The sequence below is a fragment of the Blennius ocellaris genome (assembly GCF_963422515.1).
Source record: "Blennius ocellaris genome assembly, chromosome: 8".
NCBI classification, from domain to species: domain Eukaryota; kingdom Metazoa; phylum Chordata; class Actinopteri; order Blenniiformes; family Blenniidae; genus Blennius; species Blennius ocellaris.
The window spans coordinates 11,228,011-11,297,766 of NC_137657.1; the positions used below are offsets into that span (position 1 = coordinate 11,228,011).

The 69,756-nt window shown below is 42.5% G+C and overlaps 7 protein-coding genes across 7 annotated transcripts; 6 read left to right on the forward strand and 1 right to left on the reverse strand.

Moving 5' to 3' along the window:
* Positions 1-16,121: 16,121 nt before the first annotated feature.
* Positions 16,122-27,074, forward strand: efna1b (ephrin-A1b). The gene is made up of 4 exons (XM_080500966.1): positions 16,122-16,342; positions 25,161-25,456; positions 25,550-25,738; positions 25,877-27,074. The coding sequence occupies exons 1-4, from the start codon at positions 16,245-16,247 to the stop codon at positions 25,996-25,998; spliced, it is 705 nt and encodes a 234-aa protein (XP_080357092.1). The 5' UTR covers positions 16,122-16,244; the 3' UTR covers positions 25,999-27,074.
* A 2,516-nt stretch (positions 27,075-29,590) lies between these two features.
* On the forward strand, positions 29,591-32,772 carry slc50a1 (solute carrier family 50 member 1). Its single transcript, XM_080500968.1, has 6 exons — positions 29,591-29,718; positions 29,933-30,010; positions 30,087-30,210; positions 30,304-30,465; positions 31,708-31,827; positions 31,946-32,772. The coding sequence occupies exons 1-6, from the start codon at positions 29,651-29,653 to the stop codon at positions 32,051-32,053; spliced, it is 660 nt and encodes a 219-aa protein (XP_080357094.1). The 5' UTR covers positions 29,591-29,650; the 3' UTR covers positions 32,054-32,772.
* Positions 32,773-42,938: 10,166 nt separating this feature from the next.
* trim46a (tripartite motif containing 46a) lies at positions 42,939-51,159 on the reverse strand. Its single transcript, XM_080500961.1, has 12 exons — positions 51,059-51,159; positions 49,952-50,210; positions 49,013-49,163; positions 47,131-47,329; positions 46,898-47,044; positions 46,713-46,808; positions 46,290-46,543; positions 45,855-45,976; positions 45,410-45,739; positions 44,129-44,358; positions 43,941-44,008; positions 42,939-43,545 (listed from the first exon to the last, which is right to left on the reverse strand). Exons 1-12 carry the CDS (start codon positions 51,116-51,118, stop codon positions 43,098-43,100), a joined length of 2,364 nt encoding a protein of 787 aa, XP_080357087.1. The 5' UTR covers positions 51,119-51,159; the 3' UTR covers positions 42,939-43,097.
* A 953-nt stretch (positions 51,160-52,112) lies between these two features.
* tmem107l (transmembrane protein 107 like) lies at positions 52,113-54,514 on the forward strand. The gene is made up of 5 exons (XM_080500969.1): positions 52,113-52,402; positions 52,646-52,713; positions 52,792-52,892; positions 53,299-53,395; positions 53,692-54,514. Exons 1-5 carry the CDS (start codon positions 52,316-52,318, stop codon positions 53,759-53,761), a joined length of 423 nt encoding a protein of 140 aa, XP_080357095.1. The 5' UTR covers positions 52,113-52,315; the 3' UTR covers positions 53,762-54,514.
* A 528-nt stretch (positions 54,515-55,042) lies between these two features.
* Positions 55,043-56,934, forward strand: krtcap2 (keratinocyte associated protein 2). Its single transcript, XM_080500970.1, has 5 exons — positions 55,043-55,151; positions 55,695-55,849; positions 55,953-56,016; positions 56,249-56,315; positions 56,419-56,934. The coding sequence occupies exons 1-5, from the start codon at positions 55,148-55,150 to the stop codon at positions 56,537-56,539; spliced, it is 411 nt and encodes a 136-aa protein (XP_080357096.1). The 5' UTR covers positions 55,043-55,147; the 3' UTR covers positions 56,540-56,934.
* A 1,789-nt stretch (positions 56,935-58,723) lies between these two features.
* On the forward strand, positions 58,724-60,367 carry s100a10b (S100 calcium binding protein A10b). The gene is made up of 3 exons (XM_080500971.1): positions 58,724-58,833; positions 59,872-60,026; positions 60,118-60,367. Exons 2-3 carry the CDS (start codon positions 59,889-59,891, stop codon positions 60,274-60,276), a joined length of 297 nt encoding a protein of 98 aa, XP_080357097.1. The 5' UTR covers positions 58,724-58,833; positions 59,872-59,888; the 3' UTR covers positions 60,277-60,367.
* Positions 60,368-67,558: 7,191 nt separating this feature from the next.
* s100w (S100 calcium binding protein W) lies at positions 67,559-68,602 on the forward strand. Its single transcript, XM_080500972.1, has 3 exons — positions 67,559-67,703; positions 67,951-68,096; positions 68,216-68,602. The coding sequence occupies exons 2-3, from the start codon at positions 67,956-67,958 to the stop codon at positions 68,411-68,413; spliced, it is 339 nt and encodes a 112-aa protein (XP_080357098.1). The 5' UTR covers positions 67,559-67,703; positions 67,951-67,955; the 3' UTR covers positions 68,414-68,602.
* The last annotated feature ends 1,154 nt before the right edge of the window (positions 68,603-69,756 follow it).

Consider the following 69,756-nt stretch of genomic DNA (forward strand, 5'->3'; position numbering starts at 1 on the left):
ACATGCAGCAGGTTTACTTCACACACACGTCACCGTTTTAACATGTGGTAGCAGCCAAAATGATAATCCACTTGACTCTTTCTAAAGTTTCCATCTCTTCATTACTGGTGGCAGTATTTGGTGAGGGTATGCTAGTATAAACAAAGGAAGGTAATCGTGGTAGAGCTGAATTGTCGGTGGTTGGTTGACGGCTTCGAGGGGAGGAGGCCGAGTCTGGAAACCGGCTCTGCAGTGAAACGACATGCTTTTGTCAAAGTGCGACTTACACTGACCAGGTGCCACAGTGTTGAGGGGGTGGGCCGCGAAACCAAGAAACTCCCCAGACCTGGCGCCGATGGTAGCAGCCATTACGAAACCATGACATCATGTAAAAACACGAGGACAAATACTAGTTTAAAACAGTAACAGCTAATCAGACCAATGGAACTCTGGAGGAAATCAAAAACATACTTCCTCCTAAAGCGACTGAGAGTTCACACAACACTAATGGAGTACAGCAAAACAAGATGGGCACCTGATGGGATCATGGATCGAGGGTTTTTTGATTTGTTTAAAGGGACCTGCGATGGGCACATTTGCTCTTGTGCTGAAAATAAAGTAAAAACAGCCATTATCCAGGTTACTGTCAGAAACAGTGGACCTTTACTCATCTGTTCTTTTTCTTCATATAATGATTAACAAGAGGACATTTCAGTATCTTGGAAATCCTGTCACAAGCACTGCCACCAGTGAGGTTCTCGGAACGAAACTGAGCAACAGTTGAATCACACATTTACCGTATTTCGCTGTTTATTCTCCTCGGCCTGTCTCCTGAAACCAAATCAAACCTCCGGTAACAAAGTCTGAGCAAACAAGGAGAGAGAAGCGGCAATTAGTAGGTAGAGGGGGAAACACAAAACTATGTTGTGTCACGGACTTTAACGCTAAGCTGAAGGCTTCAGGTTTCACTGCCTGGAATAATGCTGACTGCAGCATCGCATGGGAGGGAACAGTGGAGCACTTTATTGGTGGAGTCAGATGGAGGAGCTCCGAGCAGGTGGTGAGGTAAACAGGAGTAGAGTTTCTGGTGATGCAGTAGTGTAGTATCACGTAGTATCGCCGCCCGTCTTTACCAGAAGGTATGATGTCACCTTTTTTTTTTTTTAAAGTGTGATAAGATAAAGAGTCACGAGGAGTCTTTTCTTTCCTTCTTTCTTTCTCCCTCATGAAATATGCCGACGTGCCAACGGGCAGGCATGCTTACGTACACTGATGGATACTTTACTGTCCATGGTGCACAATGCAAAAGAGCACACAAACACACACACGCACACGCACACGCACACACACACACACACACACACACACACACACACACACACACACACACACACACACACACACACACACACACACACACACACACAAACAAAGACAATGGCAGTCTGATGAAGAGACAACAGTGGCTTTGTAGTGGAAGAAGCCTTGTGAGTATTACTGTGCCTGTCTCTGTGGGGATTTAATATATTCCACACACACACACACACACACACACACACACACACACACACACACACACACACACACACACACACACACACACACACACACACACACACACACACACACACACGGAAAGAAAGCAGAGTTTACAATTCTTATTGTTCAGCCTCAACAACTCAACTTTCAAAGTCCATTCTTGAGAAACAGAGATGAACTTTGCACATGCACTCGCCAGATAGAAGTTTTAATGAGTTATGATAACAAGCACAGGCTCACAAGGTCTGTCTCACTTGTTTTATATCTCTTTCCCTATGACTTTCTTATCTCTTATGGCGTGAGGTGCACACACACCTTGGTAATATTCCCGCACAGTACGCTGCTGGCCGTGACCTACGGCACGTACACATGTACAGATGCAGCACAGCACTGGCTCATACATCATGTTACCGTCGGCGTGCTGCGAGCGATTCTTCATGTACATGCTCCTTTCATAATGACCTTGTTGACTATATTACAACGATTGTATTGCTTTCTTTGTATTCTCAAACTTGAGGTTCTCTGACATGAAGAAACTGTATGTTAGACGTTGTTTAGATGCTGCTACTACTACTACTCACTGCAGTCTATAATTGCTGTTCCTTAACTGGCCGACCAGTAGGGCCTAATTAATATCTGCCTTTGCTTGTTCCTCTGTTTCCATCCCAACCTCCGTCCTTCTGTTGATGCACAAATGTCTCTCATCCTTTCGTCTCTTCACAACTCTGCTTGACAGAAACATGAAAATGTGACAGTGTGAGACAGTGCTTACTATCTGCTCTGTCTGTCTCGCAGACATCTGTCAATTAAAGTTAGTCCGTTTGAATCTGTCTGATCCGCCTGGCCTGGAGAGACCAAGCAGCACAATCCAGGTTTGACTGTAATAACCAGTCCTTAATTTGCAGAGACTCAAGTGAAGTGGGCCTGGCATTAAGGGCACTGGATTCAGGGCTGGACGTCTGAAAAACTTGCTCTAAATACAATTTGCCCTCCGAGCATCTTTCTGCTTAATTCACAAAGCAAATGCGCAGCCTCGATTTTCTCCGACAGCTGTATTAACACTGTACTAATGGCGCGGGACCAGAATCCTTTAAGCTGTGGTAGGTGTCCGTAGTGTTGAGCATAAGCAGAGCTTAGCCTACTGTTCCACGTCTGAAACTATGCACAGTAAGATATAGGTCATGGCAATCCTGAGATGGGCACTGGCAAGTTGGACTTGTGTGTGCGGACACACAGGGCTTGTGATTTCTCTGCCAGGACCTTCTTTATTGGGTCAGCCAGACAATCTGAGAGATGCCGCTCTTGCTTATATATCTCTGTGTGCACACATTTAGTCTCTCTCCACTGAAGAGTCAACAGCAGTAGTAATAAAACATTGACAGTGCCAGAACACTGACGTGAGTCTCGAAACACCCCGTGGCTCGATTCCAAAGCACATGAACCCCACCCAAACACTTTAAAACACACTACCCAGGCCCAAGAATGATTCCTATGACAGAGTGTGCATAGGGTGTAGGTCTCAAAAAAACAACAAAAAAAAAAACCAGTGGTGTCACTGATTTGACATTTAGTATTGACTTGACCGGGTCTTTAATGCAACGGCGTTGAGAAGTCAGATCTGTGTTCTGATTGGCAGGGGTGTGATTTCTGTCGAATCTCATTTTCCTTGTCAGTTGCTCAGACACGTTTTCACTGGTAACGCTTTCAAACCCTCTGGCTCTGATCTACTGAAGGCTTGTGCGTAGAAAAACTTGGCATTGTGTCCACACACACACACACACACACACACACACACACACACACACACACACACACACACACACACACACACACACACACACACACACACACACACACACACACACACACACACACACACACACACACACACACACACACACGTGGAAGCTGACCTATTAATGGGCCCAACTGATGTGTGACAATGTGCAGAATGAAACACACTATTAGCACATTTGCCTCTATGACTCTGGAATATCAAGCTTGTGTGTGTGTTCTATGCAATATATCCATGTATGAAAGCAATTCTGTTGTTTATTTTTGTGTTTGTTTTCAATGTGTTTGTAATGCTACTCTTGAAGTGTGAGACATTTTCTCCACTGGCGTCCCTCCACTTTTATTTGCAGACTTTATTATGAGGTATTTTAAGTGTTGTATCCCTTCTTAGTTAGGGCAATCTTTTCTCAAACTTTTCTGTTGCTCCATTTTATCCCGCAGCCTTGAGTCTGTGACCGATTATCCCCTTATGCTTGGATTTTCATTTTCCTTTGTTACTTTTTGCCGAAATTCAGATGTACAGTATTCGTCAAAATGCCCAGTGTTCAATAACTTCCTCAACCAAAATGTGCAATTCCATGATATCACTTTTTATTCAAATACATGCAAACATTTAGGCCCTTTGTAAATTAGACCCTTTCTATCATTCAGCAAATTGATCATTGTTTTGACATTTGGTTATCTACATCATTCTTTAGTGAGATTGTGACTTTCTCTTTTCTCAACTGTGCTTGTATAAAAAGTCATTTTACATGTCTGCTTCGGTTGAAGCCTCCTCAACAAATCTCTGCCTCCCTTTCCAAACTCCTCTTCTCCTCCAGTGTGGATATCTGCGTAGTGACACGGAGCTGTTTCTGTTACCTTCTAAAATAAATGTGGCTTTATCAGGACGCAGATCAAGTTACCCATCTCACCCTCTCACTTTTCCTTCCTCCTTCTCGTAGTCTCTCTCTCACTCTCACTCTCTCTCTCTCTCTCTCTGTCTCTCTCTCTCTCTTTCCCTCTCTCTCCCTCTCTCTCTTAATATCCCAATTTCCTCGTATCTGTGGAAACATTTCCCCCACTTACCTATTTCCACTATTTTACATCATCTTTAAATTTTCCCTCACGTTCACTTCCTGAGCTCTCTGGTTCCCTTGTGGACTGGCACGCAGTAAAATGGATGGAATAATTACAATCGCACACACTCTTTAATTGGCTTTTTCCCAACTCCATTCATAATAACTCCATTTACAATCACACCCCTCTGTGAGCGCTGGTGTTGGTGTGTGTCACTGGAGGTAAAAGTGTGAAATTAAGCTTCCCAGAATGCAGTAAAAGCAGAGGGAACTCTGGACACGATGTGTGTATGTTTGTGTGTGTTCGTGATGCATGTGTGTGTGGTACACTCATTAGCCCGTGTCCTCTAATGAGAGCCACGGGTGGTTTAACACGCCGACCCTATAGAGGGGGCCTGGCCATGCCAGCCTGAATCCAGCCTGATTGTAATTATAGCAGTCGGTCTGAGCAGACTGTGGTGCATTTACAGTCCTCTCTCTACTATGTCCTATTCTGTAATTAGAAATGTCAGAGCTGACCTATTGTGTATCTTTAGCCAACTCCCTGCCCTGCTACTACTAAGAAGTACAAGATTAACAGCTGGTGGGAATTGAACCGGCAACCCTGCTGGCAACGATGTCTTGTCAGGGAATTATTTCCAGTGAAGTCATGATGGAGGGGAGGCCGGCGAAGAGGTGATGCAAAGCTGCAGGGATTGGCCTCATGACTGTGTGTATGTGTGTGTAAGAGAAGGAGTGTGAGTGTGAGTGAAGGTTTGAGCCACAGCGAGTTAACCACTCCGAAGGACTGTAATTAGGCTTTCTGAGAATAGTGAGAAAACAGGAAACGGCCACACTGACCACACAGCTTCTGCAAACACACACCATGATGTGATGGACCTGACACAACTGTGACACATTCCCTCCTTTTAATTTGATTAAAATATCGAGCATAAAAGCTGCAGCGACACTTCACTGTTGGCTTGTTTATCAACAAGCACATCGCAGGTGAAAGAATCCTTGAGAGGGTTTTATTTGAGAGCTTCTTTAAACCACGAAAATTCACTGATTTATTCTGCATTAATATCATCCACCATGGGATACTTAACGAAAGCTCCAATTTACTACGAATTCTTCAACCTCAAAAATATGCTCTGTGTGGCGCGATCCAGCAGTGCAAATCAATTTTAATCTCTGACATTTCAATTATGTCTGTATCACTTTGTTGAGTAGCTCACATAGATACTCAACTGATTTGTGAATTTTCATTGACTTGAAAAATCTAAGTGAAAGAAAGCAAAGTTTAAAAAAAAAAAGGCTCGAACATTTCAATCAAATAAAAGAGCCAAAGAGGAATGCAAGATATATCATTTTGAAAAATCGAACGTATTTGTTTTATTATTTGTTCATTTTGCATTTAATTTGTTCAAAAATAAATCATTTAACTCTTAATGTAGCACTTATTTTGCAGCACTTTCCTTTGCATTCCTGCCTATAGTGTATTTATGCTGAGAGCTTTTTGCTTCTAACTTGCGGCGGCACTGCATTGTGTGATAAAGGCCACGTCCACTTTAGTATTTTAACTCAGTCTTAAGCACCTTAACTTCTTCAACATGGCTGCACACAATGTGATATTTTAGAATAGAGTTCCACCATTGTTCTTGGAGCACGTAGACGTTTTTCTCGGTGACTTGTCCATCTCTGCTACAGTGTTGTCTGGGTGATGTTATGCTGTAATGCAACACAATTTTAAGAGCAAAACAAGTACAATTTTTCTGGAACCATCAATGCTGTTTTGACTTGCAGTGTTGCAATAAGCCAGACGCCACAGCCTGTTTTTTCCAAGGAAGTGACATTATTCGATGTAAGAAATTAATCATTGGAGTCAACTGGAGAGCCGTGAAAACATTTCTCTTCATTAACTCAGCCCAAACAAATTTACAGATGCAGAAAAGTTTGAACGGGTTTTTCCTCCGTGCCAATATTTTCCGAATCTCCGCATCGTCTCTTGACTGAAGCACAACACAGAGCAAGCTGAATATACACACACACACAACACAAACACACCCACACACACACACGTACGAGGCACAGCCACTGACGTTAACCCACTTACATTTAATATCCAATAATGGGATTAACCTTTTATTCCTCTGACGAGGAGCAGAGGGCTAAAGAGAGGCGGGGTCCTTCATATACCAGGATGACTAAATAATGATTTATCAGGAATTTATTTTGACTCTCCATTTTTCATTCTCTCTCTTCTCGCGTTGAAGTCAAATCCACAACAGATGTGGGGTTTTGGATGGGAGTTACTGTGCAGATCAGACAGCAAATATTTGGAGTTCAGTGCAATGATCCGCACTGCTTTGAAGCTCATAGATCTTAACCTTAAGCCTGTTATACCCAGACGTAGTTTTCCTCCTCTGCATGCATTATCCTCTGCCTCGTCGCCGTGGATACAGTAATGGGATTGGTTTAAATCGTGTAAGAGTAACAATGTAGACTTTGAGGGGATCACTAATCTTACCTGGTACTGTTCTTTGACTGTTCTATAAACTGTATTGTAGGTGAAGCCAAGCTAATGTCATCCCAGGCTAAAGGCTCCAATTAGATTAGGTGTCTCAACAGTAAAAACAATGGTGAACGTATACAGAAGGAAGAGTAGATTTGAAAGAAGCAAGGAAAATTAAGAAAACGCCTGTTTTTTGCAATATGTTGCAAAACTCATCTAAAGTTCAAAATGTCACATGAAACAACTGTAATGCTCAATGGTGATATTGATGGGTTTTTTTTATTTTATTGTGACACTCGAGGTCACCTTTCATCAAATACATATCCATCAATCGTCTATCACCACTGGATCCAATTTAGGGTCGTGGGGGGATGGAGCAAATCCCAGCTTACACTGGGTGAAAGGCAGGGCACATACTGCACATACTGGACACACACACACACACACACACACACACACACACACACACACACACACACACACACACACACACACGGACAACATACAAACTTCATTCAGAAAACCATTGGAAAAGCAGAGGCTTTGAGAAATCCAGACAAATATTCACAAATAAAAATGGAAAGAATAAAAATAAGAACAGAGAAAACCAGAGGCAAGAAAAAAAGACAAGATTTGATTAATCTGATCTGAATTAAGAAAAAAACCCAAACAGTGATTGTGCAGTTTGAAGCAGGTGGGATTTCATTTCCAGTAAGTTTCAGGAATGTTCTCTTTATTATATCTTGTCTGGGACCATTTCTCCTCCCAAGTCTCCATGTGTGAAAACTATTCCAAAATAATTTCGACAGGTTTTGGCCACCAAACCGAAGCAGATGGCAGCGATCAAAGCCAAAGACGATCACAAAGTCTTCATTTTGCCTGAGAGCACCCATCCAATTTTGATTCTGTTTGGTGTTGACTTCCAGCTCCACTGTCTTTGTGGAAATCAAACAGGATCAAGAGACTTGTTTTCTGCAAAATTTATTACATTTCATTTCCTCACATTATTTCTGAAGCTGTGCGAACTGCTGCATCGTGGCACAGTGACTGAGATATCTTGATACGGAGTATATTGTCTCTCTGACTGTCCTGCAAAAGCCCACTGCAGAGGAACATTTTATGTGAACGACTCGAGTCCCTCATGTAAAGCCTCCTCAAGAAGAACCTCCTTTTTCCCTTAACGACTGAATGGTCTCAGAAACATCCATCACATCTCCACGAGCCCCTTCCCTCACAGGATCAATGTGTTTGTGTGTGTGTGTCTAACTGAATCACAGTACTTTATTCTATTAGGCCATTCTGGCAGAGGACACCATCTGTTGGCTGTTAAGAGCTTGAGAGGAGACCACCGCCCCAACTGAACATCCCCTCACTGTCTGTTTTTAACTCCGCCTGCAACCTCCAAAGTGTGACCCCACCATTTCTCAACCCATCATCATGAAACTGGACGTGCAACCTGTCCACACTTTAGTGATCGGGATCATTTTTGATGCCGGCGAGTCAATAAATCTGTCGAGTGAAGCACGTCTGTCTGTCTGTGTGTATGGATGACCCTGTACTGATCAGGTTTGGCCGCCCGGTGGAAAATCCCACAGGAACATGTTGTGCATGTGTCCATCTGCCAAGGATAAAGCATCCAAACCTCCCGAGTGTGTGTGTGTGTGTGTGTGTGTGTGTGTGTGTGTGTGTGTGTGTGTGTGTGTGTGTGTGTGTGTGTGTGTGTGTGTGTGTGTGTGTGTGTGTGTGTGTGTGTGTGTGTGTGTGTGTGTGTGTGTGTGTGTGTGTGTGTGTGTGTGTGTGTGTGTAGTTGTGTTTGTTAAAACTTTCAGGAATGACGGTTTTAAAAAGAGGCTTGTGATCAAAAAAAAAAGACCAATGTGTGTCTCGCTTCGTTTCCTTGAATCTTTTCAACGCTAATTTCCACTCAATTTATTTCGATCACGTGAGATGCGGTGTAAAATCTGTGTTGCTGGTGATTGCTTAAATGTTAGCCCTGCTTCAAACGTTTTACTTTTTTGTGCCATTTATGCTCCGTTTATATCTGAGACACTCGGAGATGGATTCTATATGCTAAAGTCGTCATGAGAGCAGGAAAGCCTGAATGTGTGGTACAGTGTGAGAGCAGGGCAAGACATCGCCACCACCCACTGGCGTCATTTAGAAAACCCTGCTTTAGGAGATCACCATGGTGACCACTTTTTGCTCAGAGTTGCACACATAAACAGATTCACATCTCCTGTTTGACAAGACCGCATAAATTATTAATGAACTGTGCTGGCTAAATTGATTTCCAGTCTCTCATTAGATGATCTCTTCAAGGATCACATCTGCACCCGCATTCCCAGTGATTCCTCTTCGTGCCCTTTATCATTATCTCTATTTGCACAATATGATTACAGGGATTTGTTGCAGAGCAAAGCAAACACAGAAACCTGCAACAAAAACCGCATTTAAAATTTAGCTGACAGAGTCGCACAATAACTCTAGGTGTGTGGCAGAGTGGCTGAGTGTGGGTGGATCTCGCTGTGCGATATTGTCTTTGTAGTAGCACATTAGCTTGATGCCACGTTCCATCCCAACAGGAGAGAACAAAGGCTCAGAAGGTAATGCTGCAGACTCGGGCACAAATATCGACTCTGTGCATCATCATGTGTCCCGTGTTGAGAGCGTTCACGTCGAGAGCAGAGGCAGAACAGGTCGCCGACGGGGCCGGCGCGAGACTGTGCCTTCTCCATAATCAAGCAACTGTGCAATTATGCAACAATCGTGACCATGCCAGTGACAGACAAAGGGAGAACAGAGAGACAGAACAGGAGGCAGAAAGAACACCGTGAGAGGGAAGAAGAACTTTCTGAGAGAAAAAAAAAAAAAAAGTAAAGAAACACCAGCGAGATGCACCACGGAGAAGAATTAAAAGTAAAGTTTGAGCTGTTCCGAGGTCTTCTTGTTTCCCTCAAGTCGAAACCTAAACTTGTTTTTATAGTGCATGTGCATTGACAGATTTATGCAACTCGTGAAACGTGGCGTAAACTATATTTAGAGAGGGTCAAACGACGTGTGTATGCATTTGAAGAATGCCAACGTATCCATGACACACATACATGCTCTTTGCCCCTGCACCTGTAACATTGTAACCTTAGCAGACGGTGCATGTGTGTGTGTGTGTGTGTGTGTGTGTGTGTGTGTGTGTGTGTGTGTGTGTGTGTGTGTGTGTGTGTGTGTGTGTGTGTGTGTGTGTGTGTGTGTGTGTGTGTGTGTGTGTGTGTGTCTTAACTTCTAGCCTTCTCTAACTTGCTGATCCTTTGGGTTAATGCATGGACTCATTTAGCATAGCGTACATGTTTTCAAGTCTAAAGGGACCACTTTACAGAAAATCATACAACTCAGATGACCGGGAACAAGAATAATGAAGACGAACGGACGTCCAGTAAAACACAGAAACATTACGACTCGTTTTTCTTAGGCAGATGCATGAAGCATGAAGTTATGGACAAAACTTGTGCAGCAATGTTATTACTAACACACACGCGTAGTTTTGGTAAAAAAAAAAAAAAGGTCTAAAAAAAACAGATGACGGGAAAGAAAAACTGCATAAAAATGGTTTTCAGATGTTATCGAAACTGCTAATATATCCTCAAGTATACATCAAGAGGTTAAAATCTAATATGCACAACAATGTGGACAACAATGTGACAAAATACACATGGCAAAAAGATGCATTTGACAAGAGTCATTTAATCTCATCTCAGTTGATGCCTCCTTAGATGTATTTGTTTTAACTTCTTGGATTGAAATGCAAAAGCGTATTCCTTGTTTTGTTGTTTTTTTTGGCCTGTAGCATGATCGTCTCTATTGTTAGCTTTCAAAAAGAAGGGCAACAGAAATGTTTGTCATAATAACATAGCAATCTAGTGCCAGAAGAGAAGAAAACAAGCGATCTCTCGTTCTTCCTCAAAGGCTCAGACGAGCACATGTACTCGCACACATGCAAACATGAAGACACAGCCATGCACATATTTACACACAATTATGTACACTGAAACCCGACAGCCGTGCATGCCCACATACGCACACACACACACACACACACACTCAACCGCCCACACACCCTTGGAAGAAGCCACTCACACTTCGCCCCCATAGAGTACATGTCAGTCCATCTGGGATCATTAACACTATGTTAATGAATATAGGGCTGCGGCCAGGAGCATGTGAGGAAAAGAGAGGGGGAGAGAGAGACACAGACTGAGAGAGCAAGAGAGAGAGAAAAGGAATAAAGAGGACAGAGGGTGGGAGGATGGAGGAGGATAATGGATTCTCTTCTAACAAATGCACTGCTTGAGGTACTTTTGGGGGGGAAAACAGGGATAAGAGAAGATTGAAAGTGAGGGTAGGAGAGTAGGCAGGCCGCAAGATGTGAACTGGACTTCACCAAAGCAGCAGGAAAGGGAACTGAAAAGGAGCAGTGGAGCGTGAAAAAGTGGAAGGAAATGGCAGATATTAAAATGTTAGGTAATGCAAAAATAAAATTAGACCGAGAGTTTAAAAAAAAGAAAAAAGAAGAAGATCAGGATGAGATGTACTGGGTACATTCTGGCCAGGGGCGGATGAGGGCTCCGTGGAAATAAGTGAACAGATGAGCTGAAGAAAGAAAAGGAAGGAAAGACAGCAGAGACAACAGATGAGCCGAGAGAACAGGCAGCGAGACAGACAAGCAGATACAGTATAACAAATGATGGCAGAGGCAGTGTGAGCTGAGGAGCGTGGTTAAATATTTCACCGGGGCTTGTTTGTGCTTTTGTGTGCTTTTGTGTGCTCTGTGTGTGCGGGTGCGAGTGCGTGTGCATGCGTGTGTGTGTGTGTGTGTGTGTGTGTCTGTGTGTGTGTGTGTGTGTGTGTCCTCGGGAGACAGAGCAACAGTGAGAGAGCGAACAACTGAAGTGTGCCTGTTGGCTGGCCAAGTTAATGATTCCTGTGGTCTGAATAGAGAGACAGTGTTAGTCCAAGAAAGGGGGGGGGGGGGGGGGGGGGTGGGGGGTCCTCATTTACCCCCCACCAACACACACATGTAACAATGTTTAAGTTTGTTTGTGTGTTATGGTTTGTTTTGATACCCTGTTAGCTTATGTGCAACACTTTTCAAAAGCAGCTCAGCCTCCGTGGCAACGTTCCAGAGGATGCTCAGAGCAGAGACACCATCGTCCTATGAGCTTGCCACTGAAAGAATGAGTATCACACCCCCCCCCCCCCCCCCCCCCCCCCCCCCGCTGGGTTAAATACAGACCCATGGGCTGCTATGAAGCAGAAGTGTGCCCGTCGTGAGTTTGAAAGGAGGACCACCTGTATGCAGATGAACGTGAGTGAATAGGGGCCTGTAGAGAAATGCCTTTGTGGTGCCGGAGAAGGAGCAGCTTGTCGAAGTGTGCCGCTATGAGCCCGAGGGCCAAGGGCCTGCAGGAGGCAGGGGATAAAGGGACATAGGGCAGCAGGGTGACAAGCTGTCCGTGTGTAGATGAAACAATGCCAAGTGTTAACAAGCCTAAGCGAGCTGTAATGACAGAGGAGCGGCGAACACAAGGCATCCATTTGAAATACAATCTGTGATCAACTAGAGTCAATATGGGGAACATTACAGTGATCTGGTCCCTTTAAGCCTCTTTATACCACATTCATTGCGCCATAATGTTCATATGACCTTCTTTTTTTTTTTTCCCCTTTTCTTTTTTTCCTCCTAATGCCAGCTGAGGCCGTTTTCTGAGGGTGAGGTTAGGGAGGAGAGCAGCAAATGTGTAACAGAGGCTCGGGGGCACAACAAGTGATGGCGTGATAGAGTCAGGACAAAAAAAAAGTAAAAGAGAGAAAAGAAATGCAATCAAGAGGAAATCACTTGCTTTCTAGAACAAAAGAACAAAAGAGACCGCTTTGAGGATCGGAGCACTCCTACACATATTCAACCCCGAATAAAAACACGTGCGGTTGGGTTTGGCCAGGTGTGTTCAGACACTAATTTAAGAAACTCCTCAACAGTTTCTCCACCACCCCTCGGTGCACCTTGTTGTTTTGTGTTTGGCTGACGCCCGATGTTTCCATGTCTCCTTTTACTTTGCGTCATAATGCTCTTTTCAAAGTTTCACTCCACCTTATTTCCATTTATACACCCCCCCCCCCCTCCTCCTCCTCTATTCAACAATCCTTCTTCATATATTTCGATGTGTCTGAAGACACTTCTCAAAATCTTCAGACAGAGAACCCTGGCCGGCTCTGATCCCCGCCTGAGGCCCACAGGATGAGAGAGTGGAGGAAGGAGTGGAGGAGAAAAGCACGACTGAAGATTTAATAGACTGCAGGGAATCAAATAGAAGAAAAGTCAGTCTCCTATATATCCTTAACCCCTCTTATCAAAACATTTATTCAATCTGTCTCTCCTTCCTCTAACACCATGTGTTTTTGTTTTATGGATTCCTTCACTCTGATCCATGTCTCCCTCTAATAATAATGATTTGTATTTGCTACCCCTGGAAGACGTTGAAAGGGAAACTCCCAAACACAGGTGAACCCCACGATATCGTTGTTTCAATTAAGCACATTATGCAATTGTGTGATTTCCACACTACACTTAAGAAAAAAAACCAAAAAAAAAACATTACGGCAAATACTCTTGACGCCTGGAGAAAATAAACAAACCTGTTTCCGCTTGTTGGAAGGATTGCATGGCTGCCAGGGCTTTTTCTGAGTTCCTTTAATCCACTTTTACAACTGCCAAGGTTTCCATCTTCTCAAATGTGATCTCTGTGAGTTTTATCACTCTAGATTTCTCTGCCATACTATAATTTGCACATACCCCGGGCTTCTCCATCCATGTGGGTCTGAGCTGTGAGGAGGATTAGGTTTTACTCGAAGGGTCATGTGTGATTTCTACCGGTGGCAACACTGACATAAGAGCTTCCTGAGAAAACCGAGATGTTTGTATACATGTAAGGCATGCAGACATTACATGTGCGAGGGTGCAAGGGGAGATCCCGACCAGACGGTTGGCTGCAGCAGCGAAGAGGAGGTGTGTTTGTGGGTAGTGAATATCTAAAATTGTGCTTCTGCCTTGCTACATGGATGGTTATGTGTTAGATGAACACGTCGAGAGGAGAGCCTTATAGCGTGAACGGAGGAAGTCCTCTGGCATAAAGGTCAATTAATCAGACACACTTGGTTTTGTCTGGGAGTGAGAACTGGGCGATCGTGTTGCTGGTCGTCTAAAGTTGGTGAATCACAGGATAGCTTCAGAGCTGCCAGGATTTTCTTTACATTTCAGTCATTCCAAGGGCGGAAATCAATACAGAAAGGTGTAATTTTGAATGTCAGTAGAGCCAAATGAAAGAATTTTGAGATTTACAGGAATATTTCGTTTTTGCGTAAGATACGCAGATCCAAGACATTGATTTTTAACTTGTTTTTTTATTCCATTGTTGAACATTAAGTTGGACACATATTTTCACCTGTTTCCTTTATCTTGCCTTATTAAAAAATACACACCATAAAAAATGGTGTGTGTGTGTGTGTGTGTGTGTGTGTGTGTGTGTGTGTGTGTGTGTGTGTGTGTGTGTGTGTGTGTGTGTGTGTGTGTGTGTGTGCGCGAGCATGCATGCTGGGCAAGCACACGCACGGCCTGGCTCTTTAAGAGGATCTCTCTCTCACACACACACACACACACACACACACACACACACACACGCACTAACACACTACTCCCTCTCCATTTCCCCTGAAGCCCCGGAGCGCTGGACCGACTAACCCAGGCATGGCTCCATCTCAGTCCCAGGGAAGTCCTCTCCTGCTGGGGCCGCAATCCTGCTGACACTCCGTGGTCTGGACTTTATCCACTCCATCTGTGAGGCTGTTTTTCTAAACGTACCTGTCTGGCAACACAGCTAAATGGAGACTCCAAGATTACAATGACTGATAAGGCGGTAATAATTCTTTACTATCTGGTAAATGTAATCAGTACACCGGCATGCTGAGACGACAACAACAACCTGCAACAAGCACAATTTCTCCTCCCGATCACATGGCTCGAACACATCCACACCTAAATTACCTTCAATATTAAACATGTATAGAGTGACATTCTAATAAAGCATCAGCGATCACATATTTGCAGCCAGGCTTCACGCTATACAAGATTGAACAAATATAATTGGTTTCAATGCAAATACAATGATTTACAGATTTCTTGGTAATGTGTAATGAAAATCCAGATTACAACATTTACTATGTCACAAAGAAATTCTACTCAGCCTGAGAGCAACAAACTTTATTACAGACATATTTAACAGCAGAAATCATAATATTCCAATATCTGTATGAAGTCTCTTACTGTTATTGAAGTATATTGTTAATTTCACTCTTAATGTTTATAATGTGTCATAGATTATACATTAAAACATCGGAAACATTTAAGAACCATTTAGTAACATCTAAATACATCTAAAGAATTGGTACTAATGATCCACATGATATAACACAGGCTTTAATTAGGCTTTCATTACTTTAAGAGTGTTTTGCTTCCAGTATTCCAGTCACATTAAGTATACTACACAGCAGACATATTTACTCTGGGACAGGGTTTTTCAAAATGTGGGATGATGAGCCCTAATCAAAGAGCTTAAACCCCATTGCAGAGTTGAAACTTTCACACCACCACACGTTTATCTCAATCTGAAGTATTATTATCACTCGTCTGTTATCGTCTGTGTAATCTATCACCAATAGGCAGCAAAACTCCTCTTGTGCAACTTAGATTATATATATATATATATATACATATATATATATATATATACATATATATATATATATAAATATTCTGTAACTATTGAAATTATGAAGCATATGGTTTTGTACTAAGGATTGGTTTATAATTCAAATTTGTCTGTATCACACTTAGAAATGATTCAGTTCTAAATCTGTATGTTTTATTGAAATAGTACAACAGGTCACTCGTAGATCCTGCCCTGTTGAATTTATAAATCCATTATTTCGTTTCTTCGGTGTTGTTTCAGTCCCACGAGGGCTGTTTTCGTGTTTTCTTGCATTTGTGGCGTAAAGTGCAAGCAGCTGGAGGGCGTGTCTCTTGTCGCCGCGATGGGCGGGGCCTCCAGACCCACCGCGCTGCCATTGGCTGGAAGCACTCCAGTGGGTGGAGCCACGAGCACACAAAACGGACAAGTAGCGGTCCTGTGAAGCAGTACGCGAACTCAGCGAGAACAGAGACGAGAGCGACTGCATCCAACACACTTTGTTTTTTTTCCTGCATTCTTCTCAGCGACGCGTAATCAAAACGTTTATTTCAAAACCTCGTCGGTCAGCAGTCAGAAGTTTTTGGAGCTATGGATTTGGTGTGCGCGGTGTGTTTGCTGCTGAGCATCAGCGCGTGGTGCGCCTCCGCGGAGAGACACAGCGTCTACTGGAACGGCTCAAACCCGAAGTAAGTGCTCACCTGGGATTCCGGGCTGATTTCTATGGGGAGTGTGCAGAAACGGAGAAGCCGTTTAATCTGTGACTTTTTTTTTTTTTTTCCTTTGCTAAAGTTAATCATGCACTACCTGTTCAGCGTGATCTCCTTGCATGCAACTTTCCACTTGGGTCACAGTTGCGCACATGACGTTTATCCCGCGCGTCTTGTTAGTTGAATTCACACGCCGATTAAAGCCTCATGTGACGGTCAGTCTTGTGTGTATGCGTGTGTGTGTGTTTTGTCCCTTTTTTGAAGTCCCTTTTAGTTCTGCTGTCACAAGGCTTGCTTTTGAGGGTCCCGCAGCCCGATGTAAAAGCAGAGGACCGTGAGCGAATGCCGAGACTGATGGGACAGATTCACCACTATTTATAAACCGCAACGCATAGACAGACATACCCTCTAATAGGAATAAATAGACCGACAAGTATGAACTTGGCCTGTCTGCAGGGTTTGCACCTGTGTGGAGTGTGTCATGGAAAGAAGTCATTTCGCAATAAAAAAGTAAATGACACGAGCAAACAGATTTTGAAGCACATTAGGAGGTCAGGAGTATGACAGTGTGGAGGGATGGTGGGTGTCTGAGTCACACAGATGGACACGGGTTGCTGATTATTTTGTTTTGAGGTCAGAAATGTAACGCTATCCGACTTCTCCCTGGGATCGATTGAACTTGACATATCGCTGCGAGATTTATTGAGCTTTCAGCGTAGAGAGAGTGATCCCGACGCTTTATTTTAAAACCGAGCTGATGCAGAAGGACGGTCGATTAAAACCCACAACCGAGGGGAAAGGAAACAAGGGCAAAAGCCATTATGGCCTTTTAGTCATGTCTTGATTACATTACCGGCTCTCTAATTGCCCTTTTAACAATGACAATAGACACAAAGCTTAGAAAAGAGCCCCTGCAACATGGAAACAACTGTCCTGATAATTGGATGAGACGTCTAATGGAAAGTCTTGCCGTCATGAGCAGAGCCTGTGTCATCAGTTGTTTCATGTGTGAGTCAATGACCTGGGTTTGACCCACCTGAGTTCAACACCTGAGTCACCACAGACAGGGGGGGGTCAGGTGAGACGGGAGGGAAAGGTACCTTCACACAAGAAAACCTGTAACCAGAGTCCTTCTGGTCACTTCAGCACAAAGGAAGAGAGAGACTGCAGATCCACTTCATAGAAGAAAGAGTGGTCAAGGCTTTAAAGGAAGGAGCCACAGTGGTGTGTTTTTCTTCTTCTGCTGAACTATTTCTGCAGTCAAATGCTAGTTGTGTAACCATAAAACATAAGTCATTATATGAAACGGATCCATTTTACTACACAAAATCCATTTAAGTTTCACAAATTCCACACATAATCAAAAAATATATGAAAGTTTGTACTTCATCTGTTATACTGTGCTATTACAGGATAAGTACTTGTTTTAAAAAAAACCAGGTCTCAACGACATTAAATTGCTCCAACAGCTGGGATTTAATGCTGTTTACTTGTTAAAGAATATTTCTGTTCAAAGTACAATTCCTACACAAACAATAAAGTACTATATGAAATTGCACTGGAGCGAACAGATGGGGACATAAAGCAGGAGTGTACTCTGTCAGAAGAATTCATTGATTTTTTTTTTTTTTTTTTTTTTTTTTTTCCCCACAAAACTTCCCTGGCATATTTAGGTAGAACCAATGTAGCAACCGCGATTACGTGATTAAAATTGTGTTGCAGTGAGAGTGATATAACAAAGAACAATACTCATAAAAGTACACCACAAATGGTACTTGATAGCTGCACTGGGGTTATTTGTAATCCATTACTTCCACCACTGCTTATGCTTCACTAAAACACACATTAATCAAAGTTGGGGGGGTATTTTTTCCTAAACTCAGGAGAGTTTTAATCACATGCACATGATGCATTGGTAGATTTGTCCACAAAGTTTACAGTCTGCTCTCTATTACGCCATCATAATCCCCGAATTCCCCCCCCCACCATCACCACCACCTCTCTCCATCCTCTCACTCTTTTTTTCCATGACATTTCTCGTCTGCCAGCTTTGGTGAAAGCCCACCTGACTCGAAACATCCCCAGTGATCAATCAGTCACCTGTTGGAGGGATTACGTAGAGCCATCCGTGACCTGTGACGGCAGCAGGCTGTGGATAATTGATGCTAATTGATTCCTGTTCAGATTATGAGGCGTGGTGATTTGTCTTGGGTTGAGGACAGTGACCAGATGGCAGCAGCCTGTCCATTCATGTTGGGGAGTGTGCAGAGATGTGAGGCACAGGCGGAAGCTGGGTGTGTGTGTGTGTGAGTGGAGAAGAAAAACACACTGTGTGTGTGTGTTTTTGTTTTTCTCCAAACTTGTCAGTGTGATTTAAGTCGTACGGCTTAATCCTGCATTTCAAGTTCTGGAGGGAGTTAATACACTGATGGTGTTTGTGTGTTTCTTACCTGACAGGTGGATGGGCATGTTTTTCCCGGCCTTCCCTGGTCTTGTTTTGACACTACGTGTCGCTGCCTGTACCAACTTTATTAGCTTTATTAGGGAGCGTTTGAACTCGTGCTGCCTTTTACTGGCTTTTAACTGGAAGCGATTGTGTTGTTTTGTTGTGGACTGACGGGGCATGATTGTCTCTGCGTGTGCGTAGCGACGTCGGGAGTAAAACAGGGAGTGGCTGTTACCGGAGGCAGCCTTACCGAGACATGATAAATGTGTGAGTCACACTTACACACACTTAGGGGGGGGGGGCAACGGGGAGGACGAGGGTGTTAATATTAGCCACAGCCAGCATTCCACCCTGCTGTTACTATACTCGACTCCCGTCAGCTGCCCCGTGTGTGTGCTGGTGAGTGTTTTCTCCCTCCTGTACCTGTCCGTTCCACTCCCCATCCTTTCACTCCTACTCCTCTCTTTAACAGCTGGGCCTCCTCCCAGACTGCCCCAAGCCCTCGATCTGGTCTTCTTTTTTTTTTTTCCTCACCCATCTCTGATTCATTGATTCAAGTACAGTCAACATGTCTTCAGTCCTTCATGTCTTCTCCTTATATAGACACTATTAAAACACTACTTCACTGCATCCTTCTCTCCCTGAGCCCTTGGGCTGGCACCATCCATCGCCAGCAGGCTGACTTTACATCCCGGGCTTCCAGTGTCTGTGCGAACATCTCCATCAGGGGTTGGAGTAACGTAATATTGTGTTTATCTCAGCCTGTGTCTGGTTCAGTCTGTCTTTGCTGTTATTGAAGCAGCCGGGCTTGTCGCTACATGTGCATGTTGCCCGAGGGGGTGAGTTTGAGGTGAGGGTGGTCGATGTCAGCCCCCCCCCCCACCCCCTTTATCTCCCACATTTTGTTCCCTCTCCTTTTTTTTTTTTTTTTTTTCCCCTTTGTTTGCTCATTAGTTACCCCTCCTCAGCCTATGTCCCGTCTGGTTGCTGACCACTAATCCTACCAGAATGAGAACATAGATTACACACGACGTATAATCTGACCCAAAGACACAAAACCATCAGAGTGCTTCATTCTATATATACATGTGTATATAGAAAAGCGCGCGTGTGCTCAATCCTATGATGCAACCTCTGTCGGCCATGATTTATGCACTATACAAGTGTGTTTCTGGGTATTTGGATTACCAGATGATTATGACAATGCATCCAAGGTCCTCAATAAACCTATATTTGTCTCATTGCATTCCCACCATAATCCCCCAGATGAGATCCATTCTGTGGCAAAACATTCAATTCCAAGTCCAGTGATTTTCAGACAGCGTTGTGTGTACTTTTGCTGACACAACTGCTGTCGTACCTAACTTGCCTTTACATAAGAAAGCATACTCGTGCATATAAAACACACAGGAGAATCTAATGTCTTGTACGTGAGGTCTTTAGGCATCTTCCTCTCCCAATCACAGTATCCATGCACCTCTGTTTTCTCCCTGCTCTTCCTTTGGCTTCCTTATCTGTGGTCCAGACTTCCTCCCTCTCCCCACTCTCCATCATCCCAACCCACCCCTCTTTCTCACAGACCTTCCTCTGTTTTGCCCCAGTAGTTTTCCACCAAACGAGGACGGCGTGCCTCTCAGCCCTGCTCCAACCAACAGTAGAGAGGCCTGATTTTCACCCACTGTTATCTTGTGAAGAGTGGGCAGGCATGCATGTGTGTATGTGTGAGAGAGTGTGTATATGTACACTGCTCATTCATTGCATTTCAGACATACCTTGGCAGCACTGTCCACTTTAAGCTCACTGTTGCCCCCTAAAGGCAGAATTGGTCACAGATGAACTTCAGCTTTTGCATTTGAGGAGTTAAATTGTTTTTTTTCCTCCAATAGTTACACAAATTTCATCATTTTCATGAGCTTAATTGAGCTTTTTCTTTCCCAAAGCTAAACCAGCAAACAGATTAACTTATGGTGACCCCCAGCATATTAATCCAAGCATGATACCATTTGGCCTTTTTCTATTCATCGCACACAGAATGAGAGGCTGCAAAATGGGGTGAAAAGACTTTAGGGGAAAAGGAGGCGGAGGAGTGGAGGCTTGGGTGCCGACTGAGGGGAAAAGCTGAGCTATAGAGAGAGATTTGTGTTGAGAAATTATCCTGGATGAAGAGCTCTGGTATATTATGTCAGTGTTAAGAGACAGAACAAAATAGCAGAAAGGGAGGAGGGGGTGGGATAATTTTGAAGGAATAAAAGCAAGGCAGACTGAGGGAGGAGAGAGTGGACAGTGATGGATGGAGGGAGGGTTAAAGCTTGGAAGTGAATCGGTAAGAAACGCCTTTGACGATTTTAAAGGCTAAAGAGATTCAGGGCGTATTAACTATGTAGCTCATGCACTTATAAAGACACATGCACTTCTAAATTTGAGATTTTTATTCTTTAGTTGTCTCCTGAAATCGTATTAATGGTAAAGGTAGTCTGTTGCACTGATGCATAGTGGATAAAGTTTTCCCACTTGGGTTTTTCTTTCGAGACGGTGAGACAGAAAGAATGAAGGTAAATGACATTGGAAGTTAATAAAGAGAGACTTTTCATTGTATATTAGATTGGCTCAATTAGAGCAGCCCACTTGTGAGCAGCTAAACCCATTAGGGCCACTGACAGCTCTACAGCCTGTGTGAAAGGAGGTGTGAATCAGTCATACCACAGCAAATTAATTGGGTATTAAGTGTACACCTCAAAGTAAAAGTGTGTGAGTGGAGCTCGAAATTTGATGACCGCGGCTTGTGAGAACAGGGCCCAAACCGCACACCCCTCCTTCTGTAGTAACATTCCAGCGTGTATGCACTCAACACTGATTACCTACGAAGTAAATGGAAGGGTGTGGTGGTGGTGGGGGGGGGTCTGTTTGGTGTTTCAGTCGTGCTGGGTCTCCGTGAGTGAAACATACATTTTCAGCGCTGACTCGGCTGCTGGTGCGTGAGAGAAGCTGCGACCCTGAACTCTAACCCTTTGACCCGGCTGCCAGTTTGACACTCTTCCCCGGAGAAAGGGAGGCAGCAAAAGACAGAGTTCCTGTGTCAGTTGTTTGACTGAAACCAGTGTGAGCTCAAGGGGCAAATGGAGGGAGGGATAGCTGTGGGGTTGCTGCGGAGAAGGGGGGGGGGAGGGGAAGTGGGATGGCAGGATAAAGGAGAAGAACAAGAGCAGTGCAAGGACAATGGTAAGACATAAACGCTTCTGTTAAGAGAGCCAACTGGTCACCTACCATATTAACCATGAGTGCTGCTTTCATAACTACACAGACACACACCGCCTCTCGAATGACGCAAAAACGAGAGTAGCTTCATAGTGAGAAATGACCTGCACATCGGAAGAAAGACTACAACCACCTTCAACCTTTGCCGTTTACCCACACCTCAGTCTTATGTAGGAAAACGCACACACTCTCATACGAACGCGCTCCTGCACGAGGCTCCAGAAGGCCTCGATAAACAGATGTGCTCATGAGCCTGGGGCACGAGACGCCCTGAATAAGGCTCTACAGAGAATCCCTCTCCCTTGAAAACATGTACACACACGGCGCACCGCATAGATAGATGTGTGGAAAGTAGGTTCACAACAGCTCGCGCAGCTGGCTCCCCGTCTCACAAAGGATGCAGCTATCACGTTAATGTGACTCTCACTCGCCCGAGAACTGTCAGTCAGAGAGCGGCGTAGACGCGAAATGCAGAAGGCGGCTTTGATGGGTGACGACGTAAAGTTAGGCAGCGTGAGGAAGTTAAAGGAAGAGGAGTAGACGAAGACAGAGTACCACAGACGGCATTATGGCTATGGGTGGGGTGGGGGGTTTCCCCATTTCCTTGACTCGTCATCTCATAAAGATAACGGAATCCACATTGACAAGACAAGAATTCGGCCATGAATGATTTGGGACTACTGGGATGCGATTGTTAAACCAGCCAAACTTCACTCAGCCATACGCATTAGACACAAACACAACAGTCATGGCAGTGAAAGCTCCAGAGGGGCTTGGGTACAGGGGTTGAAGGGGCCCTGTAGCCTGCAGGCATTCTCTCTTTGGGGAGGGAAGGGGTATAATTACACCACATTCATTCCTCCTCCCCTCCTTTTTGAGAGAACACATTGGCCCCAGACCCCTAACAGCTTTTAATTAGCCAGGCCATTGGAGGAGAGGCAGGGGAGGGGAAATGTGGAGGTGTAGGGAAGGATAAAGGGGGAGAGTTTTCTTGAAAGCATAGTCATGAAAGAAATTAGCAACAGAATCTGTCTGTTTTGTTGGCTTTTGACAAGCCTGCATTCATGCAGAGGTCGGCCAGACCACTAACAAGGACACTGTGTGTATGTGTGTGTGGGGTGGGGTGGGGGGTGGGGGGTATATCCCATTCAATTTAGAAACCATTCTTTACTTCAGAGTGAACCACTTGAGACCTCCAAACATCTTGTTCCCTCCAAGTCTGTTATTACTGCGTTGACTGAAGAAAACAGAAGAGAGGATCACGGTGAGGGATCTGGGATTAATTGGCCAATTAGGCTGCTACAGATGTGTCTCTTTTACTTTCATTGATGCACTTGCCTTGGCAGACCAAACACTTGCATGCAATAATATATACCCACACATGCACACAGACGTACACACCTGCACTAAAGTGTACACACCAACAAAGAAACCTTTCTGTGAGAAAGCGCTGATTATAAACCGACTGATCAGCCTGTTAGCCCAGATAACAAACGTAGGACTGTGTTCAACTAACAAAGCACTTTTTGACAGGTATAGTTAGTGAGCGCGCTCGCACACACACACACACACACATGCAGGAAGGAGGGGTTAGAGGCCCTCATTTGGAGCCAGTGTGTCTGTAACTTGTCCAGGGGGTCCTAACAGGAGCCACAACAACAAGGGGGGGATGTGGGGGTGGCGGGTGTCAGAGCCACCACCTCCCAGCCTTTGATGACGGGGCACACAAACAGCGGCAGACACACACACGGGGTCTGTTTTCCTGTCACTTTCACCCTCGACAATATGTGAAACACGAGCATTAACCAGCAGTCACTCAGTTGGAGCTCAGACTGAGTTTGCGAATTAAAGCCTGTCATGCCAGAGGATGTAATGGGAGTGATAGGCCAACATTAATCTTTCTCCACTTCCAGACATTTGGCAAGCCTTCCAACCAAGAATAACATGCCAGCTGCACATCCACTTCAGCATTTCACCTGCATTATGTTTATGTAAAGATAAAACCTCGAGATATGTGGCCAATAAATATGTGCCCATGCACTCTTTCACCATTTGCTGCAGTGTATCTGCTCCTAACAGAAAGTAAAACTTTGCTGGGTTCAAAATGAAACTCTGCTGCTTAAATCTGTCTTTTGTCTTCTCACTGAACATAATCACCACAAAGTGCAGTGGAGCTGCACAACATTTCTACTTCTCTTTCACCATACTTCATTAGTGCACCAGGACTGAAACAAGCAAAGGAAGTGAGCAAAGAGGAGACGGGAAGGCTTAAAAAAGAGCCGTAAAACTAAATGAAGGGTAAAGATGAAAAGGGAAACGGGGAGCGAACGCCTGACTGTCTCCACCCACTCGGTCTCTTGTCTTTGATGGAGCCGGTGGGAAATTGGGAGAAAGAAAGGTGCATGTGTAGAGACAACAAATTAGCCGGAGAAGTCACAACAGGAGCTGATACGCAGACGGACAAACATCCAGGTGATAAACTAATGAGACAGAAGCTGCGAAGCGAGTGAAAAGGAGTTGTCTGTGAAGGTCAGCGAGTTGTACTGACAGAGAAGAGAAGTTGGGGGGGGGGGGGGGGGGATTGCTTGGGTGAGCTGTCATTTACCATCTTGTCTGTTTGGAAGCGGGTGAGAGGTGAATCTCCGCTGAAGGGAAGGCAGGAAATGGGGTGTGTACTGTATGTGTGAGTGGGACGGTGGTTCTGGGTGTGTTTTCTTTCCCAAAAAAACACCGCGAACGAGTCCAGCCCGATCAGGTTCTTTTCCATTCTGCCTCACGAACGTGTCCACACAAGCACAGTCGAGACACGTCTGCACAAACGTGATCATGTGTGTCTGCCGGCCGCCTCACGGGCTTCACCTGAACACTCGTCGTGTGAGCGGGGTTGCTTTCTGCTGCAGTACATGCGAGTGTGTGATTAAGCCCCATAATTATTTTCATCAGTTCTAGTACATGGGCCCGCGGGCTCAATGGCGGACACGTATATCAAACAAATGGAGGATATCCGCCACTGCTGCTCATGTTGGAAAATAAATCTTGTAGGTGAGGACATCTGTGACTAACCGCCTCTCTCTCTCTCTTCTCGTCTCCTTGCAGCTTCCTGTGGGATGAGTATGCAGTGGAAGTGCGCATAAACGACTATCTGGACATCATCTGCCCCCACTACGCCCACGGCGAGGTGTCATCGCATGCAGCTGAGCGTTACGTGCTGTACATGGTGGAGAAGGAGGACTACGACGTCTGCAAGCCTCACTCCTTCGATCAGCTCCGTTGGGAGTGCTCGAGGCCGTTCGCTCCACACGCTCCAGAAAAATTCTCTGAGAAGTTCCAGCGGTTTACGCCTTTCACCTTGGGCAAGGAGTTTCGACAGGGAGAGAGCTACTATTATATCTGTAAGTGTCACCAATTACACTCGCATCGTTATTTACTCTTTTGTGATCCGGGAGGGTTTGAATTAAAGTTCTCCCATGTCTTCGTTATTCCAGCCAAGCCAATGCATCACCACGGCCAGGACTGTCTGAGGCTGAGAGTGGACGTCATCGGACATAAAGGCTCCATAAAGAATCAGGTGGACAAGCCCAAGGCGGAGGAGACTGGGAAAAAATTAGACGATGAAAAAATGAAGTTTTCTGCTGCTGGAGGAATTCACAACCTCTCCAACCGGCTCCCAGCAGGTGAGGGGGGGGGGGAAAGCAGCAGACACATAAATTAGTGACAGCAGTGGCATGACTTGGATAAGTTGAGCTGGGTGTGTTTACCATTCCTGAGCCATGAAATCCAGGACTAACTGTCTCTCCCATCTCATTTCTCAGATGACCCTGATGTGATGCAACCCAACGTCCAGAGGAGTATCGGCAGCTCCGGGGCACAGCTGGCCTCCCTCTCTCTCTTCTTCTCCATGATCCCAGTCTTACTGGCCCTGACGCTTCACTGACGAGGACAGAGGCTCAGTGACAAAGACTATGCTAACCCAATGCTGGTCATTGGGACCGAGACTTTTTTTTTTTTTTTTTTTTTTATACACACTGTTTTTTTATACGAGCATGGAGAGTGTGTGTTTGATGTGTTTCTTTGTGTGACTGTGGAACGTGGATCGCTCCAAAGATGTGGACTTTGAAGATCTTTCTTTTTCTGACTTTGTGACGAGGATGGAAATTCTCAGTTTTGACCATTCAGAATGCACAAACCTTTCAGTCTTTATGAACAAGACTCCAAGCAAAATGATCAAACTACTGTTGTCTTTCCATCAAATTGGGATATGAGCAAGTGTCCTCATACTTCCACACCAATGGTACAATTGTGCATTACATTACTACGCTTAAATATGTTTTTCCTTCCTCTACATGTAGAGGCATTATTGATTTTGTGTATTGTTATCGGCAACTGCCAAATTAACATAATGTAGGATCATTGTCATGTTGTGTAGCACTCCCCGTCTCTCCTCATCTGTCATTTGTCATTTCAGTCATAAATTAACACAAGAAAACTAAACTGTGTAACCCAAACCAGTAGATCTCAACCTTATTTTGGCTTAATTTCATCCTATTTGGTGCTCATGTGAGACTACCTTGCTGTATTTGGGAATGCATTTCAAGATGGAACAAAAGAATACTTATTTTAGCATCATCAAAAGCATTTATGTTTGTGTAATTATGGTTGGCACAGTTGTCGTGTGGGTTGCCAAATCAAGGTTGGGAGCCACTGATCAAGAAACCACCTGCACACTCGGAGGAGTTTCAGTGTAGGAGCGGAGCTTCTTCACACTCTCTCTTCAGTCACTGGTTTATACTGTGTTAAAGGCATTGCGGTACACTGGCTGATATTTCAGATGTGATCCCACTTTCTCATTGTCAGACTTCAAGTTGAAGGGACTTCCCAGAAGACGTTTGTTAGTTTTGTTGTTTCACATACTTCCGTTTTGGTTTTTTTAATGTTTATATGTAAATTTGTACATAGTAAAAACTATAAAACTGTTTAAGATGTGAAATAAAAAAATGTGATGTAACTGAATATATCTGTGTTTTGTATTGATTCCTATCAACACTCATCTTGAAATTCCATTGAAATCGTTGAGATTATGATGCCTGACATAATTTTTGTGGCAAAAATCTCCCGTCTTTTGTAATCTCTCCAGTCTCCTTCAAATCTCCACCCCAGATCGTTTCCCTAGCCCACTTTTTGCTTCTTCTCTGCACGCCCCTCCTTACATCTGATACAACATGCCCTGGCTTAAATTTCACAGTCCCTAAACCAAACACAAAAGTCAAAAGGAGAATGAAAAAAGGCTCAAAAGGCCAATGTGAGAAAGTGAGTGAGACCCACAAGCAAACTGGCAACAGGGTGAGAAGATGTCACTCTCACCTCCTTGCTCACGCTATATTCTCTCTTATCCTCTTTTTTTCTGCCCTCTCTTTTACTTCTCTATCCGTCCTCTTTTGAGGTGAAGATATGCATCCATCTGCACAGCTGTATGCTGGAATGAGGAGGAGCAAAGTGCAACGACCTTCCTGCAAACTTCTGAAATGACTGAAAACTGGCAAAAGTCTCCCTGCCCTGCAAAGCCACACAACACACAAATTCAGAACATAAAATAGAACCGTGTGTTTTTCCATAATCGCGTCATTGCTCAAACTCACTGTGGATGATCACAACATTTCAGAAGTCTCAAGTGAACTCGCAGCCATGTATTGGTATAGGAGGTTAATGCACAAGAACATGCAGCCGTAACACATGGAGCACATAAATGTCTTTATAGTACTGTGGCTTCCACTGCTGCGAAACGTTATAATTGTAATGTTTATCAGCAGTAGAAGATACTGTGAAGTCCTACAAAGGTGAAATTGTTATTGTTGTAAATAAAAGACAGAGATAAGAGTCTTTTAAATATCGCTTGAGTGAAGCGAACCATGAAGAATGTCAGCTGAAGCCACAATGAGTCACTGGAACATTTGGCACAACTAAGAAAAATTATGTTCAAAAGCATTGTGATGGAAGATTTCCCGTTATCACGCAACACAATTTGACTAAAACCTGCTTTTTGTCTGTTTGGGATTTTTTTCCGGGGAGACTTTATAAAATATCATCTTTAAATGGGGACAAGGTAATAATGTCAGTACAAATCAGTACAAATAATGAATTTATAAGTGACTTGTAAGTCTATATTTTGCCTAAATCTAAATTTTAACACTTAACAAAGGTGAAAATGTCCCCAGTTGAGTCTGCTTTGGTGTCAGCGAAGTTTCTCTGTGGAGTTTGCATCTTCTCCTTGTGCATGCATGTCTTTTTTGGGGGGTACTTGTTTCATACCACTGCCAGAAAACATTAATTTTAGATTAATTGGAGACTCTGAAGTACTTGTAGTTGTTAATGTGATTTCCTATGTGGATGGATGGATGGATGGGTGGATGGAGGGATCACCAACTTGAATCAAAAGTTTCTTCAAAGAAAAAACCTCTATAAAAGAACTTACAATTGAATGACAGAAAGAGGTAATATAAATCACAGTGATTACTTTGCTTGGAATATATAAATGACCTTAAAAACCATAGTAGGGAAAATTACATGTCAAATGTATGCTAAGCTATAAATATAAATAAGTTATTTACAGTTATAAATATAAATAAGTCTAAGTTGATGACAAAATGAAATTTAAACAAGCATAGTGAGGAATAATAGAAATCAAAATATGTTCCATCAGAGTAGACAAGTTTTTGTAAGGAGAACCATGCAGTCAATTCAACGTGCTTTACAACAATCTGGAAATACATTTGAATAACAGGATGGAAGGCACATCAAATCTCATTAAAAACTAAAAACTAAAAGCAAGAAATCACATAGTGATATACGTGACAGAAGGAGCTTTAAAGCTCAATAACATAGTAACAACAACAACACCTCACAATACTGGCAGAGTCTTGGTATGTATTTCAATTAAAGCAAAGATGGATAAACTATAATTCACTCAATAAATAAGAAACATGAGAAAAACTGTATCAAGTTTTTTTTTTTCATTAAAAGCAACTGAATAATTGGCCTCATTGCAACTCTGAACTGGATGTATTTTCAAAATAAGAGGCAGCATCTTAAAAGCGAAAAGAACCTTCATTATCTGCAGATGACACTCCAATAAATGGCATGTCAACTATCACAGTAAATGTAAAATCTCAACAAGCAGCAAGATTTTTGATGCCATTTTATCACAATTGATCATTTATACAGTTTCCCCAATACAATATACGATTTACAGGACAATTCTTCAGAATATTGTCAAGAAATTGGCTGCAATATTAAAATAAAAACAAAACGAAATTTTACCTTTAAAATTCCCTCCGCGGAGTGACATAACTCTCGTAGTGTGGCGTTTCGTTATCCCATTGGACAAATATCTCCCACGTGTCTAATCCTGGAGCCAATCAGCGGGAAGGAACGCAGAGTACATTGACTGCAAACACGGAAATACAAGACGCGCTTCATAGTGACTGCTGCTCGTCTTCAGGTTCATGCAGCTGAAGGTTAAGGGTTAAAGGCAGGCATCGTTGGTCACATATCGATCTGAATACTCCAATAAGTTCAGTTTCTCGCGCTCTATGGATTATCTGTCGCTTCTGTCATGGGCCTGCATCGTGTTCACTGTCGGGATGTTCTCGACTGGACTGTAAGTTAAACGTTCACAGAAACCATTAATTATTAATTCATGTTCACCTTAAATATCCCATGTTAACAAACTGTAACAGCAACTGGTTATAATTGTGTGCTAGTTATACCTGCTGATCTTAAGGTAATCATGCCTTTACAGTCCAATAAGTAAAATGTGGCATGTTTTTGCGAGTTATTTGCTGACTTTTTTTGCTTTACTTTTGCGCTTTTAGGACCGACTTGCAGAAGATGCGAGACACAAAAAGCACTGAAAACATCCAGTTTCTCCCTTTCCTCACCACCTGTCTGAAGTGAGTCAGTTCAATCCTTTTCTGATGCAACTTTAAAACCATCAAATGTCTAATATCTCTCTCACTCTCTCCACAGTAACATAGGCTGGTTGTATTATGGGATGCTGAAGGCAGACCAAACAATTATGCTTGTCAACATCATCGGAGTACTTCTCCAGATCCTGTACATCGTCATGTATTTGATCTACACAAGACAGAAGGTAAAAAATTGACCTCAGGTGTACTGAATCTACTGCAGGAAACGCAGCCTAAAGCCAATTCCGGGCTTCATTTTGTTTGGCGTCTGTTTTCAGGGACAGGTGTTGATACAGACTGTCGTGGCTGGGGCGGTGCTGTTCTGCGGCTGGTTCTACTTCACCGTATTTCTCCCAGTGGGAAAGTCTCAGCTCGACCAGCTGGGTCTCACCTGCAGCGTGGTCACTGTCAGCATGTACCTGTCGCCACTGGCCGACCTGGTACGGCTCATTTACACTGCTGGCAAACACAACACGCACAGGCAAACATGCAGACGGGACTGGACATTAGTTTTTAAGTGGATTTCATCTTTCCCCTCCTCTATATCATTCTATCCTGCTCAGGGTAGTACACCCCGGACATTTCACCAGTCTGTCACAAGGCAAACAGAAAACCACACACAGGACGAGAACAAGTGAGATCACAAAGCACTGGTCCGCCATGTGGCCTGAGTTGGGTTTATGTTGGGTTACTCACTCTTCAACTCAGTGTGTGAGTGCCTCTAGTCCTTCCATCCAAAACAGCAGAAGTGTGTGGGTTTAAGACATCAAATAGAAACTGCGGCACACAAAGATAATACAGTCTTGACTGTCTTCCCAAAGAATTTACAGTGACGATCAAACCTGAAAAACGTGTAGTGGAGCATTGTTATGTCATGTGAGCACTGGGTGTGGCCGGTAATATCGCTAATTCATTTCCATAACAAATTTACTTCAAGTCTTCTTTGCGCTCCATGTCGTCCACAGAGCCTCTGCACCAAACGTCAGAGAGCAAGTGAAGAATTTAGTCATTCCATGTGTGCAGCTATTTAGCAGGGAACAAAATCAATCTCCTGTTGTCTTTTTTTTCTTTCTTTTGTCTCTTTTTTATCATCTTGTGGTTCCGTTCGCCATCCTGTTTGTCTCCTTCACTCCATCTGCCTCACAGCTCTGAATGACCCTCAGTCAGTTTCCTGTCTTTCTTTTCCTCATCTGCCTTCCTGTTATTTTCTGTCTCTGCTTTGTACTTCATCTCCTTGGACACAGTTTGTTTTATTCTCATTCCACATAATGTGATATTGACACTTATCTGAGTACATTGAATGTTCTTCCTTTAACGTGCAGGACTTTCCATGAGCGAAATACCATTTTAACATGAATTATACATTCGTACATTTGAGATATGTCCTTCTCGTGCCCCTTAAATCTGCTACTGGCCGATGGTGATGAGGAAAAACCGGGAGTAAAGGCAGATGCAAAAATGTACTTTTGCAAAGTGACTGATACTCCAAACTCTGTGTGCCTTTACCCCCGGTGTCAGCCGGTAGAAACTCCAGGCCCCATCGTCCACATTTTTATGGACTGAAGAAAATACATGGACATTAAGCCGTGAACCCTGTGATTGGCTGATGACTATACTCTGAATGTCGCAGGTTTAATAAATGGATTAAAGGATAATTGTTGTTTGCTTCTTGTTGATTCCAGGTGGGAATAGTGCGGAGTGGCAATGTGCAGTGCTTGTCCTTCCCTCTGACTGTCGCCACCTTCTTCACGTCGACGTCCTGGGTCCTCTACGGCCTTCAGCTGGTTGACTACTTTATTGTGGTAAGACACTGTGGATATGCACTTTAATCAGTTCACCCTTGTTTTAGTCTTCAAACGATCATGACCAGCAGCCATTTCTTTCTCTATTTGTCTGTTTGTGTGTGCGTCTGCATTGCAGGTTCCAAACACACCCGGCATCCTCACCAGCCTGATCAGATTTTATCTGTTTTGGAAATTTGGAGGCTTTCGTCACGGCTCGCCTTCATATAAACCTTTGCACATGTGAGCGATGACGGTTTGAACTAGAACACGACAATTCTGTTTACAATATTGAAAGACGAGGAAGCGGAACTTCCCCGCCACTTGCCTTTTCAGACGAATGAGGCAAAAGCGACATATTAGGAAAAGAAGGAGAAACACCGCATCTTAAGTGGTGACGGTGACAATAATGGTGTTTCGTTTACATCTGGATGTGGTACAACCGGGAGAGCAGATACCTGTGTCGAAGGAAAGTATATGAGGTCTTAAATGCAGGTCCGCTGTTGTTTCTCTGCAGCTATTTGTAAGTCCCCCCCAAATTCTCAAGTGCCTTGACCCCGTTGGGTTCTTGTTTGCCACTAATGTTCAATGGCATTCACTGATCTGACCACACGTCAGATAACCTGCTATCTGTTTTCAAGCCAGTGGTCTGGATTGAACCTTATCTCTTACTCGCCAAAGATCTTCTGAAGGAGTTTTACCATGTCGGCTGCTATTTCCATTAGGTTTTGGGTTTTTATCCTGCTTGGTGAATCTCCTATTTGGAACACTGCAGTGTGTTTGGTTTCGTGTTTTTTTGTTTTTTTTGTTTTTTTGTGCACAGCTCGGTGAAGCTGTGAGGGTTTTGTATCACTTCAGAATTTGTACTCGTGCCTCTGTGTAACCCTGCAAAGAGATTACTGTGTCATATCGGTGGCATTGATGTCTGCTCTGAAATATTTCCGAATACTTTTATTTTATTCAATATTTTTTCACAAGAATAAAGTCGAATATTTACTCTTCCGCGGCTGATTGTCACTCTGTCATAAAGTTTTAAAGTTTTCTTTATAAAACGCAACTGAATGTAAGTAGGACATGCGAATCAAACAGCCGAGTTTGTCAGCGCCGATTCACTCAACTTAAGTGATGTTTTATATTTGAAGGTGCCATTTAATTAGATTTGTATCCTAATCGTGAGCAATCTCTATTCATTATCTTTTCAAAATTGTGGTTAGTGTGGGGTTTTTTTTTATTGTAGCTTTTCTTTTTCAACCCGAGGAGTAACGAGATATGTGAATGCTTTGTTTTGGGTGCAGTAATGAGCCTACATGCTGATGTGTGGTGATAAGTGTGTTTTTGTGTGTGATTGGAGTGGTTGTGCAAAAGGAGACAAAAGCCTGTTTGATGGGGCAGCAGTGCGAGCGGGCTTGTTTGTGTGAGTATGTTGATACAGAGAGAATAGTGGTGGGAAAGGCCACGCCAGAGGTTCTCATTCAGTGTGTGTGTGTGTGTGTGTGTGTGTGTGTGTGTGTGTGTGTGTGTGTGTGTGTGTGTGTGTGTGTGTGTGTGTGTGTGTGTGTGTGTGTGTGTGTGTGTGTGTGTGTGTGTGTGTGTGTGTGTGTGTGTGTGTGTGTGTGTGTGTGTGTGTGTGTGTGTGTGTGTGTGTGTGTGTGTGTGTGTTACATTGGCCTCGCTCTTCCTGAGCTCAAAGAGCCTGCCCCTGACAGAGTACACACACACATAGACGACACAGTATTGTGTTGAAACGGAGTGTTACGCAAAAGCAATAACAGGACCGTAGGTTGGCGATAAATACGCTTAAAGACACAACAGAGGGAACAAAAAGGTGGGAATTCTTAAGCCAAAGGTAAAAAAAATCACAAAGCATCTTTAAGTGAGACACAAATGGAAAACTATAGAAATATTTATTTTACTTTGATTTACACAATATTTCAGTCTCTTTAGCAGTATTTCACCCTGTACACCCGATCTCAGCCTCGTCTTTTCTCTTAATTTTTTTAAGTTATCACACCTGGCCTTCACTTCCTCTGTCTACACATTCTTCCCTCTCTGATCTTTGCACATCAACAGACTAAATGCAATAAAATAAGATTGGCCCCGAAATGGAACAAGACGGTCGAGCTCAAGCAGCCTTTATTTGTGTAGTTATGCTTTCTTTGGGCCTTTCCCATGCCATCCATCCCTCCATCCATCAGCATATTTATATCAAGTACCTGGTTACATTTCTGCATATATACTGTATTTTGTGTGTGGGGTTCCAAGTTATTCTCCTGAAAGGTATAATGAGGGCTCAGCTGACTGTACTTTTAAGTGTAGGAGGGGAGTGTAAATAAATCCATCTTGGAGACCCGGCTTCCTGTCAAACCCCCACAACAATCAAATCCATGTCAAAAGTGTACTTGAGAACATGATGGGAGTATGACACTATTATCGAATGGACTCCCACACACAAATCTGCTTGCATGAATTCTTCTTGCTTTGTTTCACAAAAATGCACCAAGAACATTTTTGCACCCTCATTTAAATGTGTTCATGTTGATTTTAGAGAAGGCAGGTCAACATTGTTTTCAAATTGTACAAATAGAAATGGTTATTTATGCAGCAGCTCCAACTGTCAGTCCTTACAAGTACTGGGATTCTTCACAATTCTACACACACAATATAACTATTAACTATTGCCTATTGATTGACTTGAATTTGAACCAGAATTCTGAATCACAACTTCAATTATTTAGAAAATAAAGATAATTAAGAAATACTAGCAATTACCTTGCTGCGCTGACAATAAATCACTATCATTAAAATGCGCTACGGCATCCGGGGAACTTCCTGGACAAGTTTCTATTTCACCACAGAGCAAACACACTGAGGCAGTCGTAAACCTTCACTCACACCAACGTCCCATTCAGAATCATCAAAACGCCCCAGACTGAAGTCTTTTGGACAGCGGGAGGAAACTCATTTACTTACAGAGAATGTAAACTCAACAGAGAGGCTGAGCACAGAGTGGTAACCACCATGCCACTGTTCAGTTTTTATTCCATAGTTTGAATAAATATCTCTCATTATGAAGCACAGGAAGATCATCCATGTAGCTGCAGGTGTTTTTTTCCCCTATGTGTCACTAAGCCTTCTCATTACTGAACTCATAACCTTCTCTCTGTGTACAGGTTGAAAGAAATAAAGAGCCACTCATCAGAAAAAAAATAAATTTTTCCTGCAAGGTGCATACAAAAAATGAAATCTTCATGGCAACCCTGTAGAGAATGCAGTAACACTGTCATTCCTATCAACTTGCTGGTGTATCTTGTTTTATAATTGAGAACAACAGCATGTCCACTTAAAAGACAGAAAACAGATCCAGAACCGGATAACACCAACGATGAGTCAGAGCCCAGCAGTAAGTGGAGGTTCTGTGAATAGACATTAGTCATTAGGAAGAAGGAGGTCCGGGCTGTCTGTACAAATTAACAAATGACGCGTCTTGGAGAAAATAAGTGACTTTTGGCTGTTATCTTGGTGAAAAGAGTTCGATGTGGAAAGAGACTGGATGGACAATGCATGGAGTCGGATGGACTGGTGAGCCACACCCCTCATTAGAAACTTGGGCCTTTGTTGTGAAGAGGCAAAGTCAAGAAATCAAAGCGTGGACTTTACACTGATGAGTACAGGTCTTTGGTTCACAGCCAAATAGTAACTCTGTGTGTGTGTGTGTGTGTGTGTGTGTGTGTGTGTGTGTGTGTGTGTGTGTGTGTGTGTGGGGGGGGGGGGGGGGGGGGGGGGTTGCTGAACAATGAGTTCAACTCACAAACAGGATCCCTCTGTTTCCTGAAGTAGAGACTGTCTCCTTAAACAACACACACGCTGACTCTTGTACTTTTGCACACATCCTTTTAAACATAGGCGTATGTACAATCGGACATTGTATATCCAGTATGTTGTCTCCTACACACACTCTCCTGCAGCGTCTCCTCCACAAGCACCAAGCATGTGCATTCAATGTGTCTATTTCCACCATTATGGGTAAATTGTGATTTTTATTTTTTATTTTTTGTTGTTGTTTTATTTTTGTTTCCTCCCCCCTTTGTAATTACACACAACAAAGTCCCCGCGAACACGCCACAGCCCGACAGTGTGCACACTCAGCATATAAACACACACACGGCCTACACACTGCACACTGGGAGGCAGTCAGCAGCTTGTGCACTTTCTACCATCAGTAAAAGCACACCTGTCCCAGCTGCTGTTTTGAAGAGAAGAAGAGGGAAAGAGGAATGTGCTTCTCTCAGTTTTCCTGTCAGCCCCTCACCCTTCCCAGCACTTGCTGTCGTCTTCCTCCTTTGACTTGTTTTTCTAAATTATTCCCATGGTCCGCTATTGTTCCTCCTCCTCTTCCTTGCTGGAACCTCACGAGTCCTTTTCCTCCTTTGTGTGTGTGTCTGTATCTTTTCTGAGATAGGAGAGTCAGAGCGTTTGACTATTTCTAAATGATTTTAGAAATGAGTTGCCTGTTATGATCATCAGATCTAAATCACCAGCAGTGATGATCGGGTTCAGATAAACGTTTATTTACAAGATTTGAAAGATGTCATCTGCAACACCCAGATAAAAGTAACACGTTATAGAACATGGTTGAATATTCATTCTTCAGGAATGTGCAGGCCTCTAAATAAAAACAAACAAACTGTTTTAAATTATTTTAATGAGAATTGGTGTCACTGGTTGAGCACATGGATTTTTCACTGACCTTAGCAAGTAGTCGGACGGCCATGTCTCTGTAAAACATTTAAAATTGTTAAAACAAAAATTAAAAAAAATAACAGAGTGACCAGGTCTATTTCCTATGGAAGTACATTTAAATGGAAATAACATCAATAATGAAACGGGACACGGGAACAATCTTGAAAAATTACTGCACATAAGTGAAAAATATCTGTTACAATAATTTCAGTCTTGTTGTTCACAAACTCTAGGTACATATGAGAATCTTAAGAGTTAGTTAAAAGCCGCCGATCCAAAGAACACGACCACAAAAGACCTTTGGTCCTCAACCTGGACTGTGCAGAGACAGACTGAATACAAAGTGCAAGCAAAACCGAAATACGATTTTTTTTGTTTTGTTTTTTTTAAATGAAGCAGCCACATTAAAAGCTAATTACTTGTGTTGCATGCACCCTGTACTCTCATTGGATTCATATTCTCCCCTTTGACCCTCATATATGCTTGTCAGGGAAAGCCATGTGGCACAAAGTTGTTTGTCACAGTTGTCTCTTCATGAGTTTGTTTTTGTGCAGGTGCATGCTTGAACTGTCTTGTTTGTCAAAGCAGTTGCTGCTGTAGGTATTTATGATGGACCATGTGCAGTGAGCACTAAGGAGTTTTCTATTCCTGCAGTTTTAATTGCTCCCACACTTTTTTTGGCTGATTTTTTTAATCAGTATTTCCTCCTTGCAGCCTGGTGGCTGCACGTGAGACGAGTGCATGCACTTTGGGTCACACACACAAAGACCACCTTCCTTTTACCTCGCGTGCACAATCACACGCAAAAATGTTTCCCTTCAGCTGTTTTGCAGTCGCTACTTAATACTGAAGGACGCCTGCTACAGAAGGGAAATGAATGCGGACCCTCTGGTGTGTATTAAGACTTGTTAGTGTGGCTATATGGCCTGATAGACCGTCCTGCTGTCCTGGCTCCGACTCCCAGATTGTTTTTCTCCCGAATCAGAGCAGCGAGTGAACTGATATGTGGACAGCCAGTCATTAAACTGTCAGAGGAGCGCCCACGGACCAAAGCCCTGTCAGCATGGATGAACATACACGTTTCAGTGTTGATATAAATCATTTGTCAGGTACCCCATTCTTTTACGAGTGGAGCTTGTGTGAGAGTCACTGGCTGTGCTTGACACAAGTGTACCAAAAAAAAAAAAAAAAGGGAGTGTTAGAAAAAATTTAGAAAAATGTAATTAAAGTCATACCAAAGAACTTATAGCCATGGAAAAATCTTGTTAGATGTAAGAATAATGAAACACTTGTCCAATTGAAAAGATAATTTTGAACTGGAAACACAGCAAGCTTGTTAAAGTTTGCTCAATCCACAATTAAAAATCAAGCCTGGCCTATTGTTAATGACTTCGTGAGGAGGTAATGTTTTTCCAGTCTAAAAATGGCTCAATCTTAGACGTAAATAGTCACTCAACCTGAGGGGTATTGGTCCTGTCTGAGCATGCTCTCTCGCCTTGGCATCTACCCAGAACACACACATTCGTGACAGATTTGTGTGTCTGTTTGTGTGCATGTGTCAGTGTGTGTCATAGTGGTTTTGGGTGTGTTTTTCAATAGTAAACCCGGAGCTGCATTCGATTACATGAATGCTGAATTGAATGCAGTGAAAAAACAAAGCAAAAAAAAACCAACCTACTATTGAAAAGCTTGTGGCAGACACCAAATTAGACTTAACAGCCCCACAGACGTTTCGCTTCTTAATAAAGGTGCAAACCAGTTGGAACTTGCGGAGTTAAGTCAGGGGCTGTTATGTCATGTATGGGAGACGTGCGTGTCTGTGTGGGTTTGCAGGACTGTGATGTGCAGAGGTGCTGAGAGAAGACAGGAGACACAGCTGTTCAGGGGACCAGGAGCTTCTGCTTGCACTAGGAAAAAAAACAAAAAACCCTAACATTTCTGCAGCTTCCTGCACTGTATGCACATTTGAAAGTTTGCTAAATATTTTTGCCTGTGGAAGTTATCCCCTCATGGTTCTCAGCATCTCATCATTTTTGTTCAGTCAACTTTAAACACGAACCAGAGCAAGTTTGTCTATCTGATTTTCAGCAGTTTTCAACCCAGGGTTGGCAGTAACGAAATACAAATAATCACATTACTGTGTTTTAAGTAGTATTTTGGTACTTGCACAAGTATTTTTTCCCAAGTATGTCATTTTACTCTTAACTGCAGTCTTCACCATGTAATCTCCTTCACTCCGGTGAAAATCATAAATCTGAGTAAACACCCAAAATGAATTCATATTCAAACCTTTTGTTTTTCGTTCTTGTGGCCAGTGAGTTTATTGTTTTAACAGAAAATGTACATTTCATTACAAATGATCATCTTCTATTTTTTTGAAATACTTTTATGCTTAAGAATTGTGCTGTGTGTTGAAAACAGCACAGTATTTGTTCTTCCAGATATTGTAGATACAGTGAATGAATTGTTTATTCCTCATATTTTTTTATTTATTTGACATTTCTATTGTTTGTCACCAGCATGACCAATTGGGGATTTTCTGAAATCATCTTAACTGGAAAATAACACAACTATATTGTGTCGAAAATTGTGTGAGTCATGGCTATGCTTGCGTGCAAACATACAAATACTGGCTTAACTGGTGCTGGGAGCAGTTTTGTCTGGTAAACATGTGTAAACTTAACAGACCAGTTGTTAAGACATGATGCAAACATAACAAACCAGAGCCCTGAGGAGGTCAAACGAAAAGGGAAAGAAAACACTTCCCCACAAATTAATGAGAGGATAATGGAGATTTGATGTTTTGGCTCCGTTGGGAGTTTCCTGTGGCGGTTTTCTTTTTTTTCTTCTTCTTATTTTGGGCTCATTCTTGTCACCATTGATACAGAGTTGTAAAACAAGAGAAAATGACAAACTTTGATTATATTGGATTCATAGGGACCAAATTAACCAGCTCACCAAATGCAAAAGAAAAACATAGAAAGTGGCCAAAATTGCAGCACGTCTGATAGAAAGACTCCAAACAGAAGCTGAATGTTCCTTAACTGGTAGTATCCAACATGTCATCACAGTTTTGTGACCAGACAAGCCGAGTGTTGACACAGGGTGCACCTGTTGCTGACTTGTACAGAAAAAAATGAAGAAAAATATGTCTGAAGAAAATTCTTAACGTGCAAACAATGCTGCCCCCTATTGGTCATGTTCAAAACCGCCCGCCTCCCGAATGCAGGTACATCCAGATCTGCTTTGATTGTAACACCCAAGTTTTATTGAAACACACACACACACACACACACACACACACACACACACACACACACACACACACACACACACACACACACACACACACACACACACACACACACACACACACACACACACCCTGGTGTTATGCAATACCACCCTAACTCTTCCACTCCAGGGGAACATACCTTTTTGTCTCTTTGTCTGGCTCATAATAGCCGGTTAAAACCACTAACTGTCTGACTCGCGCCCCTTCCTTTATCAGGTGTTTTCCAATAATACGGCTGTTGTGCTTTTTTTTTTACGCGTTACCATCACATGTTCCTAAGGTGTGACCGGACTCCGTATAAAGCAGTCTGATTTTATTTGAACCCTGTGGCACAAAGGATCCTATTTATCTTTCAAGTCACTCTGGCACACTCACGTGTTTACTGGCACGCTTGCCTTCACATGTATGCCGGAAACAAACACTTTTGAAGATGCGACGTGTCCTTGACTTTTGTTTGGAATCAATCAAAATATGACAACTGTATGGCATCCAAAAACAAGGTTTTCATTACAGCTGCAAGGCAACAACAAAATGACAATAACAAAACATTGGTAGTTTACGTCAAGGAGACTTACATAAGATTCACCAGTTATCATGACATCTGGATAGTTTCACCTAATTGACTCAAAATCTAAATAAAATTGTAAAACTCTTCCAGTGTCCACCATGTTTAACTGCTGCGAGCACTACATCATCCACACAGAAAACTTTTCTCTCTTGGACCGCTGCTTATTTGAGGCTGTAGACGTTTCTAAAAGTAGAATTGGGAGGCAAACTTTTCAATTACGAGTCTCCTTTTTTTTTTTTTTTTTTTTGTGGAAACAGCTGTTCTAGCTCTGAATGGCATAGTCTCTAATTTCAAACCCACACTTAAAACTTTTCCTATTTGATAAATCTTATAGTCTTGGCTCAGATCACCCTGGATCACTTGCTGGTTCAGACCCTCTTAAATCACTCCCTATACATTCATATATCAATGTTCCGCGTCACTAACAATCTGTCTTTCTCTTGTAGTCTGCTCTCTTCCTGCGGCTCTGTGGGATTGTTTTGTCCTTGGTATTTGATTTGAATGTAAAGTGCAGTGAGATGACTTCATTTAGATTAAAGGGAAATGAATCGTATCCGTTTTCACAGTTTAGTTGACGGTACATCATAAATATAAGTACAAACATGTATTCTGTTGTTCGTCTGTTGTGTTCCTTATTGAGGAGAAAGTGACTTCATGTTGCAGTTGTCTGTCTTTTATTTATTTTTTTATTTATTTTTTTCCCCCATGACATGATAGAAACATTCTGCCATCGAGGCAAAGCCTGAATCAGCAGGTCTTGATTCGAGAGAGATGCTACAGTCTAAAGTCATTCAAGTGCTGTGCTGGAACACAAGTCAAGGCATCTGCACAAGTCGTTGGAGACGGAGCACACACGTACATCACCACAGAAAGCATGAACGTCACCACACACACACACACACACACACACACACACACACACACACACACACACACACACACACACACACACACACACACACACACACACACATTCGAGACAGAAATCCATGTTTCATATCAAAATACAATCAAAGTCACTCAATTTGAAAATATTACTCTAGAAACTCTTTCATTGAAGTGTGGTGCTAAATGGGCTCTCACATTCACAAAACATGAACTTGGATCACCTCAAGGATGTGAGTAAATAAACTGCAACGCTCAATCGCAGCAGGAAAAACAAAACCAACAAAAAAATGGCCCATTTTATGTCGATTAGAATTTATAAAATAGATGTCTTCTAGTTTCAAAGTTATTCTCTCTCTCTCTTTTTCACTGCTCTTTCTTCACCTTATTAAATATGTATGTGCAAACCACTTAAATACAGTTTAACCAGAAGAATCACTCATCAACATGTTTCACTTGTCAAAAAAGTAAAACAATGAACAGGATCTACGCAAGTGTGTCAAAACCTCAGTTGTTTTCCAGTTTCATTTGTGTTATAATCTGAATAAATAAAGGCGACTAAGAGCAGTGAACCCAAGCAGAAACGCCACACCACTTCTTCTAAACTGCAAGACAAATGAAACATCTCATGTGTTTAAATGCTGATATACGTGATCCTAACAGAGCCTGTTACAATTCACAGAACGAAAAAAAAAAGATATTCACATTCTCTGAATCTGTCTTGTATTCACATTATTGACATTTCTAGGAGCTACATACAAAATTAAGATAGAAAATTAAACATACAGTACATCCGAGGTGTGACAGTTAATTATCTGCATATATGTAGGTTACAAATCTAAGTTACACTTGCATGCAGCTGTAAAGCGTCCGATGACTTTGGGACAAGATAATACAAGTGTAAAGGGAGGGCTAATTCATCTTGTATTGGAAACAAATTCCTACAAAGAGGTTTTTTTTTGTTTTTTTTAACCTGCTATTCAGATATTGGCAACAAAATTCTGCATAGTCTGAAATCATTTCAGCCACAATGTCCAACGGAGCCTTTCAAAGTGGAGGAGAAAGAAGGAAGTCAAATTGTTAAATAGATCAAGCCAAAAGAGAAATTTGATATTTTTCAAGCAGAGTTCAAACGCAACACAATGTCAGATATTCATAGTCAAACCTGAAAAGTCACATTGAAAGACATAATATAGCCATATTTCAGTGGAGCATCAACGTTTGACAATATCAAGGAAAGGAGACATCAACTCGCATTAAACAATCTCACAATCTATAGAGATACCAGTGGTTTTAAAAGTGTGGAGTGGGCCTCACAAAAGATACAACAAGGATAAAAAAAAAGAAAAATGTAATAACCTTTCATGAAAACAATTGAATCGGTTGTATAAGATTTGTAAAATAAGTGATTACAACGATTATGACAATTATGAGACTAACTAGCACAAGGTGTGCTTTTCATGGCCTTTGAATGGCAACAGTCATTAACCATAATGTCTTATGAATACAAGTCAATTGAATCTGGTCAATTGAACTTGATAATATGTCTTCGAAGATGTTTTAATCCTTGTGTTTCTGCATCATTTCATGCTGTCTTAACTTGGCCGGCTGGCTCAATTGCTTAATTAGGAGAATAAAAGAGGATGTAAAAAAAAAAAAACCCCAATGTTACTGGTTGGTGGTGGTGGCGGCTCCTCTCCCGACACTTTGAAAAGCCCTGATACTGTATATACCGGGTCTAACTTTTACACATGAGAAGACAAACTTTGGGCTTGGACAGAACGGTGCCCTTGAACGTCGTGCTTATTTACTCAGGTTTGTGGCCCGTGTCTGGATGGTCACCCTCCGCGGTGGCGGGTCCTCGATGCTCCGGCTGGCTACAAGGTCCTGCAGCTGCAGGGCTCCGCCGCCGATGAAGCAGAAAGCTGGACACACGGGGGCAGAACAGTCCAAGTGTCCCTCCCAGAGGACGCGTAAGGAGTGGGCATCGTAGAAGGTGACCCTCCCTTTGTCACAGTCCAGGCACACGCCCAGCCGCGGTGGGACGGGAGCCGTAGGAGGGTGAGGGAGATGACCGTGGCCGCTGCTGTGGGAGTGCAGCGCTGCCTGGCTCTGACTGTCACCCTGGCTCTGAGTGTGACCGTGTCCTTGAGGAAGCAGGATCTTGCCCATGCCCATGGTGAGAAAGCAGAAGGGAGGGGAGTCCTGGCTGTCCTCCCCCCCGCTGTCATGGCCGCTGTCTGGGTCACAGCTGGGGTGGGGAGCAGAATAGGACGCATGGCTCAGCACTTAACTGGAGACACTTTATACTGACTCAGTTCACATCACGTTCAACAGTTAATGGTCTGCTAGTCGTAGGTTCGTGTGGTTATACTGCCTCCATGTGGACAAACCGCATAACTGAAATCGATAACAGTTGCTCAAAGAATGCAGAAAGTGACATTTCGTGTCACTCTACAAAGGGGGAATGACACGCGAAATTCTTGAGTCAACAAGACATCTGCCAATCAATATGACAGCGTTCTCACTCACCTCTACATTTGTGGCGCCGTGCATTATATTTACTGTCAAAATTGGTCTTGGAAGACTCGCGGCCGCTAACAATTACATTTAAAATCAATAGTTGCAAGAGAAGAACATATTTACCGAGGGCTGGCCATGTCTTGGGGGAGATGAAACCACTCCTGTAGCTTCGCCTCCTGCCCGACTCCAACCTGCAAAGGAAAGGAACAAGAATACAGAAATGCTTTGATCGATTCCTTTTAGAGTCAGTACAAGCTTCCTGTTTTCATCCCGTCGTTATAAACTGTACAGTCGACACGTGTTCCTCTCACCTTTACCAAATAGGAGCCGGGCTCCACAGAACAAGCCCAGTAGTGTCGGCCTTGAGCGACGGCCAAGTCCCCCACCAGCAGGTCAGAGGTCAGGTGACAAGACGTGAGCATGCGATCGGCAGCCTGCAGGAGGGAGAGGCCTGGCACGCTGCGGGCGTAAGTCTGGCCTCGGCCCAGCGCCAAGCGGTCAGCGTGCAAACCCCAGCGAGAGTCCAGGGAAAAACTCAAGACTGGGAGCACAGGAAAAGACGTCATACCAGGAAAAACAGGCGGCGAGGAAAGGAAAGGAAAGGAGTGAGAGAGGAGGAGGGGTTAGATGGTAAAGCCTGGACAGAGTGACATCACAGCAAGTCTCAGTATACAGTATAATGAAAGAAAGGAGTGTATTCAGGATATTTTTTTTAAATTGGGAAAGATGGCTTTACAAGGAAGAAGTACATATGACAAACAAGCACTATGAACAGAAAGATTACAAGTAAAATAGTGATCAGTGAATTGCTTCAACTGTTCAGGTCGAGGGTGTCTAAACGTTCACCACCAAAGACAACGAACTGTAAATATATGCCGCCAAATACAACACAGTCATTTCTCGGCACTTTTTACAGAGAAAAACCCAACAATTCCACATGAGCAAGTCACTTCATTTGCTTTTGACTGTTACTTTTGTTCTGCCAAAGAACGAAAGCAGCCAACAGCAACAATCACTTTTAATCAGTTTAATTTTGCCGTGAAGCTATTTTTTTCTTAACACAGAAGTACGATACCGTGAAGTGCAAGTTTCATATGTGGGCCAGATTTTAGAATTTTTCTCAGACTTTGTTTGGACACCTCTCGCTAAAGAAAGCTGAATCTCTAAGGGAACACAAAGGACAATAGCCACAAACAGGAAATAAGATTTGAAGTGCAGAAAGGCAGACCTGTGGTAACACAGATAGAAGATGCAATGGGATGACGCTCGAACGCAGAGGAAAAAAGGAAGGCTTTGTGCAGAAACTAAAATGGTGGGAATGGAGAAAATCAAATGATGGAGAGAAAAAAAAAAGTCAAAGATTAGTTAATCAATAAAAAAAAATGAGAACACATTGAAAGGCACAAATATTTTGCTTTTTTTTTGTTTTGTTTTTAAATGGAAACAAACTTGTTTCATGAGTTTTCATAGTAAAAATTCAATTCTTAAAATCAATCTATTCAAAGAGCATAACTCCAAATGACCTGAAGAAGAGATGCTCGCAGTGAGAGAAAGGAGAAACTGAGATATCTGGTTACTTGTCGGTATCTTACCCGGCGCCGGTGGAGTGTGGAGGTAAATCTCCTCGCTATATTCCCCGAACCCGGCCTTGTTGCAGCCTCTCACTCGGAGCACGTACACGCTGTCCATCTGCAGCCGGTCGATCACGGCATTGGTGCCTTTCACGTCGTCCTGCCGCTGCCACACCGTGGCCGAGTTGGGGGATCTGGTGCCGCCCCACGTGGCCGCCGCTCCCCCCGCTCGCCGCTGGTACTCCACAGAGAAGTGCCAAGCTGGAGCGGAGTCCTGAGGGAGGCGCCAGCACAGAAACAGCTGGTCGTAGGCGAGGGTCTTCTGAGTGTCGATAACCGGAGCCACCGGGGCTGAGGGGGAGGAGAGGAAACCACACACACACACACACACACACGTTTTATCTATGTGACCGTCTTCACACTGAGCATGGTTCACCTCACAGGGATGAATTAGCCGGACTTCTACCTTGTATGAACGCCACGCCGTTGATGAGCTTCACCTCTTTAGATGCATCTAAGTGAAAGCGTCCGAAGGAGGGATCCGCAGCGAGAGAGAAACACTGAAGATTCTCTATTGCCTTCACCAGCCTGTGGAGAAAGATACGCAACCACATTAAGTGAAAAAGAACGAACGGAATGTAAAACAGTGAACATTCAAAAATCGCTGAAATGACCCACTTATTTTAGTTACACAGGTGGAATTGGATTTGTTTTTCTGTTGACGCTACTTTTCAACACATATACAATATCTTTCTTTCTCCTCCTGACAAGCTGAAAACCGGCTGGATACTAGTTTTCACCTCAACGAATGATGGTGTGGAGTCAGAGGCGAGAACACGTTGAGTCCAGTGAGTGTACAGTTTGTATCACAACACAATGTTGGGGTTCGGTCGGTAACTACCTGCTGTGCGTTACTCTGGAAGCCTGTACAAAACAGGGAGGGTCGGTTTCTTTGAGCAGCTCCTGAGTGTAGGCCATCAGACCTTCTTGCTCCAGTAGCCCTTGCCTTTCAAAGACCTGAGTGGACAGGGCCTCCACCCTCCTGCTGCGGGATCCCTCCAGGGCCAAGGCCAGAGTCCCTTGACGCTCGGCGACCGTCGCTCCGAGATCTTGAATACAGTGAGTCATATGCTGCAGAGCCACGGTGCTATTAGCCTGCAAAGAGAGCAGAAAGAGGGAGGAAACCAATTTCAGTCAAGAGGAGCTGTCTTGAGAAAATACAAGCCACAGGACAAGACCCCTCAGCCTTGAGAGCTTTAGTTACAGCAAAGTGTGTGAATTCTACAGTATATTGTGAGACCGGTGGGACAAGAAGACTGTGCACCTCCATTAATTTGATGGCTCCTTCCAGTTGAGTGATCTGACTCTGAATCGTCCCTTGATTGGCCAGGATGTAATTAACTTCCTTGGTAATCTTCTCCTGTGAGACCAAATAGAAGGTTGATGCTGCATGACCCCCCCCCCTGCTCAACTTCAAGATTCTAATACTGTAAAAAGACTCAAACTTGCCTTCAGGGCCTGGTAGGCCTGTGCTATAGGCAAAACCTTGTGCCCGTGGTGAACACGCCGAAGTTTACAAAGCTGGCAGAGTAACCGCTGGCAGTTACGGCAGTACCACTGCAGCTTCTCCTGCTCATGGTCTGTGCATGTCAGCACCTGGAACACAAATGCCGAGTGAGAAATTGCAGGAACAAGGCTATCGTGCATCACGTGGCAATAATGGAACACAAAAGCCTGCAAACCTTTGGCCTGAAGTTGCTGGTGGGCAGAATGTGCTCGTGTTGAGCTCGCGGGGTTCCCCAGGGGTGGTAGAGTTTGAAACACTCGTTGCAGAAGTTGGACTTGCAGTCTGCGCAGCCCTTGGTGGCCTCCAGAGACTGAGGAGGCTTGCAAAAACCACACATGACGGCGACGCTGCCCAGACTCAGCGTTTGCCTGTACCTGAAGGACACGGGGAGGTGAGACGGCGAGAGGAACAAAGAGGAGTGGCCGTCTGAACTCATTTCGTCGTGCAATAAAATGATGAAACTTACTACATTGTGCGAAAGTGGATGAGTGGAAAAAAAAGTGTTCAAAAACAGATGTGTTTCTTTTTTCTTGATGTCATCTCAAACAGACTCCCATATGTTGAAATCCGTGCTCTGTGTGAGCCATACTATTACTTTAGCATTGAATGAAATTGACGGTAGAACTGAGGTAATTGTCCCGTTGCAAAAAAAAAATCAGTAATAATCCCATGTTTTCTTTATGGAATAATAGAATTTCTTTCAAACGCGCCTAAAACGTCACATAAGAAATGTAAATAAAACCAGAAATACAATCTGTCCAGGCACTTGGATTAGTACATCGTCTGCAGAGAAAGAAAAACTCCATCCATGCACAGAACATTTATTCATGTGGTTTATTAAACTACTTCTTTGTGGCGCTGTGCTTTGTTTTCTCGGCAAGGCTCGAGTTGTTTCCCTGATGTGCTATTCCCTTGTGGTTCCTTTATGTTTCTAGTATTTTGATGTTGTCCCTTTGTTTGTCATGTCCCTGTTTCATGTAAGGGTTATGTTATGTTGTGTTTTCATGTGTGTGTCTGACTTTAACGTCGTGTCGTCCTCCCTGCCGTCGCAGTTACCTCATCTGCCATCATCAGTGCTGTCAGATACCGAGTTAATCGCTCACGTGTCTGTTTCCCAGTTCATTTTACACTTTAGGTTCAGAGTCATCTAGTGGTCAATTCGAGTTAATGTCATTTTAAAAATGTCAGCACGAAGCAACATTCGGATATAAAGTGAATGGTAAAAAAAGGAAAGTAATCTTAAGTGTTTTACTCAGTGTGCTCAGAGAGCTCAAAATGAAAGAGGTAGACATAAAAATATAATGCATACTGCAGCAAGTGATTTATAACATTCCGTTTGGAAAAGCAGAAAGTTTCCACCTGGTTTTGCAAGTTTCATCCTTTTAAAGGGGATTTTTTTTTTTTTTTATTCCCACTGTAACTTATATTCCCTCAAGTAGAATAGTTGAGTTTTCCTTTGAAAAATCTCCTTGATAAGACTATATTGTTTTTGGTGATATGTACATAAAATTGCATTGAACTGAATAACATTTATACATATGCACACTAGGTGATTTGATGTATTCTTAACCATCAATTTATGACAAAGTAAAGCCACAAAAATGGTCCTTCTCAGGTCCCCAACATGTCTCAGGCCAACCCCGAGGACACCGGTTGAAAAAGTTCTTTTTATACTAGATAGGAGTCAGACATTATAAGATATATAGATAACGCTGCCTGATGCAAGGAGCTCCTGAAGTAAATCCTTGGGCCCGTGGTGAAGGAGGGATTCATTATTGAAATTCCTTCCAGCAAAAGATTTTCTGTCTCATTTATAAAACACTATTGACTTAAATCTTCATTCGCTTACTTATTCACTGCCTGCAGCACTGGTTAGTGTTTTCCTCTGCACAATCTTGACTGGCTCATTTTGCTACTTTGTTTAATAGGATGATGACGAGATATCGTTATAGGACAGGATTGAAACACACCACAACAGTAACAGTCTGTTCTCACAAGGCGCGGCCCGGACCTGCAGTAAACGCTCCAGATTTATGATGTTTTGCACATGTGCATACCGCTCCACGATGCGCTCCAGAGTGAGGTTGCGTAGGCAGTCTGTCAAGCCTTTCTCTCCCAGCTCCACATCCTCCTGACAGGAAGGGCATGGGAAGAGCATGGGGGGAGGGGCCGCCTCTCTCCGCCGTCGCCCCGGGTAAGTCCCGCACACTGGGGTCCAGGTGTGGGAGAGGTGACGCAGAAGGAGACACAAACATAGAGGAGAAACTGAGAAACTGGAGCTTCAGTGAAGCTATTTTTCTGTATTTTCTTTTTTTTAATTGCTAAATAATACTCTAAATTGATGACAATGAAGGACTAAAAAATTTATAATTTGTGCACGGGATTTCTCTGGGTACACAGGTTCCAGCCTTCTGTGACCCAGAGTTGGATAAAGTGCTAGTGAGGATGGATGTTGTAATTCGGTACTTGGCTTCAGTGAAGCATCTCGAACTCTCAAGTTAAAACACCACTTGATGTATTTCTCTTAGGAATTTGGGAACAAAGATGGAAAACTTGGTTGGAACATATACACTGTGCACATAGTCACATTGACAATAGTAGGATAGAATACAAAGTAACATAATATATACAATATTGCTATTATTGTTATTAACACCATAGGCATGTGCCATATTTATATTTATATATACATCATGAGCTGAATGCATAAATCAGCACTATTCTGATGTGTCAGCTTGCTCGTTGATGAGCGAGAGCGGCGGTGACATCATGGTACACCCATCATCTCTTTAGGTCACCGGTGCTGAGATCATCCGTCTCTTCTCTCATATGAGCTCAACTTTTTCCTTTTTTCCCCCCAAAAATACACCTTCATTTCACATTTGTTAATCATACCTCAGTGTAGCAAGTGATCTTCATCGGGAGATGCATGATATATGAATTCAACCGATCAATAATTGTTAAATCTCACACAAAACACATAAATCCTCCTTCACCTGTTCTGAGGACGTGCTCCAAGCGGTCTGGTGTCCGGGGCATGGGCCTGCGTGCCCCTCGTGGGGACCGGGTGTTGGGTGTGGAGGCCGGCGAGTGGGGCTCCGGGGGCAGATCTGGAGGAGGATAGCCTCTTTGTACCAACACGTCGGCCGCACACAGCAGACACACACTGTGCTGGCAGGGCAGGAGGATGGGCTGCTTCACCATCTCGTCGCACACCGGGCAGTTCAGCTCCCGTTCCATACTTTTCATGTTGGACTGGAGAGGAAGAGATGGAGGAAGTTCAAGGATAGGAGTTAGAAAAAAAAAAGAAAAAAAAAGCTGAGTCAGTGGAATGAATAAGGAAACCACTGCTCTTCACAGTCTACATCTGCTGTCACCTACATAATAAACGTGTGAGATTGTGTAGGAGGAGCGAGAGAGTCAGGTGAACCGAGGTTGCGTAGGCTGAGGATGTTACAGAGCAGAGGAAGCATAAACAGAGAGAGAAACTGCTTTTCCAGCTTGCAGTTTGTGTTAGCCACCTCTGTTCAGGAGAAGAGTCGCTTTAACTTCCTCAGCAATATCTAAGCAAGTGCAAGGAAACCGTAACTTATAGCGAGCCTTTACACAAGAGGCATGAGCTGAACAATCCTAAAATAAGACTACATATAGTTTTATGTGGGGGTTTGGCTTGTGGGTGCTGATCTCTGCTGTTGGATGGAGAGGCCCCGTTTTATGGCTGCAGCTATACTATACGCAGCATCCCGTTTCTATGACAACGAGCATCATCCCTGACAGGAGGAAGCATTAAAAGCCACCATTAACCAAAATATACCTCCAATTTTAGTCATTAACATCCATTTCATCGAGTGTCAGCGTGCAGATTATTTGGATATTGTGGCCCTGTTCCTATGTTTATACAGACAGTGCTACAGCTTCAAACAGCAGCCAATCTCCATTTGACTCCATACAATGTCTAAAGCCTTATTAATAATGTGTACGTACATTCAAACGGATCTAAGCTTCGATTATACAGTAAAGCAGTCTTTTTTTTTTTTTTTTTATCTTGAAAACGACGCACATGGTTGCAATGTGCAGGCTAATAAAAGGAGCGTCACACTTACACTGATGCGAACCAGCGCGTCCATGATCGAGGTGAAGGTGTGTAACTCCGCTTCTGCCATGGTTTCTGGGATGATGCAACAATTTTCAACAAAAAAGAAGAAGAATAATAACAATAATAATGATGATGAGAGTCAGCAGACTGCAGAGCCTGCCTGGGCCTGGACCGACGAGGCGACGTGCGGATCTATGTCTGCTTCAGACCGGGGGTCTGCCTGTTGTATAAACGGGATGGGAGGGGGTAAGGGGGGTGTTTTGGATACATCTACCCCAACCGCATTGCTCAATTAACGATTAATATCGGTTAAAAACAGGCCTTAGTGGCATCAAAATGCGTCACTGTTTGTCTGAAAGCACGACGATATCATTAGAATCAGACAAACATTACATTTTCTAATGGAATCTTCGTAACGCCCGCTCTCAAAAGTTCAAGAAAACAACTCCTTCTTTTCTCAAAATAAATCTTGAAGTCGTTATTTTTGTCGCTCCGCAGCCTGAAATGTGTCTGTCAAATTATCTTTGTCCCAGTTTTTATGTTGCCACTAGATGGCGGTATTGTAAATGCGAAAAAATAAACAATAAACAATAACGCTAAAGTTTCCTCAAATTAGTTTTTATTGTAAGATGTTTTGTGTCAATGATTGATTGTCTCCACTACCCTTTAAATGGCCACGATTAAGAAAACGTTTTTGCATTATGAAATGAGAATATATATATTTTTTGGGAACATAAATAAACGACTCTACTTAACAGAACTATCTTAATACTTGGTTAAGGTTAATAATGAGATGCCATTGCCACACGTTTATAAATTAAATGTAAAAGACAATCAGTTTTGCTGTTTGAGAAAACCACAAATTACAGTAAACAGTTGTTGAAGTTGACTCTTTTTAACGTGACACCAGCGGAAACGAGCATACCGTTGTTTCACCCGGTCAATAATAGTTAACGTACCCCCAGTGTGGTTGTCGTAGCAACCGTCTGTAGCGTTTTAGCATTATGTCGCTACCTTATGAAGCTGTCTCACGAACGTTTAAGTGGTTTATTGTATGTTTTTAAACGGAGTGTTTACTTGAATTTATTTACTGTAAGAAAAGGAAATCTTACTTTAATCGTGGGAACGTCCGTGGTGGATTACATTACCTCAGTTAGCCGCCTGGAGCTAAAGTAGCTCCACAGTAATCATCCACCCGCTGTTTCCTGTGCGATATTTTGTCTCTTTTTTTTCTGTTTTCACACTTTGAAACAAAGTAAAGATCATGTCGGCTGTGAGTAGTTTGGTTCCTGCACGGTTTCTTACCATCATAGCTCACCTTGTCATCGTTATCACCATATTTTGGTCAAGGGTAAGTCAAGAAACATCTCTTTGACTCTTTGGGGTTTATAATTTATGGTGCAATAACAAAACACATCAAACCATAGTTGTCATTAATGTTCAACTGATGCATAATGTTCTCAATTACTTGATTAAGCACTGAAAAGCTGTGATAATTTGATACACATTTCCGGAAGATAAAAAAAAAAACCCTAAACGGTTTAAAGCCGTTTCTCACACACTGCCACATTAATTTACAATATTTATCTCACAGGAAAATAATGTCAAAGCTTGTTTGCCTTTGGATTTCACACAAGAGCAGTATGACAATGAAGACAAAAAGTAAGTAACTGTTTGGTCATTTTATTTCAAATATGGCCCGAATGAACTTAATCTTTTTCTTTTTTTCTTTCTGTTTAGGTTGGTGGTGGCGTTGGCAGTCACCCTCGGTCTGTTTGCCATCGAGCTGGCTGGTTTCTTTTCAGGAGTGTCCATGTTCAACTGCAGCCAAGGGCTTCTGTGTATCCTTTAAAACAACGCTCCAGATATAAGATGACTGGCTATGTGTGCTAATGAGGATGGACAGAAATGATTGTCAATGAAGAAACATTTTACTTTTTGATGACAATATGAGTATGTATGTTTGCCCTGTGAGTTCCTGGGTTTCCTCCCACAGTCCAAAATCAGGCATGTGAGGTTAATTGGTGATCTAAATTGCCCCTATAGGTGTGAAGGTGTGTGGTCGCCTGTCTCTGTGTTTGTCCTGTCATATTTGTCCAGGATGTATTCTTCCCTCATCCATATTAAGCCGGGATTGGCTCTCGCACCAATACTATTCATTCATGAATATGAACGGTTTATCTCTAGTCACTAGTTACAGTTCCATGACCACAAACTGCTCTATTCTGACCTCCTTGTCCATCAAAGCAACAGGAGCCCATGCCAGTGCCTCAGTAGCCCTACTTTTCTTTCTATTTGAGCAGTGGGACTGTGACATCTACTGGTGGATCTTTGCCATTTGCAGGTTAGTGTTTGTGTGATTAAATACCACGTTTCTTTTACAAGTTGTTTTTTTTTTCCCTAACATGTTTCACCCAGCACTGGCTGCCCACTGCAGCGCATCTGTGTCCTTGTCTTTCTTTGTGTTTGAGAAGTGGGAGTGCTGGAACTATTGGGTTATTTTTGCCATCTGCAGGTTGGTGTGCATGTGTATGATGATGACAAAGATGTGGATAAGGACATAGAAATGAAAGTGTGTCAGTAGTGTAGCTCAGTCCTCATTGCTTAACGTACATGTCTCTGTCTGTGTTTGCCTTGTAGTGTGCTGCCTGCTTTTGTGGAGATTCTACTCTTCATAGCAGTTTTTGGACTGAAGAAGAAGCCGTTATGATGCAAAGTGTTCTAATTTTGATATCTGTGTAATTATCCAAATAGATTTGTACATAATGACTCAGAGTAATGTGTAACGGACACTTTTGATACACTGCACTGAAAATGTTTGTTTTTGTTTTTTTTATACTTTCATACATTTTAAATAAAATAGACACACAGAATCATTTTGTATTTTTTGATGAAATGTTGAGAATAATTAGTCTTAAAACGAATTCATCAGAATATGGATTGTATTTTTATTTTCATTTTGCCAAGAAAGGAGAGCAGACTCCAACATCTTCTGTTGTTTTTAACTTCATCGGTTTCAAATCCTAATTTTACACAAAAGCAATTCTCTGTTTTATTTTTTTATCTCTTGTTCACATTTTTTACACAATGTGTTTATAAAAAACACTTATTTCATAGACGTTAAATGTAAAAATCAATGATATCATGTATTTCTTTTTATTTTGCTATGGTGAAACATTTTTCTGAAAAAAGGCAACAAACACAACCATACAGACACTCTGACAGAAGAGCTGTAAAGGTTTACTATTTCCTCACTTTGTCTATGTTTTGAAAACATTTAAGATTTGTATAAAATGGTAAAACGCTTCAGACATGAATGGGAGTATCAAGAATAATTACAACAACTAAACCAGAAAGCTTTGATTTAATGCCTTTGTATGACAGTCATAGACAGCTATTAATAAACTAAAGAGTAGTTGCTATTTTCATACAAAATTTTGTTTTGTTTAAGACTTAAATTACACTTGGAAATAAAAATGTTGAAATCCTCCCTCAAATAAAATGTTTGTTGAATAAATCTGAAAATATATGTATTGTTGTTAAACTTTTTTTCTCAACCTTTTCTCTATTATAATGACACATTGAGTGTTTGATTGAGGAAATATAATGGTTGAACTTGTTATAAAAAGCAATACAAGGTGGCTTTTATACCATTTGATGTAAGGAATAAAAGATTTATCAGGGGGGAATTCTTTTTTTCTGCATTAACTCATTTTGGATGCAGTGAGCTGCTGCAATACAGCGCTTACCCCCATATTATATTTCACATAATCTTAGATCTGTCTTGTATATAAGTTTAAGCCAGATATATGTTATGGATAAATTTAGAGGATGTTTCCTAAATTTAATTTGTAGTGAAATAACTATTTCACTTTTTTTTTTTTTTTTACTGTGAAAACTGCTTTAAATGTAAACATATTTGACTTGGTCTGTTTTATTCCAACACGTCGTCTTATGTTGCCCCGCCCACCGGTCCGACCTCACATTTGTTCCGGGTTTTACAGATTCTTGGTTCCTAGAGCCGGTGGCTGCTGGGTGGCTTCTTGGAGTTATTTCATTCGTATTAATTTAAAGGGACTCCAGTTCACCCTAAACCATGGGTATGTCGTGCACTATACGCTTGAGATCTGATATTCAGTGATAGAAAATGTTTACTTGTGTAGATATGAGCGGATGTTTGGTTGTAGCTGCAGTTAAGCTAGCAGGCTAATGACGTTAAGAAGTCATTTCGAGTAGCGGAAGTGGTTTAATTCATTGGAGTTGCGTCAAAACTCAACACTGCGGTATTTCACAACATATCGTTTGCAAATAATTATATTGATGGTCGTGTTGCATCAGGGCGGTCTCATTAGCGTTAAGTTTAGCTTGAAGGAAACGGTTCCAGTCGGAAGCGTTTCTATGAGAACACTGACGTGGCTTTTCTGCGATCAGCTGTCCCGATAGTTTAAACATCTTTTACTAAATGCATGACTTTGTGATCCATATTGCCCGAAGCTGGATCCACTCACACAAATATCCTGCTAAAGTATTGACATTGTATGTAGTTGTCAGCCTTCTTGGTAGTGTGACTTGCTCTCTGAACCTTTCATAAATTGCACCGCTGCTCTGTCTGACTTCTGATCCGTGTTTTGGGGGTTTTGTAGCAGTGAACACAGGCACGTCGTTAGTGCTGTCCAGTCTGCTGTCTGTGCTCGTGTTTGCTGGGATGCAGATGTTCAGTAAGCAGCTGGGATCTACTGAGTGGCTCACCATCCTGGGCGGCTTCCTGGGCTCCGTCCTCTTCATCTGCTCTCTCACTGTATCCTCAAGAAAGAAACTAACCCAGAGCCGTCTTTATGGGTTACAATATATGTTTGCCAATGGACCTTAAATTCGTGTGTTTCACTTAACATTATCACCAGGCATTTAATAATCTGGAAAACCTTGTTTTCGGGAAAGGATTCCAAGCCAAGATCTTCCCAGAAAGTGAGTAATGACTTAAATATGATTTCTTGATTTGGGTATATTTAATCTCTTGTTTAGACCATAATTGGCTTTTTTGTTGTTGTTATATTTGAGTTTATCCCCTTTTTACCCCCCCCCCCCCCCCCCCCCCCCCCCACACACACACACACACACACTTGCCAAATTATTGAATTAACTTTTATATATTATTCAAGCTGGGTTCCTTACTTATCTCCAAATTGTTATTTTTCAGTTCTGTTGTGCCTGTGCTTGTCATTGTTTGCTTCCGGCTTGGTACACCGTGTATGCGTCACCACGTGGTAAGCTTCTCCCCTCCAGACGACCAACACCACCTTTTAATTGTTTTAAAAAAGAAAGAAAAAATCACCTTTGAATATGTTTTTTTGTTTTTTTTCTCTCCAGCCTGATTTTCTCCCTTTTCGCACTGTACTACATCAACAAGGTGTCTGCTGCCCTCTACCAAGCAGCAGTCCCTGCAGTAACGCTGGCCAAGGCAGCCAGCAAGGGCAAAAAGAAGAACTGAGGAATCTGCCGAGCCACACCTCCGCCCTACAAACCAGTCACTATTACCCATGTGCTGATAGCCACTGCAGTATACAATGTTTGTACCAAAAAAAACTTGTTATATTCACAATCCAAGTTTTCTTTTCTAATGCAACTTAAACATTGTGGTAATATTATTATATAAGCTGGTCAAAGCATTGTGTGTGTTTTTTTTACAGTGATATTGGATTTGAACCATTAAATGGTCCTGATCGTTTTAAGGCCTTCTATTAAACAGCAAGCAACATTCCATTCAGACCGATTCTCAGCACTCTTCACATTGATTACTATCACACAAAGAATCATGCCATTTGTTTGTTTGTCAGCACATGGGTTCTTTTGTTCTTTCAGTCCTTTTTTTAATTAAATCTTTTGAAAGTTTTCGACTTTTACAGTGTTTTTCTTCATATGTTATCCCATCTAGAAATGTCTGCTTTTGACTTTTGACAGTCAATTCTTCCTTTGCGCTTCATCCAGCTCACCGTCACAGAGGTCTGGAGTTACTCTCAGCTCACTGCACATCACAGTTCACCAGACCAGCAACAGCAGAGGCATAACTGTCAGAGAAAGTGACCTGAGGATGTGAACTCTTCCGCTCAATGTCCAAAAGATCCTAATGTGTCTGTTCTAATGGACGTTTCAGACAAGACTGAGAACCTGTGTAGACGTGCCTGTAAAAGCTGATGTGATCCAGCTTAAGAGCTTTTTTTTTTTAATGTTTTTCACGGATATTGTGAGTGATGGTTTATTTCAGTGTTCACTTTCAACAGTAACCAAAATTACAGCATTTGCGCAAACAGGAGATGCTCATTGTATTATCCTTTAAGATTGTAATACAGACATGAGTTGAGAAAATACATCTGCTAAATGTAATCATATATAGGCCTATTATAATTAGAAGAAACATAATTAGCCCTTCACATCAAGTTATATATATTCGATTAGATAAATATATGATGGACTTGTTGAATTGTTGAAGGGTTAAGTCCAATATTCCAACAGTGATTGGCTAATGAGAAAAAGAATTAAAGGCTATTGTATTTCAAAGGTGAATCCAACGATTTTCTGTATTCGCAAGGCAGCATGGGACGCTTAATATTGAAAGCTAATTGATTTTTAATTACCTACTCCAATAATGCACTTGAAGGTATTACAGCATTAGAACCACCTCACAGTATTAAACTATCCAGAAGCTTATACTACGACTGGATTTTCTCTTGTTGAGGTAATTTTAGGGATTAACCCTATGTTTTCTGTACTGTGATGATGATCAGACCTCTTGGAAAATGACCTGTTTATTCTTAGAAGATCCTGAATGGTGAGTGGAGAGGAGCGCTTAAGAGGAAACCTTTTTTTTTTTTAGCAATCTTTTTGAAATCATAAAATATAGCCTTGTCACTGAGCTCTAAAGGACGTTTTTGTTCTTGTTCTCAAGTCTGTTTAGCTCCACAAAGGCTGATTATGTAATAGTGAGGTTAATAATAATGGTCACGTCTGACAGAACTGCAGAAACGTGAATTTATGGAGTGGACACCTACTTGTGCCTTCACGGTGAGAAATTGGCAAATATAGTCGATATAAATAGTGGAAAATATAAACTAAAAAAGAAGCAATGGAAGCTCTATCGGAAACATTTCTTCCATAATAAAGTGAAACTGAGTGATCACAGTGCCGCGCCTATCTGTTTATACTGTCCAATGAATTAGTATCATATTCTCACACAGTCCTGCAATAAGGAGTTGGAATTTTCTGTCTTTTGCTGTGAGTGACAGTGTTGCTTTTAGCTTGGTGGATGTGACTGTACATTTGGTGAGCAGCCTGGGTTTCTCTCAAACCTGTGTCTCTTGACACTTTCATCTGAACTTAGACTTAAAAATTCCTCTGGCGTCTCCTCTGATCCTGTGGTTCCTCCTCGGAACCTCCTCCCCTCTCTGGTCCGTCCTCTCCTCTCTGGTCCCTCCTGTCCTCTCTGGTTCCTCCTCTCCTCTCTGGTCCCTCCTCCCCTCTCTGGTTCCTCCTCTCCTCTCTGGTTCCTCCTCTCCTCTCTGGTCCCTCCTCCCCTCTCTGGTTCCTCCTCTCCTCTCTGGTCCCTCCTCCCCTCTCTGGTTCCTCCTCTCCTCTCTGGTCCCTCCTCTCCTCTCTGGTCCCTCCTCTCCTCCATCGTGCTGGGCGTTGCCTGGATGACTATAACTGTATCCGCTATAAGTGTGTGGATAAACTTTTGAATGCCCCCACTCTCCTCTCCAGCCACATTTTCACCCCCTGCGTAATCTGGTAAGACTTTTAACTGCTACTTTCAAGCTTCGTTAACAGTTTCATGCTTGTGTTGTGTTTTTGTTCGAGTTGTTAGACAGCTGTAGGCACATTTGTCGTACTTCCAGTGAAGTCTTCTTGAAACTTGAAAATCTGTCTGTGGGCTGGGCTGAGGCCTTGTCGGCACAATTTATACATTTTTCCTCTCCGACAACCTGCGACTCGTCCTCTCGTGGTCGCACTTCCATTAAGTTGTGTCACTCTTTTCCTTCTTCAATGTTTCCCTGAGTTCTTGTTCAGTAACTGACCACAGGAGAGTCTTAAGGAAGGAAAAGGAGAAGTAGAGTGGGAGCCATGAGATAAGGACTTTAGTTCATGAGCCAGAAGGTGATGTCAGACCAAAGAATTTGGAGCGAGTGCCAGTAAAACCAACACCCACATCCTCACTGTGGACTCATGTTTGCCTTGGATGAACGTCTGCAGCCCTCACTGCAACAAAAGAATTTGTGGCAACACCCTAAAAAAGTTTAAAAGTAATAGAAAAATGTGTTTATGTAAAAGTTTCTTGGAAACTTGTGAAGTTGTTAAACGTATAACTCGACCGTCAAATCTTTCTGTACAAGCTTAATGATATTAAATTCAAAGATTATTTACTTAAATAGTTCTTGTCATAACATAGACATCTGATCCCATTAAGTTCCCTTGAGCTATTGAGAAAAACAGAAAGAAACAAACAGTGGAAATGAAAAGCTCCCTTTAAACCATAAGGAAACTTCCTGCAGATCAGAGGTGGCAGCTTTCCATTTGGGCCAGTTGGGATTAAAGGATGTATGAAAGGAAAGAACAGACATCAGAGAACAAGCTGATCCACACACTGCAGACTTGGCATACGGAGATTACAGATTTTTAGTTTGACAGAGGTTTTTGGTCTAATCTTGCAAGTAGAGTCAGCCTCTTCAACTGAACCTACAAACTGGTCGCACATTAATCCAGCCTGACACGTGCTGTATTTTCAACTTGTGTTTTTTTTTCTTCTTTCTTTCTTCTTCTCCTTCTCAGCTCTTGGTTCTGCAGCCATGACTCTGTTGGAGCAGTCAATGGAGACCATGATCGAAGTCTTCCACCATTACGCCGAGAAAGACGGAGACGGAAAGACCTTAAGCAAGAAAGAGCTGAAAAAACTGCTCGAGGCAGAGTTGCCTGCATTTCTGAAGGTAAATCTTCTACCGCGGTTGATTGCTTTCATGTAGAACTCACTGCTGTGGATTTCACGCGGCAGACTGATCTTGAGTCCCTCCATTTCAGGCTCAGAAGAACCCCAACGTCGTGGACAATATCATGAAGGACCTTGACCTAAACAAAGACGATAAGTTGGATTTTGAAGAGTTCATGCCGCTTTTCGTCGGCCTGGCAATGGCCTGTGAAAAGTGTTACACCCTGAGTCAGAAGAAAAGCAAGAAGTGAAGAGCAAATCTGTCAATAACGATGTTGATTTATACTGAGAATAAGTTTCTGACCACATGTTTGTGCATGAAGTAAAACAGACAAAATACCACCGAGTGTTCGTCTGATTCCTTTTTTTTTTTTTATATTGGCTCTTGTATCCAAAACTTTATTTCAGATACGTGGAGCCATTTTAATCTCGGAGAGGTTCGCCAGTGTCCATAAAATGCCTTTGAAATACTGATTCACAACTGACATGCATCATTTCAACCTGAAATCCTCCCTCAGTCTTCTGCAGACATTGGTATTTGAAAATAAGAAGAAAACTGGCCTCAAAACAGGAATGTGTGGATATGAGATGTGCTCAAGATGGTGCAGCTCACATACTGTCAGGAGTTTGGGGAGTGTGTCGGGGCAGGGGCCAACAGAGAAAACTTTGAGGTGAACGTGATGTGTTGAGGTTGTGTGTGTGTGTGTGTGTGTGTGTGTGTGTGTGTGTGTGTGTGTGTGTGTGTGTGTGTGTGTGTGTGTGTGTGTGTGTGTGTGTGTGTGTGTGTGTGTGTGTGTGTGTGTGTGTGTGTGTGTGTGTGTGTGTGTGTGTGTGTTTTAAAGACATGCCAAGCCTCCTGTTTCCTGATGTTTCCACTCAGAAACAGATTCCTGTTATCCAAGGCCTTCAGAGCTGGCAGCCTGTTCCCGGGGCATAAATGAATGTTCCATCAATCATTACATGAAGAATGCAGTAGAAAGGCAGTGGAGGAAACCCCAAAAAAATGTTAAAAGTACAGCCAAAAGACATGAAGCCCAGCAGAACATCAGGTGGCAAACCAACAATTCGACAAGAGGAAAGTTGGCGACAAGCCAAAATAAATAGTGTGGGAGTCATTGTTGGGAGAGAGCAGTGACTTTCGGTGTTGTCTGCTTTATTTAAAGAGGATGTTGCCATCCAAAACTTAAAACTCACACTTTAAAACTTTAGAAGAAACAATATCTGCATATGATTATCATGAGTATTGACTGGGTTGTGTGGTGGTTCGTGCTCTCAAAGCATCTTATTTCACTATTCATCCAACAGCATGCGGCTGGTAATGCTTCATATCCCATCAGCATTTCTCTTTCAGTTACACTGACACCAACGCAGACATACACACAGGAACATGTTTGTATTGGATCACAGTCAGATATGAGGCTCAGCTCTGCACTGCCTCACCTGGGATTTCTGCCCTGGATTTGATCGCCAAATGCTCAAACTCATCATAATGAAAATGCTTCTGTAACACAAATCAGTGGAAAATATTAATGTTTATTTTATGGACGTTTTTCTTTTCTTTTCTTTTTTCTTTTTTCATGATGGCAGGTGTGGCACTGCCCCACCTGCCTCCCCTGACCGTCACAGATATTTATTCAATAACAGAGTCGATATCATGACTCCATCACAACACAGGGTACAGTGAAGCTTTGTTGTTGTTTTGTTTAGATCAGCAAAGCACAGCAGAGCTGTGAAACTACATTGAACTTAGCAAGGAGCCCTTACATTTCAATGTCAGAATGGGTGGAGCTGCCATTTCCTTCCTGTGTATGTGTGACTACTTTTACACTACTGACGTGTGGTCGGTGAACTGCTGGCCGCGTCTGTCTGTTCAGGGTTCATCCTGCTTTCTTCCATAGTCAGCTGGTATCGTGGTGATTTTGTTTTCTGCAAACCACGCGTGAATCTTCACCTGTTGGTACACATATAGAGTTGTATCGTCATATGGCCGCTAGATGACGCTGTCGTATTAAAAGCGCATTCAAATGGCAACGCAGCAGAAACAGATCGCTGGTTTTATTATTGAACCCTCCACGTATCTTAAGGGGAGAATTTAGAAGATTTGTGTGAACCTTAACCATCAGCACCAAGCAAACAGCCTGTCTGAGGTTTATCCATTTACTAATTCTGACCTACAACAATGTTATTGTCCATTAGGTACATAAAAAAAAAAAAAAAAAAAAATGTTTGTATTGGATATATATATATATATATATATATATATATATATATATATATATATATATATATATATATATAATCTAACCACTAGATGTCTTACATGTTCAGAAAAGCCCTCGTACGGTTTGTTGGTTCACAGTGTGTGTGTGTGTGTGTGTGTGTGTGTGTGTGTGTGTGTGTGTGTGTGTGTGTGTGTGTGTGTGTGTGTGTGTGTGTGTGTGTGTGTGTGTGTGTACACACTGATTTAGAGCAGAGCGTTCGCCAGTCATCAGCTGCTGTAACAGGCTACAATGTAAAGCATGTACATCCAAATATACATTGCACTTCATAAATCATTGGCTTGTTCCTTTGATGGCATTTTGATGTTTCTTTTCCTAACGTGTACTTTAGAAGACCAACCTCTGCTACACTTTTGAATCACAGGAAGTCAGTTCACGTCTCTGCCGCTGCTCCTCACTATAATGAACTCAGTGGCCTCTATCCTTTCTGGCTTTCCCTCTCTCTGTTGCTGTGTCTCTTTGCTCGTCATCCATGGAAGTTCAAACTAGTAATGAGGCACCTTGGGGAATGCAAAGAGTAGAAAGTACACATCCCTGTGCTTTAAATATAGAAAAAAAAGTTTAAAAAAAAAAGTCAACAGATAATAAATACTCTATTCAAGTAAAAACAATCTGCTCAGGTACACTGACGACCTAATTCTGCTTTGTTTTTATCCACTTCTATAATGTACTAATGAATGTATTTAGTTGAGTAGTGGTCTCATGTTGAGATTATATGAAATTTAGTATTATTCAGTGTCCAGAACCAATCCATCGAGATACAACCCAGCTTGAAATGGGGATTTCTTTTCAAAGAGAACAAATATAACTAGAAAATTCCCGCGGAAATTTTATTGTGCCTGCCACCTGCCGCCCCCTGCTGCCGAGAGAGGCAGCGGCAGGGTGAAAAATACGTGGAAACCATGTCATTAGCTAGTGATTCTCCATCGCAGCGCCACCACGAGGCCACCCTCCAAATTTCAGCTCATTTAAACAAACTTGTTAGCATGCGATGCTAACACCAGCGATTTAAGTACGTGGAAACCATGTCATTAGCTAGTGATTCTCGATCGCAGCGCCACCATGAGGCCACCCTCCAAATTTCAGGTCATTTGAACAATCTTGTTAGCATGAGATGCTAACAGGTAACAGCGATTTAAGTGCGTGGAAACCATGTGGTCAGCTAGTAATTCTCGATCGCAGCGCCACCACGAGGCCACCCTCCAAATTTCAGCTCATTTAAACAAACTTGTTAGCATGCGATGCTAACACCAGCGATTTAAGTACGTGGAAACCATGTCATTAGCTAGTGATTCTCGATCGCAGCACCAGCACGAGTCCACCCTCCAAATTTGAGCTCATTTGAACAAACTTGTTAGCATGAGATGCTAACACCTGCGATTTGCCTGAAAAGCGCAGAAGTTACCTCCCAGGTGTGGCTGACCTGGAATCTGGAGTTTGATGACATTCTGAGATGGTAGGCCAATTAGCTTAGCGCGGCGGCTAACTAGCTAGTGCGCCGTGATCGCAGCACCCCCATGAGGCCACCCTCCAAATTTCAGCTCAATTGAACAAACTTTGTAGCATGCTAATTGGCATGCTAACAAGTGTTGATGCTGAGTCATTGCCATCAGCATTAAAATGCATTGAAAAGTATGGTGCCTAAGCTACTGTGTGTGTGAGCACTGTGTGGTCAGCCATCATGTTACTGGTCCAGTCAATCAGAGGAGCCGTGTGTGTTGCCAGGCAGATTTGGAGCAGCTTGTGTGATGTCAAGGAGCCGGCTCCTGATTGACAGGCTGCTGCAGGTGCAGAGACTATGAGACCTGATGTGAGGGAAGAAGGTGTTTAAGCAGAAACGCAGGTCCCGAACAACTGCTTATAGTTGGAGAACCGTGACCCTTGGGTGAAAAATTCCTTCACCGTGGGCGTCGGGAGAAGTTGAAGGACGTTCGGTGTGGTTTTCGTGTCCTCACGAGGTTCCGTCTCCCCGTGAGGACTTGAAACAAATGGCTGAACTTTGGGGATTTGGGGAGAAAATGACTCGTCAAAATGTATTGGCGCGGATGAGACAGAATCCTGCGCTCCCTATCAATTAAGTCCCCTGGAGGGAGAACCGTGTCTCTCTGAGACAAAAGTGTCCCCTCGTGAGAAGCACAAGGCCTGTGGCTACATTTTGATGTATAATATGTTGAGAAAGACGAAGAAATGTGTCTGTGGTGACGAGATAAAAACTTTTTTTTGTTTGTAAAACGGCAGTTTCTCTCACTCTGACCGAAATCTTGTCACTCTAACTTTTCACATACACACCCATACAAAACTGGAAAAAGGAGGGAAAACTTGATGACATTCGAAGGCTGACAGTTGAAAATTGGTAAAACTTGTGAGAAATCTGAGGACATATGTGAATAGAGGACAAGTGTGGCAACGTTTTAAGAGTAAGTTGGAGTCTGTAGCTGAAAATTTGACGACGTGATGTGGCGGGGAAAAAGTGTGATTTTTTTTCTGTTTTTTCTTGGCTCCCATGTTAAGCGGATGTAAAAATCATCGCCGTTTTTTACGTGTTGTTCGGAAGCCGTTTGCGATATCCATAATCCAAATGGATGCACAGGATTCCCGATAATTCCCTACGTAGCGATATGCTTTTTGTCTACGTACTCCAAACGGTGCGGGACTAGTAGGCCTGCAAACTTTGTGCGGCAGAGGAAGAATAATATTTAAAAAAAACGGCGCTTTCCCAGGATTGTAATAATTGTGCGACGCCTCTTAAAGAGGCAGGCACAATTAATAATAAAAAAAAACGGCGCTTTCCCAGGATTGTAATAATTGTGCGACGCCTCTTACAGAGGCAGGCACAATTAATAATAATAAAAAAAAACGGCGCTTTCCCAGGATTGTAATAATTGTGCGACGCCTCTTACAGAGGCAGGCACAATTAATAATAATAATAATAAAAAAAAACGGCGCTTTCCCAGGATTGTAATAATTGTGCGACGCCTCTTACAGAGGCAGGCACAATTAATTAAAAAAAAACGGCGCTTTCCCAGGATTGTAATAATTGTGCGACGCCTCTTACAGAGGCAGGCACAATTAATAATCTCATCCGTGATTAACAAATTACTCCTGGCATGTATATTTATTCCAGAGAAGTGCTGTGTCTTAGTTCACTGGGATGACTCAGCACTCTCACACTGTATATAGTCGTATAGATGATTAATGTTTCTCAGTCCCAAAACAATTGGACTGTATGCAGTGTGAATAATGTGGTTCTTCATTCATGCTCAGGATTTCTCAGAGTGATGTCTCTCAATCTTTCTATGATCATTTTTGATCTTTTAAGTTCGACCCAACAACAGACTTCCCAGTTTCATCTCCAATATGATTACAGAGGCTTTTCTCTTGCCAACACAGAAGTTTCATTTCCTTTCAATGAGTTTGAGGTTTGTTTTACACCGTCCTGCTAGTCATGGCCTGATGTTTTTGTAGAACGGTGCTGAAATGCTCAAAAAGATTCCAGATACGTTTGTGTAATTTTCTTAATTTCAAATTGAACTGCAAGAAGTACATGAGATAATGGCAAATTAGAGAATCCTGAAACAATAATTTATTAAAGGTGTTTTAAATATGACAGACTGGTAAGACATTAAGACAGACGTGACTTCAAACCTATCTGAATGCAGACTTAACCATTGAAAAAGGACAGAAAGTCCCCAGCAAAGAAACTGTAATGTGTATCCCCGGTCAGCGGAGTGCAGAAAGATGAACTTTTTTTGTGTGTCCTAAACACCACACGATACTTGGGCTCATTTTCCTTTCCCTCCCCTGCAAGGCCACCCGATAGTGTTCAATAAGTGAAAGTAATACAGCCTAAGTGACGGCAGTGAATCGACCCATAATGGGGTCTTGGCGGGGGGGCAGGAGAGAAAAAGGAACAGGTGCCTTGGAACAGAGGAGAGGAAAGTGGAGAATTAGACGTCAGCGTGGCAGCAGGATGAACTAAAGTGACATTCACCGCATGAGCTCCAATCCACGCCGGAGACACACACACTGATATGAACTGCACACAAACAGCGAGGAATTTTGTGCTTGATTGATTATCGCTTGTCGTCTGTTGAATGCGGGAGTCGTTTGATTGCCAGTGCATCTCGTGTCTTCAGTCGTCCATCGATCCACCAGACCAGACCACACAGGAGTCAGCTGAGACGGTTCACCTCGTGAGTCATAGAAAGAACCCACATCCTCAACTCTGCTGCTCATCCGTCCTCACCAGTGTTCTTTTATGATGGCATCACGTGTGCTGCCATGAAACACGTTCTCAACCAGCAAAAATGAGAAATAAAAGATATTTACCAAACGCAATTTCCATGACTTTTTTTTTTTTTTTAATCTTTCAGCTTCATATCCAGAATTTGACCTCTTGCTGATTTGTTTGACTTTTTTGCACGTTCAAAGGGAAAGTTTTCACGTTTTTAGTCTGAACTTGTAACTTGAGCATCTTTTTTTTTTTTTTTAGAAAACTGTCTTGCTTTGGCACTAAAAACCAGATAACAACACAAAAACTATTCTTTATCTCATTTAGGCACAGGAAATTTCCAAAAAGGAAATTGTCAAAAAATTGCTTCTTTTCTTTTTGCCGCAAACACATTAACTGCAATTAATACCCAATTATTGTATTACTATATACATTTCAAAAATAAAAACATACTTGTTTTTTATTTCAATCTTGTAGTCAAGACAGACAAACCCATAGCAATAATCTCTCCTTACGCTTCTGGTAGAAGTGTTTAGTCACATTTTGCCCCCAAGTAATGAAGATTTTATTTGCCCTGAAAATACTCAAAGTTTCCCTTCCCTGCTCAAGACTGTTTGCAAAAGTCTGATGACAGACTTACATTGTGGGCAGTCTGCACCCATCCTGTGGTGAATTACTCTCTAACTTTTCAAGACATGTTGTGGCATGGGGTTTTTTTTCCACACAGCTCCACTGCACTGCTTCTTAATGAAAAAAAAAAAATAGTTTCCTTCCTGAGAGGTTCTTCACCAAGAGCGCAGTACACACCCAGACTCACACAAGTTTGCTAAAGCAAGAACGCCACAGACAAATGTGAATAGTGGGATTCAAAACTGTAGCGTATATGTGTGTGTGTGTGTGTGTGTGTGTGTGTGTGTGTGTGTGTGTGTGTGTGTGTGTGTGTGTGTGTGTGTGTGTGTGTGTGTGTGTGTGTGTGTGTGTGTGTGTGTGTGTGTGTGTGTGTGTGTGTGTGTTTGTGTGTGTGTGTGTGTGTGTGTGTGTGTGTGTGTGTGTGTCCACACCCTTTAAGAGGCGCTGCGGATGCTTTTCCACTCATTCTGACGCACGGTCACTCTTGGGACGCAGCTGGTGACTCACAGGTCTGATCTCTCTTCAGCTGAATTCTACAGTGAGTACTGATGCAAAACAAGACGTGGGGGGATGAGAGTTTGTGTGAGGAAAGAAAATATATTAGCATTTTACTCTACATGCTGGATAGTCGAGATGGTGCGCCAGAGATGTACTGAGGCGGGGGAACAGACAACGTTCTAACTTTTTTAATGGCATTTACCTCATATTTATCTGAACAACTGCAAAGACCTTACAATTGTGCTCATGTTCATCTTTTCAATTGCGAATTTCATCTGTCCTTGCAGTTAAGATGGCGCGTTTGGATCAGGCCATAAAAAATGTGGTGGATATTTTCCTGGAGTATGCCGATGACGGCAGCAAGAAGAACCGATTAAACAAAGATGAGCTTGTACGAGTATTGGACAAAGAAATTCAGAGTCCCGAGTTAAAAGTAAGCAACTAAAACACACTGACTTCAGCCATTGATAAAGACTTGCAGCATTAGGTGGTTTTACAAGTTGTTGTTTTTTTTTTTGTGGTGTTATTGAACTGCATGAATGTTTTCCCCAGGGTGCAATCAATGCCGATGACATCGAGGAAGCCATGAAGCTGATCGATAAAAACCAGGATGGTGAGGTGGGCTTCCACGAGTTTTGTCGCTGTGTGTCATACCTTGCCAAAAGCTACTACAACAAAAAGACTGGGAGGGGCGACAAGAGAGGAAAGAATAAAGAGCCGGAGGCCGAACCAGAGACGACAAACCCCTAAAATCTACGTTGTACTTCACATTCACCCTCTATAACATTTATACATGCTTATGTTGTATGTGGCGAGTGTAGAAACTAAAACAGGTGCACCTTATATAACCCTATTTTGCACATCCACACAGATTAAAACCTTTGTTTTGTTGTAAACCGGCTTCTGCTCGGGCTGACAATCAATAAAAGTTTGACTTTCCGTGCTTCCTTGTGTGATGACGACAATCGCTGCGTGTGCAGTGGCACAGGTCTCCAGTGTCAAGGGAGGAAATAAGCAAGAGCTTATTAAACATTCAGCACATCGCTGTCAGTGCTTCCTCAGTGGAAATGTCTGTCCTATTGTCCACCTAAGTAGGTTTTTGTTGTCTTTTTTTTATTTTTATTTAGTGACTTTTAAAATTAGTTCTTGTTAAAGATATTGGACACATTTCTGGCAAGATTTCTTTTCAAATTGAAATAAATTCTAATAAAGTCTATTGTACTTTTTTTTACATGCAAATAATAAATGCTTATTCTAACAGGAAAAACACAACAGTGTTAAAGTGGGTAAATGATAAGTGTCTGGCACTATCAGGATTTTCACACTAAAGTTGCATGTTTCTCAGTGTTATGCAATCAATTATTTGTGTATTTAATGACAACCGTTAACCTCCTGGTTTTTTTTTTGAAAGAAATGAGGGAAGCTATGCCAGATTTACAGTTAAAGACCATTATCAGCATATAAAAATGAACACTTACCAGTCTACAATTACATGAAGAAACACAGAGATCAGTCCAAGTAAACATCAGAAGATCTGCAATATGCTTAGAACTACCTCCCTACAGAGTTGCTTCAAAACTGAAATATACAGAGAAGGGAGTTCAAAAACACTCCTCATTGAGATTTTTCAGCAAATCTGAATAATTCATAGTTCGCTGCAAAATATTTCACAACAAATAAGAGCAGAGCATTGTGGACTCCGGTTTCAAAATTGCCCTGCCGCAGCTCGGGGGCTTTATGGCCCAATGTGTCACATTATTACACGATTTATCACAATGAATACATACCGATGTTAATATGGTCGGGAGGATGAGTCATCTGACAAAGAGAAATGTGCAGAGATGGATGATTTGGGTGCCGATCAACCAAAAATGGTGATTGCAATAAGTGATAGAGATGATCTACTGCGCATCAGCCCCCATGTTTTTTCATATTGTTTACGTCAAATCAAGTTTTGACAATTGTCCTTGACTACAACAGGTGTGAACAAGGAGTTGAAAACCTTGACAACACTATTTCATTGGTCATTCATGCAAAGTAATTCAAATATTCTCCATTCAAGCTTTACTCTGTTCAAGAACATTTTCACGTGG

Excerpts from the sequence above, each read along its gene's own strand:
- s100a10b (XM_080500971.1), top strand. The coding sequence starts at position 59,889 with ATGACTCTGTTGGAGCAGTCAATGGAGACCATGATCGAAGTCTTCCAC. Across the intron at positions 60,027-60,117 it reads AGTTGCCTGCATTTCTGAAG|GCTCAGAAGAACCCCAACGT; the intron begins GTAAATCTTCTA and ends CCTCCATTTCAG.
- slc50a1 (XM_080500968.1), top strand. The coding sequence starts at position 29,651 with ATGGATTATCTGTCGCTTCTGTCATGGGCCTGCATCGTGTTCACTGTC. Across the intron at positions 30,466-31,707 it reads TGTCGCCACTGGCCGACCTG|GTGGGAATAGTGCGGAGTGG; the intron begins GTACGGCTCATT and ends TGTTGATTCCAG. Across the intron at positions 31,828-31,945 it reads TGGTTGACTACTTTATTGTG|GTTCCAAACACACCCGGCAT; the intron begins GTAAGACACTGT and ends TCTGCATTGCAG.
- trim46a (XM_080500961.1), bottom strand. The coding sequence starts at position 51,118 with ATGGCAGAAGCGGAGTTACACACCTTCACCTCGATCATGGACGCGCTG. Across the intron at positions 50,211-51,058 it reads ACGCGCTGGTTCGCATCAGT|TCCAACATGAAAAGTATGGA; the intron begins GTAAGTGTGACG and ends CTTCCTCTCCAG. Across the intron at positions 43,546-43,940 it reads CAAGACATGGCCAGCCCTCG|CTGTGACCCAGACAGCGGCC; the intron begins GTAAATATGTTC and ends TCCCCACCCCAG.
- tmem107l (XM_080500969.1), top strand. The coding sequence starts at position 52,316 with ATGTCGGCTGTGAGTAGTTTGGTTCCTGCACGGTTTCTTACCATCATA. Across the intron at positions 52,403-52,645 it reads TCACCATATTTTGGTCAAGG|GAAAATAATGTCAAAGCTTG; the intron begins GTAAGTCAAGAA and ends TTTATCTCACAG. Across the intron at positions 52,714-52,791 it reads TATGACAATGAAGACAAAAA|GTTGGTGGTGGCGTTGGCAG; the intron begins GTAAGTAACTGT and ends CTTTCTGTTTAG.
- krtcap2 (XM_080500970.1), top strand. Across the intron at positions 55,850-55,952 it reads TCTTCATCTGCTCTCTCACT|GCATTTAATAATCTGGAAAA; the intron begins GTATCCTCAAGA and ends CATTATCACCAG. Across the intron at positions 56,017-56,248 it reads AGCCAAGATCTTCCCAGAAA|TTCTGTTGTGCCTGTGCTTG; the intron begins GTGAGTAATGAC and ends GTTATTTTTCAG.
- efna1b (XM_080500966.1), top strand. The coding sequence starts at position 16,245 with ATGGATTTGGTGTGCGCGGTGTGTTTGCTGCTGAGCATCAGCGCGTGG. Across the intron at positions 16,343-25,160 it reads TGGAACGGCTCAAACCCGAA|CTTCCTGTGGGATGAGTATG; the intron begins GTAAGTGCTCAC and ends GTCTCCTTGCAG. Across the intron at positions 25,457-25,549 it reads AGAGAGCTACTATTATATCT|CCAAGCCAATGCATCACCAC; the intron begins GTAAGTGTCACC and ends TCGTTATTCCAG.
- s100w (XM_080500972.1), top strand. The coding sequence starts at position 67,956 with ATGGCGCGTTTGGATCAGGCCATAAAAAATGTGGTGGATATTTTCCTG. Across the intron at positions 68,097-68,215 it reads TTCAGAGTCCCGAGTTAAAA|GGTGCAATCAATGCCGATGA; the intron begins GTAAGCAACTAA and ends TGTTTTCCCCAG.